The 71460-nt window shown below is 49.9% G+C and overlaps 1 protein-coding gene and 1 pseudogene across 2 annotated transcripts; both read right to left on the bottom strand.

Moving 5' to 3' along the window:
• Positions 1-26830: 26830 nt before the first annotated feature.
• LOC308625727 (keratin, type II cytoskeletal 71-like) lies at positions 26831-41701 on the bottom strand (annotated as a pseudogene). The gene is made up of 9 exons: positions 41209-41701; positions 32407-32621; positions 31595-31655; positions 30968-31067; positions 30477-30629; positions 30171-30296; positions 28546-28749; positions 27845-27879; positions 26831-27042 (listed from the first exon to the last, which is right to left on the bottom strand). The product of its transcript is annotated as a keratin, type II cytoskeletal 71-like (transcript).
• Positions 41702-61072: 19371 nt separating this feature from the next.
• KRT4 (keratin 4) lies at positions 61073-67366 on the bottom strand (the record flags this gene model as incomplete). Its single annotated transcript, XM_081248615.1, has 9 exons — positions 66719-67366; positions 64859-65073; positions 63832-63892; positions 63415-63510; positions 62697-62861; positions 62305-62430; positions 61651-61871; positions 61363-61397; positions 61073-61254 (listed from the first exon to the last, which is right to left on the bottom strand). Exons 1-9 carry the CDS (start codon positions 67178-67180, stop codon positions 61073-61075), a joined length of 1563 nt encoding a protein of 520 aa, XP_081104741.1. The 5' UTR covers positions 67181-67366.
• Between the last annotated feature and the right edge of the window lie 4094 nt (positions 67367-71460).

The following is a 71460-nucleotide window of genomic DNA, read 5'->3' as shown; positions in this document are numbered from 1 at the left end:
TGGTGGGGCGAGAACCACAGAGCAGAGCTCTCAGCCTCCCTCCAACAGGTCCCTGCAAGTCTGGGGAATGTTCTTTCCTCATTGGAAAGGTATTTTGCCAAAGGCATAGCAAAGTCTTTGAAAGTCTCCCTCAGTTGATTGAAACTATGGACTGGATATCAACAAATACTTTAATTAGTCAGAGGGACTAAAAAAAGGGACATACAGCAAAAACCTCTGTGCTTTGCTTTCTCATGGAGGGTGGTTTTATTTTTCTTTTAATAAACACTCATATAGGACTTACCATATACCAGACCCTGTCCTACAAACTCCGCATCTGTGAATCTAAAATTACAAAGAAGGGCTTTTACCATTTTCTTGGCCTTTGCTTTTTTCCTTACACGTGGGTGTGGGCATGCCTGGTACTCCAGGAATTCGCAGACTTTCTCTACAATGGAGAGGCAGGGACATGATTCATTTACACCAGGCTTCTATCTTTATAGGGTCAGAGGCATGCTGGGAAACATTTTTACATCCCTAACCTCCCCAATGGTTTTTTTTTTTTTCCCTTCCTGTTCCCTTCTCTACCCCCAGCATACTAGTGACTTCTCATCCAGGGATGAGGAGGTGAAGGTAGAGACGGGAGCTGCCCTCCTGGAGTATGTGTCTGGTGTACCACTTCCTCATCCTGAGGAGGTAGGGCAAGGTGCGGGGACTGAGGCTTGTTTCCATCTCCCAGGTGACGAGGTCCAATCACTGGGGCATGATTCAGTGTAGAGAGTGATGATACGATAGGGAAGAAAAGAAAGAGACGACAGTGCAGAGGCTGGAGATGTTATCCCTCCCAGGGCTGGTTTCTGAAACACATCTGGAGTTTGGACAGTCCCAGAGGCAAATGGTCGCCTTCCCAGCCTAGCCGTACCCTCTGCACGTGCTCTCAGCTCCTGCACATCCCCCAGGTACACAGATCGCTGGCCTCATCCACTGTCCACGGGGACCACCAGGCACTGTCCAGGGCTCGTGGAACCAGGTTAGCTTTTCCAAGAGAGACACAGCATCAAAGGCATCTGAGAAAAGAAAGAACACAGGAACACGTGTACCAATCATCTGATCACTTCTTCATCCAGAACGTGTGTTTTGAGCAGTTGTGGGGTGCCACGCACTGGGCCGCAGTCAGGGTACAGCCATGAACAAGACAGGCCCGGGGGGAGATGCAGGGTCTGAGGACAGGCCTGGGTCCTGCCAGGCGCAGGATGGTTTACCCACACCACTCTCCTGGTGACAGGCGGTGGCCATGCCAAGGCGCGCTTAGGGAATCCTGCCTGACTTGCTTTCAGGAAAACTCAGCTCCCACAAGCCATTCCCGGCAAGCCTTGGCCATACTTGCTTATGTGAATCTTCTGACACTGATTCCTACCTTCACTCTCCCCCTGCCCGTCCATGCCCAGGTGTCCACCAGGAACCCATTCCCAGAGGAGGAAGCTGAGTTCAGAGAGGGAAGACCTAACCCCAAATCCCCCAGCGAGCTGCTGTCAGAACCAGGACCAAGCCAGGGCCCGTCCCACGTGCTGCCATTGCCCTGCGCTGCCTGGCCTGCACCCTAGCAAAAGCCCACGCATGTCTCACTCGAGGATGCGTGTCTCGGCCCCCTTCGGAGAACCACTTCCCCAGGCCAGTGTGGAAGGAGGCCTGCGTGTATGAGGCCACTTATGGGTGATGCAAATTTACTGCTTCCCACCTCACCTCCATCCAGAGCCCTGACAGCTTCTGACGCTGAGCCGGTCTTTCCCGGGCGAGACCAGCCTCAGCCAAAGTCAGCACCAGGGCCCTTCTCCAGGGCCCTTGCCTGTGCCAGGCCTCTAGGTCCCAGAGGCTGTGGCGCTGACCAAAGATGGGAAGAGGAGTGGTTGATGGAAACCACTTTCTGCCCTGCCCCTCTCCCCACCTCCTACTCCCACTGAGTGAGAATTCACACCTCACTCCGTTTGCCAGGGTTCAGAGCCCCGCAGTGCTCTCTGCTGGCTCTAGTCAAATCGTATCCTCTGAAACAGTTCCAAGGGCTCCCCATTCCACTCAACCGTCTTTGGGTTCCCATGGCTGTTCAGCTCCCCAGCCAGAGGGATCCATCCACACCCACACCCCAGGGCCTACCTGCTCCCCTGCTTTCATGCTAAGAGGAACAGCCAGCTGAGTGCTGGCTCCATCTCTGTCTCTCTGTCTCTGTGTCTCTCTATCTCTCTCTCTGTCCTGATGTCCCACAAACATGAAGCAAAGACCCAGATGTTTTCCCAGACAGTCTCTTCCAAATGGGGGAGACATGTCTGATGATTGCTATATGGGGTGCCTCTCTGAAACTCTGAACTTTCCATGATCCCAAAACAGCTCAATATATGGGTTGGGTCAGTGCCCAGGATGTGTTCTGTGGCATCATAAAAGGCAATAACAACAGCCACACTTATAGAGCACTGACTGTGTGCCAGGCATGGCTCTGGATGTATCAATTCATTTAATCTTTACAACCCCAGGAGATGGGCCTATTATTCATTATCCCTATTTTACAGATGAGAAAACTGAGGCTCAGAGAGGTTAAGTAGATGGTCAGTGACAGAGCCTAGATAGGAATCCAGGTAAGTGTGGCTCCAAGAGCCCTTGTCTTCACCATTGTGGATACTCAAGTTGTTGGCCGGTGACCCTGACTTGACCCTGAAGAGGAGGCCTTTAGCTGTAGCTCTGGTCTCCAGCCAACCTGTGAGGGCAGCAAACACAGAGGGCCTTAGATGCCACTCGGCAGTCAGTGTTCTCAGTGTCTTCCAGAAACCCTCAGGGAGAAGAAGCTCTAGCCTTGAGTGGAGATAGGGGAATGGGTCCCTGGGGAGACCCTTCCCCTCTCTGAACTGTCAGAACCTGTGGTGAAGCAGCTGGGACCCTGGGACAAGGTTCCAGTGAATTGGGGTCACTCTATACAATGTTCCTGGGAGTGAAGCTTGGCCTACTGCTGTTCCTCTGCCCACTTCCCTAGCACCACACACAAAGCAAAGGTTCAGGTGCCTTTGGGGTAGTCTCTTCCAAAGGTCCAGACATGTCTAATAACCTCATGTGTGGACTGGTGCCTTGGTTCAACCTTCAGTTTTTCTTCTACGTCTCGTCTCTCCCATCCTCCAAGGTCCCTATGGCCAAGACTCCTAGACGGGGCCCCACAGAACTTTGCTCTGAATGAGCAGAGGCCACGAACAGGAGAGGATGAAATGGGATGACCCAGCCTGATGTTCATTTGCCATTTGTAATCTTTGGGATGGGCTGAGCTAGCCAGTGGCCTCACAGGTATTACACCAACTCCTTGCGTGAGGCTGCCCCACTCAGAAAAGAAATGAACCCCATTTCATTCAGACAGGTGGTCTTATCTCTTTGGGTGACACTAGGCCTGATTTCTTCTAGCCCCTCTTTGAAATGAATGACCATTGGAGGCTTGCTCTGTGCCTGACATTGAGCTAAGACTTAACATACATTGTCATATTTGCTACTCATGTTACCGATAGGCAATAAAGCATCATTATCCCCATTTTCTGAACCTCAGAAAGGAAATGTGTCTTATCTAAGGTCACACAGCTAATAAGTGTCACACCTGAGAGTTGAGCCCAGGTCTGGCTGGTCCTAGAGCCCATGTTCTTAACCAGCACACGAGTGGTGGTGCCCAGCGGACCTTGAGGAGCCCAGAGCACCCCTGATCTCCATCAGCAGCCCATACACCAAAGCCTCTTTAAATAAACATACCACCTAAATGAAAACAGTGTGCTCCCAGGCAAACTAGCTCTGAGACCAAGGCTGCCATACAATTGCCTCTCTCTAACTAGATCACAGCTCCTAAACTCTAAGCCCGACCCATAAGAAAATTCTGGAGGCACCATTAGGACCATCAACACCACAATGCCCCAGCAAGACGGAACTTCCCAACTGTCTGGATCTACAGGCCTGAGTGTTCTCCACTGATCCATCGCTTCCCAGGCAGGGTATGAGCCAAGGAGTGAACAAAAGCTCCTTTCACTTTGACCCTCCCCCTGCCCCCACATGCCCCGCTTCCCTCCTCAGCATCCCAGGAGTCCCAACCGGTTCCAGAGTTTGCCCCAAAGACTTGTCTCACCCATTGGTCTCCTCACCCTCCAGGCCACCCAGGAAGGGGCAGTCTCACCATTCAGAGCTGGGGAGACACTCAGCAGCTCTCTATGCCTCACAGCCAGAATGTCATGACCTATCCAGCCTCTTGGACAGCCTCCAGCTGACCTGGGCATCCCCAAGGGCTGGGCCCCCTCACTCTGGCACCAGCTATGGCCCCCTGCAGGTTGGCACACTGCCCTCAGCAGAGAACAGTAACATGTTATGGTCTGCAAGCCCTCAGAGAGAACATGGCTCCATTGTTCTGAGACTGGAAAATGATCTCATGATAACCATGTGAATGTAGGTTAGCCCCAGTCTCTCTGTGAAGCGCGGTCCTCTTTTGCTTAAGAACATAAAATAGCTTCTTACTGGCCTTAAACTCACCTCCACATTCCTCTGGGTCCCCCTACTCACCATCCCTCCTACCATCTATGGTAGGCAGAACAATGGCACTCAGATGTCCGTGCCCTAATCCCCAGAACCTGGGAGTATGGTGTTTTACATGGAAAAGGGAAATTAAGGTGCAGAAGGAATTAAGGCTGTTAGTCAGCTGACCTAAAAATTGGGACACTAACCTAGATTATCTAGGTGGGTCCAATGTAATCCCAAAGGCCCTTAAATGTGGAGGAAGGAGGCAGGAGGGGGAGGAGGTCAGAGTGATGTCAAGTGAGAACTTGACTACCATTGCCAGCTCTGAAGAAGGGAGGAGAGGGGCTGTGAGCCAAGGAATGTGGGTAGCCTCTGGAAGGTGGAAAAGGCAAGGAAACAGATTCTCCTCTAGAACCTCCAGAAGACACGTAGCCCTGCCGACATTTAGCTCAGTGACACTCATTTCAGACTCTGATCTCTAGAACTATGAGAGAATACATTTGTGGTTTTGGTAATTGGTTACAGTAGCAACAGAAAATAAATACACCATGCTATCCAGATTCTGCTTTGACCAAGGAAATCTACCCTGCATCCTCCACATGCAGGTTACCCTCCCCCCACTTCAAGATGTCTTCCTTGCCTTCTCCACCCAGCCCTACCTGCCCCTCCCTCCCCCTGTATTCTGTTCCTCACAGTTCCCCTCCAAAATCTGCCCACTGCCCAGGCTCACCTGTCACCTCATTTACTCATCCATCCCACAAGTTGTACCACTGGGAGCTGGACTAGGCCTACGGGACAACAGCGAATAGGCTACACTCACCATCTGCTGGGGGTCCTCTGCTTGGATGCTTGTTTTTCTGCCCCTGGATCTGTATGCATTTCATCCACTGCTCTCAGCTTGGAGTTCAGTATGGATTGGGTCCCTAATCCCACCTTCCTCAGTACTGACCTTCCCTCCAACCTGTCCACATCCCCTTGCCCAGAGCTCAGCAGGGGCAGTGCCCGGTGCGGACTGACTGGCACAGTAGCTCACCCGCTGGCTGAGGGCAGGGAGAACTCGGGCTGGAACAGGCCCAGTCTTTGCTTCCTATTTGATGAGAGCAAGACATCAAGCCATACCTGCTCCACCCGGGGACCTGGCCTCTTGGAGTGAGCACATGCTGCTTGGTGAAGATCACCCCACCTTGCCAGGGTCTGTCCTGTCTTTTTAAGAGGATTGGTCTCTCAGCAGCTCAGTGGCTCACTTCCTGGCCAGTTAACTTTGCCCATTGCTGCCTTTGTCCACCTTGGGTTCTCCCCCCATCACCTGCCAGCTCCTGGTCTTCATACTGGTGAGGCCAAGAAAGGGAAGATGGCAGTTCGTAGGGAAAGAGTTTCTGCCAGCTGGTAAAAAAATGTGTCTGCCCTAGAAGATGACACCATGATCACCGTCTTCCTGAGGATGTTGGCCCGATGGACAGATGATGACATTTCCCAGTGTTCCAGCTCCTTGAGAGGGAGGCTGTGGACACTAGCCCCACCCTTTCCCCAGACAGTACCCAGAGGGCTTTCTTCAAATGTCATGGACTCTGTCCATCTGCCCAAAGCCTCACAGCCTTCCTGGTTGGCAAGGACAGAGAGCACTTTTGTGATAGAATTAGGACAGAGGTCTAGTCCTGGAGGAGAACCAGGGTGTACCCGATTGGTCTATCTCATAACGACCTCATCTGGGAGCACAAGCTAAAGTAGCTCTGGGCTACTCGGGAATTGTGCCCTCCCCTTGACCTACACCCTCGTGAGGATACCCACGGTCTGTGTCCCCTACCATGTCCCTACAGATAACTGAGCAGCTGGGCTATGGCTCCTCCATGGCTGGGGACAGCCCCAATAGCAGTGGAAGGAGGAAAGTAGGTGTTGTCTTGGGTTTGCTCCCTGAAGAAAGTGATGCAGCATGCATATCCCAACACCCAAACGTTGGGTTCATGGTACCAAATTGGGCCCCATCTGCTGAGTCAGCTGGGCAGGCACCTTCAAAGACCTCCAGCTTACCTACCTTGCTCTGGTACCCAATTCCAGCTGGGCCTCAGGCTGTGTGGCACATTGGCCACATTCTTCAAGCTGACACTCTCAGATCCAGGCTGTGGTTGTTTTCCATGGACAGGAATCCTGACATGACTGATGCAGGGTCTGCATCCAAAAATCTCCTGAGGGCTGAGGGAGGGAGCCCATTCTATCAGGTTTCAGAGTGTCTCTCTCCCTGTTCTCCTTCATCTGCTCCCAGCAATCAGAACTGGCCTTTAACTGGCCTATCAAGCATCTCCCCTCAGGCACCAGGGAATATGGCCAAGGAGCCACCCGGCCCTCCCTGTCCTCAGCCTGCCTCTGAGAACCATAGTTATGTCCCTCCCACCTTCCCTCGTTGGAGGGTCACACTGAACTTGCCGGGAGGGACCAGAGAGGGCGCCCTTTCCCAGGTGCTCTGGAGGTCGGTGAGGGGGCTGTCTTCTCCGCCATCCACCAGCCCATTTCAGATATGTCTCATTAGAAGACAGTTCTTCCTCACTGTGAGTTGAAATCAGCCTCCTTCCAGCATCCTGTTCTGCTCTATGGAACTACGCAGGAGATCAATTCCTCTTTCCCTTTGGTGAAATTTTTTTGTATTGGGGGACATTTCTCAGTCACGATCTCTCTCTGACTTGGAGGACACTGACTCCCAGGGAGAATAATCCGGTTATCTCCCAAGCTGTCTACACTGCGGCAGCCTGCCTGACCCTGCTCTTCTCACTGCCTCAGGTTCTGGCTGCAGCCCCCTTAGCCAACCCAGCCCCAGGCTGGGATTTCTGGCCTCTCCAGCCTGTGCCTGTTTGCTCCTCTCTAATATGGATACTACTCCTTAAGTGTTTCCCAAACTATAGTCATTCAAGTGCCACCATCAGGATTTTGCCCACGTCTCCAAACTTGTTATACTGTTATTTTCTTTAATACTTTTTCTTTAAACTGGCTTGCCTAATATATTTATTTTATAAGGCAACTTTGTTAACTACTGAGTGACATCTCTTCTAATACACATCAAAATAACGCCAGAACTACAAAACAGCCTGAAATGATTTTGTGTGCCAGCAGTGCTAACTGCTAACCATCTCTGCTTTGGAACAGAAATAGACCCTCCCCTCCGTTTCCTGGCTACTTTTGTCCATTCTCCAGCCATATAGCCAGGTCTTGCTGTCTGCTCCTGGGCCTCAACTCTCGCCAAGCAAGGAGCCCCCTCGGGGGCACTTAGGAGAGATGGGGGCCGGGGCAATAACCTGGGCTGCTTTATATTCTCAGAACATCCAGCTGTGAACCTGGGCCAACAGGTACACCTGACCCAGAGTCAGGGAGGTGGAGAGTCCATTTCTGTAATTATACCACTGAGTGTCTGGAAACCACAAATGAGCACTTAGAAAGGCAAATTACAGTCTTTAGAGGACAAGAGGGTGAGTGTAGCAAGCAGCAGATTCTGACCAGGCAGTCAAAACAACCGGGGCTGTGGGCAGTTTGGCCCAGGTGTGTTTCAGGGAAGAGGGAGGTGGCTGAGGCTCCTGAGTCCATCCCCACCTGAAACAGGTAGAGAGATGCTGAGAAGCACTCCCCCGGCCTCAGGGAGAAATTCCTAAAAAGCTGCTCACCTCGAGGCATCTGCCACCTCCCCAGGGCACCGGGTTCATGACAATGACCACACTGGCTACCCCCTAAGGGTGGCCTGATCACGTGGGCATTAGGAGCCTTGCATGGACTTGACCATGTCTGGCGGTCCTGCCCAGTCCACAGTGCTTGCTGCAGACTTACCCTTTACCCTCCCAGACCCGTATCACTGGTCCCACACGGAGTCCCCAACTGCTCTGGAACAACTCTCCCAATACTCCGTCCTGGAGATGGAGCCAGGCCCTGGAGCAGACACAAGATGAGGACAGTGAATTTCCTGTCACCCCTCTCCAGCACACTGTACCCCATCAGGGTAGGAGAGAGTGCAGGGGCCACTTCTGGCTGGTGACCCTAACCACATTTCATAGTCTCTCCAGCCCTAAGTTTCTTTATTTATATAAAATAGGGATACTAATGGAGTTGTTGATGAGGATTGAATAAGGAAATATCCTTAAAGAACCTAGCTCATCATCTGGCACACGGGAAACCCTCAAGAGACCATAGCAATTATCATTATTCTTACCTTCTGATGTTCTCTCTGTACTTATTTCTCATCTCCTTGATGGGCTCAGCACCACCCCTACTTCATCCTCTTGGCCTCCGACACCCAGAGCTTGACCTTGGTGCTTAGTTCTGCTTCTGTCAGTGTCCCAAGTGTAAGTCCTACGTCCAGGAGCACCTTATACTTGGGCACGAAGGGCTCCTGCCCTGGACCCCACTTTAGCGGGCCCTGCTGTGGCCCCTCTCAGCCACCCTCTCCCCACAAAGCAAGGAGTGTGCAGGGCCACAGGGACAAGATCTTCTGAAGCCACGCTCCCCTTCTAGACCAGCTTAAGTAACTAAGACCACAGAATTCCCTGCCCCGTACCCCCAGCCCACATCCAGGCCTGTGCAGGCCTCCTCCCAGGGCCTTCCTCAGTGCACAGACTGCCTTGCTGGTGGGCACTCCTCCAGGCTGCTTGTGGGTTGTAGCTGGAGTTTGGAGATGTAGGCTGGGGTTTACATGGGGTCCTTGCAGTGAGGACAGAGCCAGGGCTAGGAAGGGAAAGGGGCAGGGTGAAGGCAGGAGCTGGGAGTGCTCTCTGCTGCCACAATTCTGACCTGGAACTCTGAGCAGTCCAAGAATACTCCATTTGAGGCTGGCTGGCCAGCCTGTTGGGGACCCAAAGCCTGGACATCTCAGTAGGGTTGAGACCATCTCTGCCAGGTCCTGGGCCACCAGGCTGGAGACATTTTGGAAATCAAGTCTTTGACTCAGTGTGTGGAGGGGATGGGGTTACCTGGGTGCCTGGGGGGTGCCTAGGGCTCTCAAGAGATCTCCAGATGGCAGATGTTGCTGACTGTATTCAGCTTGATCCTTCAAGGTCCCTGGGCTAAGGATTGGGACACAGAGGGAAGCTGCTGGGATCTCCCCCAACGACAGCAGATGCAAAGCCGAGGTGTCCAAATACCTGGGCCCTCTCTCAGAGGCTAATATAAGCTAATTATTTTATCAGATGTTTTCACTGTTTTTGCTTAGGCATTTTCCCCATTTTCCATGCCCTTTTCTGAAGATGCCTTTTTGAGAATCCTGGACCCAAGCATTTTATACAGAGTGAAAGAATTTAGGTTTGTTTTCATCAATGATTATCCTACGCTCAAACATGTGGAAATAAGTAGCTAAGCAGGATAATTAGATAAATATGTGAGTTTTGACATGCATGTGTTAATTATGTATATCCTTATGTATATCGAGTCACTTGGATCTGATTTTCCCACCTGCTAGCTGTGTGACCTTGAGCAAGTTAGTTAAACTCTCTAAGCCTCGGTTTCCTCATCTAGTAGCTCTCTGGATAAACTCTAAGAATGCTTCCACCCCTAAAACTCTGGTACTTACCCTCTTTGCTCTTCCTTCCTTATTCTGCAGTTACACGGGGTCACTCATCTCCTTCCCAAAGTGTCCTTTCTGTTCCTGCCCCTCTACTTTTGCCTTCACTGTTTCTGATGCCTAGGAGTCCCTTATTCTACATCTCCATGCATTGAGAACAGCATTTGTCAAGGCTAGCTCAAGTGCCACTTCATCCAGGGGGCCACGACCCCCAACTCATCCTGCGAGAAGACCCACCTTGAAAGCTGGAAGGGAACCTGGCCATTCACTCAGCCCAACCCTCTAATTTAACAGACAAGGAAACTGAGAGCAAACTGAGGCAGTGACCTAGAGACAGAGTCAAATGTCCTTTTACCTCTTCACCTCTGGGTCCACAACCCTCAGGGCCACCCTTATAACTTGTACTTATTATTGCTTCTATAGGTCTCTGTGCCTCCCTTAGATCACAAGACCTCTGAGGGCCAGAATCATACTGTATTCATTCTATTCCCCACCTCCACTCCTGCCCTGCACCAGCTCGCTCGCTCTCTCTCTCTCTCTCTCTCTCTCTCTCTCTCTATATATATATATATATATATATATATGGCATTAGCTCACATAAATAGGGAGGCTGAGAAGTCCCAAGACCTACAGTTGCCGAGCTGGAGACCCAGGTGAGCCAGTGGTGTAGTTCCAGTCTGTGTTTCACGGTCTAAGAGCTAGGAAAACTAACAATGTAAATTCCAGCCCTAGGGAGAAGACCAATGTCCCAGCTCGCATATTCAAGTTGGCAAACTTGCTCCTTACTCAGCACTTTGCTTCTGTCTGGGTCTTCAGCTGATTGGATGAGGCCCACCCACAGTGGGAAGAGCAAACTGCTTCACTCAACCTACAAAAGGTTCAAATGTAAATCTCATCTAGAAGCATCCCCACAGACACACCTGGAATAATGGTTAACCAGATGTATGGGCGCTTTATGGCCCAGACAAGCTGACACATAAAAATAACCAATAAATGTCTATTTAGTTTAACAGAGAAAAGTCCCATTTTGATCCCTGCCCAAAACCCATATGTCTCATTTGAAAGCTCCTTTTGTTCTGATCTCTGACTAGTGTTGTGCTGGACCCAGTTCTGCTGACTTACAATAGCCAATTGATAAATTTTCAAGAATCTTGTGAGCTGGTTTTTAAACATAGCCATAATTCAAATTAAATTATATCAACTTACAATTAATTAAATCAAAAGCAAAGGTAAGAAATGCTTAAAACTGATAACTTCCTAACTATTTTACTGTTCTCTAAGCTCTTGACGTTATTTACATCTATGGAATCTGTAGGGTGGAAATACTACACAATGATGGGCCCTTGCACATTTCTGCAACTCTGAGATCAGTGACATCGTGTTGGTAGCTTGAAACCACCACTGTGGGAGCATCTATACCAAAGGAATCACCAAACACTGCAAATCAGAGCTTAATTTACTGTTTTTCTTTTTTTTCTCTTTTTGTATTTTTTTAATTGAGATATAAGTGACATATAACATTATATTAGTTTTAGGTGTACAATAAAATGATTATATATGTGTATACATGTGTGTGCACATACATGTGTATACACATACATGTATATATGTATATATTTTATTGTTTTGTTGGTTGTCTAGAGCTACACTGTCTATCACGGTTGCCACTAGCCCCATGTGGCTATTAAGCACTTGAAATGTGGGAGGTCCAAATTTAGACATGTTATAATTATAAAATACACATCGGAATTTGAAGACTTAGTATGAAAAAAGCATGTAAAATATATCATTAATCATTCTTATATTTGGTTACATGTTGAAATGATAATATTTTGTATATATTGGGTTAAGTATAGTACATTATTAGAATGAATTTCAGCTGGGTTTTTTTTAGTGTGGCTACTGGAAAATTTTAAATTATATGTCTGGCTTACATTACACTTCTGTTGGACAGCTCTGGTCTAGATTTAATGAAGTGATGGTGAAAATGTTATGCAGATTAAACTTAAAAGTGTGTCCTGGGCCTCCCTGGTGGCGCAGTGGTTGAGAGTCCGCCTGCCGATGCAGGGGATACGGGTTCGTGCCCCGGTCTGGGAGGATCCCATGTGCCGCGGAGCGGCTGGGCCCGTGAGCCATGGCCGCTGAGCCTGCGCGTCCGGAGCCTGTGCCCCGCAACGGGAGAGGCCACAACAGTGAGAGGCCCGCGTACCGCAAAAAAAAAAAAAAAAAAAAAAAAAAGTGTGTCCTGTCTGTAGCCATTACATTGTGGACAGCAAAAAAAAAAAAAAAAAAAAAAGTGACCAAATAATCTTCCAGGATTCATAAACTGTTACCTGATTCAGCCATGAAGTCACTCACATCACTGAGGAACAAGGGAAGCTCTAACAACCATCTTCATTGTTTCACTTTCATCTTAAGCATTAGCATGAAAATATGAACTAACGTTCCTGTCAGAGTTATACTTGTTTGTCAGTTGTAACCACAGGCTGGTTATGGATGTAAGAACTTAACAAAAATCAATTGAAAGCATTTCGTGAGAATCAGTAGGTTATTACAAAGTTTATAATAAAGAGTATTGAATATTTTATTATTATTTATAACTTCTGTGTTACACACCTTATATATCAGTAAAATGTAAAATTATGTATGTACATATATGTGTGTGTGTATGTGTATTTACATATACATACTTTTTTCAAAGAGCTGATTAAGCTTTAACCAGCACACCACTGTCTCTGACTCTCTTGCACCCAGGCTCTGCCCTCTGTGGTACTGACTGTCCCTCCTTAACCTTCACTTTCCAAATCTGCAGGCTTCAGCGATGTGACTGACAGCCCCTCTACCTCCCTTCCCCAGGCCCTCCTCCCCGTCCCCCGCCCAGCTTTGTTCCACTCAGTACATCTTTTTTTCAGCCTATTCTCCTCTTACCCATCCTGGCTCATACCCCAGTTTCCAGACACCAGCCCTGAATAGTCAATCACGGTGCCATGGAGATTCCATTCCCAAGCTTAGTGCTTAGCCCGAGCCCTGCCTGCCCACTCTTGCCCTGAGACTCTGTCAGCTGGAAGTCAGCTTTGGCAGTTAATCCTTGCACACCTGGCCCTCGGGGATGAAAAGTGGCCGTTTCCAGCCCCGTCAGACAGGCAGGTCCACAGCGAGGCAGAGGGGTGAATGAGCGGCAGAGAGGGACGACTGAGCGGCAGAGAGGGGCATGGTGCATGGGCGTGGCGTTCAGAGCTCTTGAGACACGACTCTGCAAGTGTCTTCTTCCCACCATCATCAAAAACAGCGAGTTCTGTCCTGAATACCACACAAGAAGACATTGCACCTCCCAGGCTCTGCCCACCAGGGACCCTGGAGGAAAAGACAGCTCCACCACCAAGACTACTAATAAATAGGCAGGGGGTCCTTGGGGGCAAAGTAGCAATCCTGTTTAAAGTAAACAACAAGCTGAGCAACATATGTTTGTCAGGAGCCAGGCAGAGTTTTAGGAGGAGATTCCAGGGGTTTGGTTTCGGGAAAAGTCCAGGGGCAAAAGCTCCATTCTGGTAGGGAGAGACTGAGAAGGAAGCCGTGGGCTCTGAAGAACTGGGCTAGTTCCCTGGCAGAGGCAGTTTCAGAAACATGGGCTCAAATACATCAGTCTGTGGGACAAGCCAAAGATGAAGGAGATAAGCACTCTTGCTGCTGGGAAAACAAATCAGGATCAGAGTCCCAGTTAAACTCTAAAAATTACCTGTGTTTCCTAGCTATCATTATCCCTAATAATAGTAATAATAATAATAACAGTAATAATAAAACTAACCTTTATTGTGGGCCTGGTATTTTATGTCTCAACCACAACAATGCCAGGAGGTGGTTATTATTATTCCCATTTTTGCAGAAGAGGAAGAAGACACAGGGAATAAGGCACTTGCTGTGAGGCGCAGCCCTGCAGGGTGGAGTCTGGGACCAGTGCCCGTGCCCCTCCCTGCCCAAAGGCATCCCTCTGCAGGATCATCACTGTTATCACTCCTTTCATTCCGTAGCTCATTTTTCTACAGGCTTCCCCTTTATTGTTCCTTTTGATGATTTTCTCAATGGCGTGTAGTTGACAGAGTGCTTTTATTCTCACTGTTTGGATGAGGGCCTAAGATAGGAAAAGGTCGCACAATAAATGCTGAGACAGGGCCCACACTCGAAGCAGTTTTTACTGGTCTGGAGCTAAGGGAGTGCCAGGCAGTAAGTTTCTCAGGTGACTAACAATTTTAACCTTGAAGATTGAACTTATTCTGAGAGCGTGTCCTTCCTACTGTTAAATGGTCCTTTTCTTTTATGAAAGGATAAAGGCAGTAGATGGTACAATCTGATTTGAAATCCAGCTGGATTGTGGACTCTGGGCATGGTGCTCTCTCACCACACACGTCTTCCAGGCAGGGGAAATTAATCCAGTGCACTTAGGCTGCTGAGAAAATACGAAGGATCCCCAACCTCCATCATCTCTGACTGTGGAGAAAAGGGTGTCAGAGGAAACGCTGGGCCTAGGCTGACCTGCCAGCTGAGGAGGTGCAGAGGGAACACCCCGGTCTTTCTGGCTTCAGAGGGTGCGGTGTCCCCACCAACCCTCCTTTTCAAACCTGCCTCATCCTGCATGGGGCCCCTTGCCCTGACGCTCCATTTGCTGACTTGAAGCTGGCAGGGGTGGGGGCAGGGGAAGTCTAACAGGAATCTTCCCACCATGCATCCATCCCTCAGGCAGTCAAAGCCATGATTCATCCACATTTTATTTGCTTTGAGGATTTTCTATAGCAACCTAGAGGTCCCACTATCCTGATTTGGCTGGATGCCAGGACTATCTATGAGCTATTCAAACAAAGAAAAGAATCAGGACCAAGTAAGGGGAGCTAGTTCCTAGAGGATAAATATATTTTCTATATCTTGTAATGGAAATAATCCTTGGATCATCTATGCTTCTGAATTACCTGCTCTGTGGCCTAGTCTTCATTTTTGGATGGCTTTTTCTCCCTCTTCCACCAGCACTGGCAGTGGCCAGTGATTGTATTCAGTCTAGAATGGGGGAACAGAAAGAGCTAAGGCAGAGAAAGGGTTGACACTTAGACTTGAAAATATCTTGTCTCCTCGAGCTGGTGTTGATAAGCCCACAGTTGATGAGATTTGGGCCAGTGGGGTTAGGCTACGGAACCCGAGAATCTCCAGCCCTGAGAGGCAGCAGGTGAGTGAGCCAGACGAGAAACAGTCTTCATTGCCGGGCAAGGTAATGCACGCAGTGTAGGGAACCAGGTCCTGTGTGGCAGGAGGGGTGGCGGTCAGACAGGAAGCAGAACTTTTCTAAGGTCAGGTTGTCAGACGTGAAGACTCCAGAGTCTCCTCAGAAGGCGCTCAAGAAAAATGGGGATGCCTCTGTTGCGGGTGGTGACAGAGGTGACGGCCATCTCCAGCTGGCTGCGCTGGCTACCACACTGATGCCTAGACAAAGGACAGTGCCCTGAAGAGCTGACTTGCATGGCCGGGGCTGTCTCCTTCATGTATCTCCAGATTCTTCTTGCTGATCTAGGGTTTCATTTTGTTGCTTCTGCTCCCAGAGCCCAGCCAGCCTCTCGGGATAAAGGGCCCGCCCCCGTCTGCTTCAGCCCCATTCCCTCCCAAAGCCCCCTCTACCCCCCTCCCCTGGGCCCACCTCCACCACCTGCTCACAGCCTCCCTCCTCATCTGCTCCTGCTCCAGGGCAACACCGCCCCACTGCCCTGGCTGCCTCTTGCATGGGAGATCAGGACTTCAAGAGGAGCTTGATCAAGGTGCTGCCTTGACGACGCCCACCATTGAGGGGATGAGCTTCTGTGACGGACCAGTGACAGTGTGGCCACAGTCTCTGCAGGAAGCTTGCAGTATGTAAAACTGAGATGGCTTACACGGCAGTCAGGAGATGGAAAGGGAACCCAGCCCGGTGCCTAGGACTCAGAGACGTCAGGCTTCGAATGATGGAATATGATGAAAGTTCCAACAAAGAGCGGGCAGGGAGCCCGTGGGATGTCAGTGTAGGGTGGGAACGAACACACAGCAGCTGGGTGGGCAGAGCCAGACAGTTTCCACACCAGGAGGCACGGTGGCAATGTGCAAAGAGAGTGGGCTTTGGAGGGACAGAGCTCATGGAATCCTGTCTTCAGGTACCGGTTCTGTGGCCCTGCATTTAGTGTGTCTGTCTTAGGAACAACACCTGCCTTGGAGAGGTGTCCAGCCAGGGGAGATTCTGATCCAGTAGTAGGGGCTCTGTAAACATTAGTTTCCAATCCCTCCCCTCAGACTCCCACCTGGTACTCTGGGCCTAAAGTATAGGAGAGGGTCTGAGGGATGAGGCTTCACAGATGGAGAAAAGAAGCTGGGCAGGGGTCAGTGTCGGGAGGCTTCAGCCCCTCGGCAGAACCCCTGGGTGCAGCGTGGAACCCCTTTTCCTCTCCTTGTGCTCCAGAGTTGTCCAGAGGGTGCCAACATCCACATCTACAGCCTGACTCCGAGCGGCCCCCGATAGTCCCCCAGCTGGGCCACTGCTATTCCTGGCCTTCCTGCTGCAGGGGCCTCCAGTGGGGTGTCCCAAAGGCCGGCTCCCGTCAGGAGCCATGATGGCAGCCCGGAGTCAGGGCCTGCAGAGAGGTGGGGGGTACGTAGTCCACCAGCTTGTGCTGAGTGCAAATGGTGTGCCAGGCACAGGAGTAAAAAGGAGTACGATTCCGTCCCTGTCACTGGTTTGGGGGGAGGTGATGAGTAAGGTGGGTAGGGGAGCAGAGACGACATTTCAGAAAGCAAGGGCCACTTGCCAAGTATCAAAGGCCTTCACTATCGGCATTTGAGGAAAGGAACACATGATGACTCTTCTCTTTCCTCTTCTCCCATAGTCATGGCCAACCACAGCCTCTATACCCCTGGGCTGCCATCCTAGCCCTGCCCTTGTCCCTCAGCCCCACTCCAGGCTCCCTCTTGCACAAACTATCCTGTCCAGTGGAGCTGTCCAGCTGTTTCTAGGGCTGTCTTAGTCCAGTCTCCAGCCTAAGAGCTGCCCTAGAAACTCCGTCACACCTGGTGATTGACCTGACATTCCAGTTCCTCTCTGCAGCCTCAGGTATTGTGTGAGAGGTGTCAGGTGGGCCCTGTCACCCACTTCCCACTGTGGGAGCCCATTTAAAGTGTCCTGGGCCCTGGACATGGCCCTTTAGTCAGGGAGGGACACAGCTCTGTGCCCCGTAGTGTTCTGTGTCTCCCACTCTAGAGTCAGTCTCTACAACCGCATCTCATACTTTAGTCATTTGCACCAGTTTTTCCTCCACCTGCATTCTTCCTGAGTGGTTCTTCCTGCCTGTAGGACCAGAAGCTTCCTGGTGCAGGGACTATACCTTTGCTTTCTCTTTCTCCTGCATCCATTGCACAGAGCATCCCTTCAATGTGAGGAAGACAGCAAAGTGGGACAGATCTGGGGGCAGGACTTGAGGCCCATCACAATGCTCTTACAGCCCTGGGATCAGCTCCCTTCCTGCCCCTCGCCCTCTGCTTGTGCCCACACCCTGCAACACACCGTCACTCGGCACAGGGCCATGCCTTTTACTTGACCCAAAAGGCTAGGCTATTAGATATGAGCTTTTTCAGCTTCCCATCCCCATGTCCCCTTCAGAGCTCATCCTGCCATCTCTAGTCCCTTGATACCATCTCTACTCCCTTATTCCAAGACCTTGCTACATTGGCTGGAATTTGGTTTTGTTTTGTTTGTTTGTTGACATCTCAAAATCTACTTTATTTTTCTTGTTGATGTACTACGTTCTGTTAGTTTCTGCTGTACAAAATCAGCTGGAATTTGAACCACTCTCTCCACCGATCACATTCCCAGAGACTATAAATATGCACCATGTGCTCCTCACCCTCTACCTCATACTGCCCCATCTGTCTCTCTCCCTTCATGGTCAAGTTGACTCCGATCCACCTCACTCCCACTTCAATAGGCCTTCTGCCCAACACTTGTCTGAGCCCACTTAAGCAAGGTCTCCTCCCATCCCCATCACTAGACCCAAAGCTGTCCTTTGGTTCTTTCCCTTTCCTGGCCTTTCTGCAATATTTGCCCCTCTTGATCCTTTTCTTCTTCAAGAATTTTTCCTTTCTTGATTCCTGAATGCCCTCTCCTGTTCTCTGCCTATCTCTCCAATCACTCCTCCTCAGTCTCCTTTGCTGGATCTTCCCCCTTTGCCCCTAGGGCTCTGTTCTAGACCCCCTAATTATTTCTCTGAGTGTCCTCTTTGTCCCCAAATTCTGATGCTTCCAAATCTGAATCCCAGGTCTGACACTTTTTAATTCAGTCACTTACTGGACATCTCCATTTGACTGTACTACAGGTACAACTCAGCTTCTCCAAGCCTGAACTCCACATCTTCCTTTCAGAACCTAATCTTCTTCCTATATTCCCTTTCCCTGTAAATAGTGTTACTGCCCAGTCACCTAAGCTAGAAACCTCAATATCTCCCTAGACTCTTATCCATCCCCTACCCACAGTCACTATGGTGGGCAGATTCCAAGGTGGTCCCTGTTGATTCTTCCCCTCTCTCCTCTCCCTGAGAAGGGTCCCAGCCCCTCGGGAAAATGCCCAACTGCCCAGATGGGCTTGGCCCACTGTACAGAAACTTAACAAAGTTCCAATGATGAAACCAAAGGGAAAACAAAACCCAAATCGGAAAACACTGCTCTAGATACAAAAGCCCTTCATCCCTTTACTCTGGGCTTGGCTCTCTCCATGAAATCTCCTGCTGGGACTTAGTAGCCAAGTTGGGGCAGAAACAGTTCAGTTATTAGGGAATTTAAAGCTCTCAGGTTGGAAGTGATGTCCAAGGATCAGCAGCATGAGCTACACCTGCAAGCTCGGTAGAAATGCAGACTCTTAGGACCCAGCTGGGCCTACTGAAGCATAAGGTGCATTTCAGCAAGATCCCCAGAAGACTGATATGCAAAAGAAAGTCTGACAAGCATTTGTCTAGTCAAACTGTCCATCCAATTCTTAAGTCCCTATAAAACCAATCAAAAGTTGTTGAGTCTGTTCTTGAACATATCTAATAACGGTGAACACCCTATGTCTTAAAGCAGCCCATTCCATCTTGAGTATGGTTCATAACAGTCCTCACTGCATGATTCCCCCACTTCGTTCTTGTCCTTGGCTTCCCCACTTCCCATCCCTTAGTGTCACTTTATTGTGGATCCAGGGACTCAATACCTATAGCAAACACCCCAGGAATTCACCCCAAGCCCAAATCTATAGGAACCCACTCCAAAGGTCAAAGGAGATCCTATTTCTGTGAATCTCCCTGCCCAATTTTTATTAACCTTCCTGCCTGATGTCATTTAAGCCTGGATTTCAGCACTACAGACCTTTTCCCTGGAGCTCTCAGAAGGCAGAGGGAGCCCAGCCAGAGAGCAATGCAGGGCCCCCTGGTCTTCCAGGGCCCAGGCCTCCCTCCTGCGCCCCCCAACCCCGACCATATTCTCCTACTGGGATGATGCAGCCCGGTCCAGGAGCTGCTTGTTGCCTGTGGACAGGAACATGGATGTGTCTGAGGCCCAGGCCTGTTGGTCCCCTCTGCAAGGTGGTGGGAAGCTCAGCTCCAGGCCAGCAGGCCAGCTCTCATGACACAGTAGCATGAGGAATTCCCTGACTTAGGGCACACTTCATACTCCGAATGCACGTGACCAAGTCTTTACCCTGTTGGTCCCCACACCAGAAGGATTTGGGGATCCAGCAGGAATTGTTATGACAGGTAGGAACCCTTCAGGAGCAATGAATTTGGAGTCAGTGACCTGGGTCAGGCTCCATCACTTACCCCTTCTGAGGTTCAGTTTTGGGGTGTGTAAGTGGGAAATGGACATGAAATGTGATCCTGGGGGTGGGGGAAATGGAAACAGCTCAATAGCTGAGGAAAACCAGGCCATGTTAACTCCAAGGGCACATTTAGCCCCATGTCAACCGGCTCAGTTGCACCTCTGACCCCCAGGGCCAGCCCCAATGGGACCCCCTGGGAAGCAGGTCTCCTCACAGCCCTTCCATCTGAGCCTCCAGCTCCACTGAAGGCCCCTCCACATGGGGCTCATCTCTATTACAGTGAACCCACACCTCTTTTCCTTGCCTTGAATGTCTCCAGAGACCCTGTTCCTTCCCTCTGCTCCTCCTGGGCTTCAGGGAGCACTGACTTGAGTGAGGAGGAGCCGACTGGCTACATGCGATGCACTTCCTGCTTCCCCGGACAGCCTCTGCCCCGCCTCTCCCTTGGATGCCCACTCCCGAGCCTCCCTGAGTTGCCGCAGACCCACCTGCACTCCTTCGCCCACGGACGCCACTGAAGGCTGTAAAGTGCTCACCCCTCTATGACTGTCCAGCATCCCCTCTGCTCCCGAGGCTACCCAGGTCCCTAACCCACCAACCTGAAGGGCACGCCCCCCTCACCCATGTTGGAGATCAATGCCATCCTGCCATGGATGTGTTGGAAAGAGCACCGGGCTTTGGGGTCTGAGCCTGGCTCTGCCCCTGACAACCTAGGTCACCATAGATGAGGCCCCTGGCGCTCCTTGTGTCTCAGTTCACTGGTGAAATAAATAAAGGTTCCTGCTATGTAGCACAGAAGGGCCACCACGTTAGGACCATGGGAGGAGTCAGGGCAGAACCGAGCCCTCTTCCACAGTGACCCTGAGGTTGATCTCCTCCTGGAACCTGCCAGGAAGTGGGGAGCAGGCATGTGGCAGCCCTGCCAAGGACAAACTCCTAACCAGACTCATGCACTGGAGCCGAAGCCCTGCCCCCACTCTCCCCTCAGCCCTCTAAAATTAGGCAGGCAAGAAACAGGGTACCTTAGGGGTCTTCTCCAGCCCAGGGTGGTTGTTGATAGACAGGGGATCTGAGCCTCATTTTTTTTTCTGTAAAATGACAACAGAAGCATTCCCTCACTCTCAGTGCTGTTCAGACAGTGGGTGTGAAAGTACTTGGTAAACTGTGAAGCCACAGGTGGGCACCAATGAGAGAGGGCATCGTGTGCTGTGACACACTCCACCTGCGGCCATGGCAGGCATTACTAATCAATCACGCCCTTCTTCCCTTCTGGATGGTTAAGGCCACACCCTAGGCCTATAGTTCTCAGCTATGGCCACTCCCTTGAACCACATCACTAACTTTCAAAAGATACCAGTGAAACTTGGGCCTCATCCCAGTAGCCTGACTTAATTGGTTTAGAATAGAGGCTCAGACATCAGCATTTTTTTAAAGTTCCCAGGTTATTTTTCAGCCCATATTGCTCTTGGCAACCACAGTCCAATGAACACATAGACTCATGTAACATAGTGGCTACACTGCTTGCTAGTCATTGTCCTTAGTCCCTTCCCCAGAGCTATCTCTTGTTTCCCAAACTGTCCACCAAGTCCTGTCTGGTCTGTAATGCACATACAGCCCAGCCCTCTCACCTTCAGACCTACCAAGCTAATTCAGGCCCCAACCATGGGCCTCACTGTGGGGCTCTTGACTCTCTCCTGTAGGAAGCTCCACTCAGTCTCCAGCACCTTGACCTGCTGTTCTAAAACACAGACCCAGAACCCAGAATCACCTTCCCACCCAGGAGACCCCTGGGAGCCCTGAGGCAGAAAGGGATGTGGGAGAGTTCTTCACTCCACCACAACCACCACCCCCAATCTGGGTGATAAAACGGTAGCATCTAGAGAAGCAGCCACCATCCCCATATTTGTGAATCCAGCATTTCCTCTAAGCCTCATAACTGGGAAGTTCTTCCTGCTATCCCACCTCAGTCCTTACTGCTGCAAAGGGAACGGGGTGGCAGGGGCAGCAGGTGTGTGTGGATCACTTGCTGAGGAAATGGCAGGGTCTCAAGCCAGTTCTGGAAACACACACACACACACACAAACAAACCTGCTAACTGTACATAAACGGGAACAGTTTACAGCACACATTAGGATACAACAACGGGTTTAGTGTTAGAGTACGGTTTAGGATTAGGGTACGGGTTAGGGTAAGGGTTAGGGTACAACAACGGGTTAGGGTTAGGGCACGTGTTAGGGTATGGGTTAGTGTTAGTATGGGTTAGGATTAGGGTATGGGTTAGGGTAAGGGTTCGGGTTCGGGTTCGGGTTAGGGTTAGGGAATGCATATGGTTTAGGTAACCTAAACCTAACCCGTTTTAGTATCCTAACCTGTACCCTAAGCCTTACCTGTTCTCTAACCCTAACACTAACCCTAAACCTTACCCTAAACCATACCCTAATCCTATCCCATACACTAACACTAAGGGGTACTCTAACACATACCCTAACCCTAACACGTTTTCGTACTCTAACCTGTACCCTAAACCTTATCCGTTTTCTAACCCCAACCCTAACCCTAACAATAACCCTTACCCTAACCCGTACCCTAATCCTAACCCATACACTAACACTAACCTGTACCCTAACACGTACCTTAATCCTATCATGTTTTCGTTCCCTCACCTGTACCCTAAACCTTACCATTTTGCTAACCCTAACCCTCAACCTTACCCTAACAGTACCCTAATCCTAACCTGTACACTAACGCATACCCTAACACTTACCCTATACCTAACCCATTGTTGTACCCTAACCTGTACCCTATACAGTAACCGTTCCCTCACCCTAACCCCATCCCGAACCCTAAACCTTATGCTAACCCCTACCCTAATCCTAACCCATTCACTATCACTAACCAGGACCCTAACATGTACCATAACACTAACCCGTTGTCATACACTAAGCTGTAACCTAAAGGTTAGGGTAAGTGTACGTGTTAGGGTAAGGGTTAGGGAACGTGTACGGTTTATGGTACACGTTAAGGGAAGATGAAGCGTTATGGTTAGGATACGTGTTAGGGAATGGGTTAGTGTTAGTGTATGGGTTAGGATTAGAGTATGATTTAGGGTAAGAGTTAGGGTTAGGGTTAGGGTTAAGGAATGGGTCGGCTTTAGGGTACAGGTTAGGGTACGACAATGGGTTAGGGTTAGGGTATGTGTTAGGGTACAGGTTAGTTTTAGTGTTCGGTTAGGATTAGGGTACGGATTCGGGTAAGGGTTAATTTTTGGGTCAGGTTTAGGGTTAGGAATGGGTACGGTTTAGAATACAGGTTAGGGTACAATAACGAGTTAGGTTTAGGGTATGTGTTAGGGTAAGGGTGAGTGTTAGTGTAGGGGATAGGATTAGGGTATGGGTTAGGGTAAGGGTTAGGGTTAGAGTTAGCGTAGGGTAAGGTTTAGGGTACAGGTGAGGGTACGAAAACGTGTTAGGGTTAGGGTACGTGTTAGGGTATGGGTTAGTGTTAGTGTACGTGTTAGGATTAGGGTACGGGATAGGGTAAGGTATACGGTTAGGGTTAGGTTAAGGGTTAGGGTTAGAGTTAGCGTAGGGTAAGGTTTAGGGTACAGGTGAGGGTATGAAAACGTGTTAGGGTTAGGGTACATGTTAGGGTATGGCTTAGTGTTAGTGTACGGTTTAGGATTAGGGTACGGGTTATGGTAAGGTTTAGGTTTAGGGTTAGGGTTAGGGTTAGCGAACGGGTAAGGTTTAGGGTACAGGTGAGGGTACAAAAACGTGTTAGGGTTAGGGTACTTGTTAGGGTACAGGTTAGTGTTAGTGTACGGGTTAGAATTAGGGTACGGGTTAGGGTAAGGGTTACGGTTAGGGTTAGGTTTAGGGTTAGGGTTAGGGTTAGCGAATGGGTAAGGTTTAGGGTACAGGTGAGGGTACTAAAACGTGTTAAGGTTAGGGTATGTGTTAGGGTACATGTTAGTGTTAGTGTACGGTTTAGGTTTAGGGTACGGCTTAGGGTAAGGGTTAGGGTTAGGGTTAAGTTTAGGATTAGGTTTAGGCTTAGGTTTAGGGTTAATGAACAGGTAAGGTTTAGGGTACAGGTGAGGGTACAAAGACGTGTTAGGGTTAGTTTACGTGTTAGGGTTAGGGTTAGGATTAGGGTTAGTGAATAGTAAGGTTTATTGTAGAGGTGAGAGTACGAAAACCTGTTAGGTTTAGGTTACGTGTTAGGGTACAGGTTAGTGTTAGTGTATGGGTTAGGATTATGGTACGGGCTAGGGTAAGGGTTATGGTTATGGTTAGGTTTAGGGTTAAGGTTAGGTTTAGGGTTAGCTAACGGGTAAGCTTTAGGGTACAGTTGAGGGTATGATAACGTGTTAGGGTTAGGGTATGTGTTAGGGTACGGGTTAGTGTTAGTGTACGGGTTAGGATTAGGGTACATGTTAGGGTAAGCATTAGGGTTAGTGTTAGGTTTAGGGTTAGGTTTAGCAAATGGGTAAGGTTTAGGGTACAGGTGATGGTACAAAAACGTGTTAGGGTTAGGGTACGTGTTAGGGTACGGGTTAGTGTTAGTGTACGGTTAGGATTAGGGTACTGTTTAGGGTAAGTTTTAGGGTTAAGGTTAGGGAACGTGTACAGTGTAGTTTTCAGTTTAGGGTATGACAACGGGTTCGAGTTAGGGTACGGGTTAGGGTATGGTTTAGTGTTAGTGTACAGGTTAGGATTAGGGTACGTGTTAAGGTAAGTTTTAGGGTTAGGGTTAGCGTTAGGGTTAGGAACAGTTATGGTTTAGGATACAGGTTAGGGTACGACAATGGGTTAGGTTTAGGGTACATGTTAGGGTACAGTTTAGTGTTAGCGTACGGGTTAAGATTAGCGTATGGGTTACGGTAAGATTTAGGATTAGGTTTAGGGTTAGGAATGGATACTGTTTAGGGTACAGGTTAGGGTACAACAACAGGTTATGGTTAGGGTACGGCTTAGTGTTAGTGTACTGGTTAGGATTAGGGTACATGTTAGGTTAAGGTTTAGGGTTAGGGTTAGGGTTAATAACGGGTATGGTTTAGGATACAGGTTAGGGTGCCACAACGGGTTAATGTTAGGGTACGTTTTAGGGTACAGGTTAGTGTTAGTGTACAGTTTAGGATTAGCGTATGGGTTAGTGTAAGGTTTAGGTTTAGGGTTAGGCTTAGTGAATGGGTACGGTTTAGGGTAAAGTTTAGGGTACAACAACAGATTAGGTTTATGGTACGTGTTAGGGTATGGATTAGTGTTAGGTTATAGGTTAGGACAGACACTGGACTCACCTTGTCAACCAGGGAAGCAGTACTTGCTTCTGAGTCTTGATCTGCTTGCCCTCCTCTACCCACACCTGCTGAATTGTGGTGTGACCTGCTGGTTGAGGGCAGCTGATGGTGGCCTCCTTGAGGTGGGGTGCTCAAGCCTAGCCCTGCCGCCTTGCCTTAAACCCCAACCACTACTCTCAGGTTCAGTCCGTCAACCCAGCCCATCCATCCCATCCTCCAATCCCTCCACCTCCATCTCTGGAAGCCCTTTGGACTCCCAAAGACTTCCTCGCTGAGTTTTGCTGGCTCTTGCTGGTCACTGGGGAATCTGTCCATCTGTCCTCCTTCCAGCCCTCCTCCCCACAGGGCAGGACTGGCCACCCCAACAGTAGTTCCAGGGTGGACAGGTGTCTGGAGAAGTACCAACTGCATAGTCACTAAATTTCACAATCTTCCCCACCCCCATCTCACTCCCCCTCAGTCCAGGCTCAGGTTCGCAATACTCTGGTTCCCTATCTTATATTTTCTAACAGTGGGGCCAGCATGTGTGGTTCCCACCAGCTCCACCCTTCCTTGTAGACATGCCGCCCCCAGAAGGCCAGGTCAGTGAGAGTGAGGAACAGGCTGAACAAAGGCAGGTACTTGTCCACCAAGCCCCTACCTTCCCTCTAGGAAAGATCCAGTTCTCAGGAAGAGGCCAGGACCCCTGTCAGGAGCAGGACCATTTCTGCCAGTGGACACAGATAACACTTTTGTTGAAAACCACAAACCAGGCTGCACACACACCCCTCTATCCTTTCCTTTCTTCTCCCCACGCCATCTTCTGCCCTCTTCCCAAAGTCCTCTCCGCGCTTCACCTCCCTCCAGCCCCAGAAGTTCTTCCGGCCCCTCTGCCGTGTGTGATCTGAGAATGTCTTCTTTTTCTGCTCTACAGAGAAGATTAACCTGGAAATACAGGCTGCACAGGCGATATGCAGTGGTGTAGTGTGTCCTTGTGGGTGTGTGGTGTCTGCTCACGTGAGCATCTGGACTGAGGTCCATGTGCACACCTTAACTACTCAAGAGGCCAAGGCATCAGATCATGCTGTTTATTGAGGATGCAGCAGGAGGGCCTTTAAGAAGAAAGTAGAAACGAACAGGCCTCCTCTTCCCTGCTTGTGGGTGCAGGAGAATGAAGAAGGAGACCCTGAGTTGTACTTGGTCCACTCAGAATGAGTCATGAGCCAGCCAGGGAGGGGCAGGGATGGCCTCACTTGGTCGTTTGTCTTTCACCCCTCTTTTTCCTGAATGCAGAGCCGCTCCTACCACAGGCAGTTAGTAGGAGCTGGTACAAAGGCCCCAGTGTGAGAGCGAGGCCTCAGTCTGAGACCCACGGGGCCAGAGAGAGTAATTAGTGACTGAGCCAGAGGCTGTGCAGAGGATCGAAGACTGGGAGCTGGTGGCATGGCTCAGGGACCACAGCCAAGGAGGCGAACTCCGAGCGTGTCGGGGATAAATTTCACCAGGGTTAGTCGTCCACACCTGTCCAGGTTCAGGATGACACAGGTGGGTGGCCAAGGCCAGCACTGGAGGCACAAAAGCAGAGCCATCAGGGTAGGAGTGGGGATGAGAGCAGGCTAGGGAGAGCGCACATGGGAGCCAGAGCTGGGACGAAGAGGTGGCGGGAGAGCAGCCCTCTCTACGGACTGGCTTTCTTGGAGGGGGCACTCGGGCTGGAGCCCTTCCCCAGGGCATCCTTGTAGTCAATGGTGCTGCTCTGGTTCTGGCCCTCCCTGCCACGGATGCTGCACACTCCAGAGATGCAGCTGCTGCCGTTGCCCACATAGCCTCCGCTGACCAAGTTGGGCCAGAAGCCATAGCCACTGCTGCCGCTGGTGCTGCTAATGATGGCTGCAGGGGGAGAGCAGGGTCAACACCCCACAAGCACAGCTGGGGGCGTGACTGGAGGAGGCCGCCTTTCCCCAGGACAGGTGGGGCTCTTCTTGGAACAATGGGTTGGGTGGGGGACCCAGTCACAGCCAACCCCGTCCCCACTGGGGAAAATATCTCAGAGAGAGCTTCCTCCATGCGTTGCCCTTGGCTTGCCCAGCTTATATCCAATCTAGCTGATTCTTAACTCTCAGAGGTCCACCTCTTTGGTCCAGGTACCAATGGACCCACCTGTCATTCTGAACACCCTGCCTCTTTTATTAGTCTTTTTCTAAACTTCCCAGCTTCCAACCTCTCCCTCCTACTGTCTGTCCTCCAGATGGCATCTTTTGGAAGCTATGATTTAACTCTTAGCCCTGATGAGAAATCCAGAGATCGAACACTTTCAGCTTGACCTCCGAGGTCCCCCATTTACCAATTCCCCAGCCCAGGTCTCATCATAACTTGCAACCTGGCTCCCCAGGCCTCACACACACCCATACTCACCTTCTTGCACTGTGTCCTTTGGTTCCTCATCACCATAGTGATAACCTTCCTAGCTGCCCTCAGAACAGGGAGACAGAATGATAAGAAGGAAGGAGCATTGGGCTGGGAGTCAGGAGGCCTGATTGCTGGACATGCCCTGCCGTCTGGCTGTGTGATCTCAGGCAAAGTTTTCCCCTCTCTGGTCCTTAGATTCCTCATCTCTACACACAGGGTATAACTAAGGCCCTTTCAAGTCCACACATTCTACAATTTTAGGTCCAAGAACACAAGTACTTACAGATGCTGACAGGGGAGGGAAATTCTCCTGACATCCTGTTAGGGGAGAAATAAAATAAGAACAAGCAGTCATTCAACCCACAATCTATTAACCTCAAAGCTAGTGCCCCCACTGGCCTAATGTGGGTTTCTGAACTCAGTAGGCACCTATGGAAATACCAGGGCTCCTTTGGCACAAGCAGAGCTCCAGAAGCTATGGGAGCCACCCTTGAATCTTTGGGGTAACCAGGCAAAAATCTATCAAACAGTAGTTCTCATGAGGTGTGCTTGTGGGGACGGCATGGACTCTTCCCAAGGGTCAGCCTCCCAGGCATTGAGGCTTTCGTTCTCCCAAGAGCACTGGTGATGCTGGAGCGGTTGCCCTGGGACAGCACTCACAAGCTCATCTTGTACCTGGACAATTAAGGAAGAGAGAACAAGAAGGCCTAACACAGTAAAGTTTTTTTTTGGGGGGGTGGGTAGTGTACCCAGGTACAGGCAGGGAAGTGGTGAGGACTGAATGAACCAATCCACGTAGCACAGTGCCTGGTATGAAGTAAGCCCTCGTGTCTGGGTAGTATTATTAATTCTATTATTATTCCTAGCATCACCACCCCTTCATTCCCCAAGAACTCATCTCTTCTGGATTAAGATGTGTTAGACTTTCTCCTTTGGTCCTTCCCAAACCCCTGTGGCCTTCCTGCCAGAGCATCGCTCCCTCACCGGCACTCCTCGCTCTCCAGCAGCTTGTGGTAGGTGGCGATCTCCATGTCCAGGGCTAGCATCAGGCTCATGAGCCCCTGTTACTCACGCATCATCCTGGCCAGCTCCTCTTTGGAGGAGTTCATCCAGCTTGGCCCTGACATCCTTCAGGGCGTTGTCCCCATGCTGCTCAGCATCGGCGATGGCCGTCTCCAGGTTGGAAGCCTAAATGGGGAATTACAGAGGTTGGAAACTGGAAGGGCTCACTGGAATCGTCCACCTCCAAGTCCCACTCATTCTTTCAGATTCTGGAGCAGAGATTCCTACCTCCACCCTTCAGACTCCCGGTTCCTCTTCTAGTTGGAGCCCCTTCTGGGGTCAGCAAGTCCTTTCTTAGCTTTATCTCCACTCTGTTTAGACATTGGTGGTGATGAAAAGTAGTGCATCCTGCCCCCCTGAGTTGATGGCTAATTCAGTGCCACTCAGTACCTTGCAAAGTCTTTATTTGGCCACCCTGCTCTGAGTATACAAAATGAGTAAGAGTAAGCTCAGCCTTCTACTCTTGAGTTGTTTAAAGTCTAGGAGGACAGATCACTGGAATATGGTATTGCAGGTACAACAACAGTGGCTTCTCAGGTGCATGGGGTCACAGATGAAGGCATGGGGAAGGAGATACCCCAGGACAAACAATTATTTCCCAAGTGCTTACCATACGCCCGGCACTGTGCTCAGCCCTACACATGGCTTTTATATAACTTGACTCATCCAGTCCTCACAACACCCTTTGCAGTGCAGACAAGTAACTTGCCCAATGTCCCAGAGCTTCTAAGTGTTAAAACCCATGGGAGAGTGGAAAGAGCACTGGACCAGGAGTCAGGAGACCTTGGTTCGGATCACAACTCCACCACTTACTGCAGTGCAACACTCTTAACCTCTCTGAACCCCAGTTTCCTCATCTGTAACAACAGGTAAGGCTTGCCTCACAGGGTCTTTGGGAGGATTCAGTGTGATAAAATGACAGGAGATGCTGCTATTGTTAATGTATATGAGAATCTTGTCTCCCCACCTACTAGAACTGAGACTGTTGCCTATGTTCCCAGGAGCAGTACTCCGAGTAAGGCCTTAATAGATATCCACGGAAGAACCTTGAAGGGGTGCTCTCTGAGCCCCCTTCTCCTCAATCACTGAATCAACAAATGTTTATTAAGCAGCTACTCTGTGCCCGGCACTGTACTAGACGCTGGGAAAACAACGGGAGCAAAGTAGCCAGCTCTCTGCCTCCCTCTGGTCCAGTGGAAGAAGGGACATGCAGGTGTCTGGCAATTACAGAAGCCTGACAAGTACAGGGGAGACACAAGTGCCAGGAGAGCACATTGATCAGGGCAGGAGGGGCAGAGGGATGTGGTCCTAGCCCACCCTGTCGGGTGAGAGGAATCTTCCTAGGGGAGGGGGCTTCAAAGCAGGGGTCCTTGGGGCAAGTTGCAGATGAGACGCCCCAGGGACACCTGTTCTAAGGGTTTGACACAGTGACCTCTTTGGTCCCTTTCCTCCCCTGGGCAGAGATTTGGGAGGCTGATGCTCTCGGCCCACTCATCCTCCTCCAACTGTGCCTGTCCACCCCACGCAAAGGCAACCAGCCACCTCACCTGCTTCTTCACGTTCTCAATCTCTGAGCGGATCCTCTGGATGAGCCGGGTGAGCTCTGAGATCTCATTCTTGGTGTTTGTGAGGTCATCCCCATGCTGGCCAGCTGCCAGCTGCTGTTCTTGGAACTGGGGACCCAAAGGGCAGAGCCATGGATGGGGGTGATGAGCGTGTCGTGGGAATACATGGTGGCTTGGGGTTGGCGATGTCATGGGGGCAGGCCACACTGGACACTTAACTAGACATTCCGGCCCAGCCCTCATGCCTACTGGGGTCACCTTCCCCGGCCTGGCCTCAGCCAAGCTCACCTTGGTCTGGTATAGCGTCTCAGCCTCGGCCTTGCTCTTCAGGGTGATCTCCTCGGACCTCATCAATGATGCTGTCCAGGTTCAGGTCATGGTTGTTGTCCATGGACAGGATGACAGACATGTCACTGATGTGGGACTGGATCTGAGCGATCCCTGGAAGGGGAAACAGTAATGGTCTCAGGACTTGACTGATGGAGGCCAACAACCTCCCTCCCAAGGTAAGCAAATCCTGGTGATGCCAATTTAGGGGCTCCAAACCAAGGCTGTTGCTCTCTGGGCAAAACGAGTTCCCTCCAGGTCCCAGACAGAGTCCTGCTGCTATGGAGATAAGGCCAGGACCATTTCCTTCCCACCCAGAGAGGACATGAGGAGCCTCTGAGGGCTGAAATGGAGATGAGTGGTTGAGAGCTGGGGCCTGGGTGCCCCTCCCAGCCCCAGAATAGAGTTTTACCTGCTGGCAGCCCTCAGAGGGGTGGAATGAAGAGACGGACTTACAGCTTCATAGAGACACTTGAAGAACTTGATCTCCTGGTCCATGGAGTCCACCTTGGCCTGCAGCTCCACCTTATTAGCATAAGCTGCAACCACGTCCTGAAAGATAGCCCAGCCATCCCCAAGTCACTGCCAGTGCAGCCCAGAAGGCAGCACACACCCCAGCCTGGGTCCCCTGCGCAGGGAAATAGCCACCTCTTCTCTTTGGGAGGTTCCTGGGAAAGGGGAGGAAGGAGCAAAAGGCCCAGCCCTGCCCCATCCTGAGAATGGGCTCCCATGGCGGTAGGGGTGGGGTGCCCCTCTAAGGAAGGGAACCCATCGAGGCTGCTGTCAGTCATCACTGTGACATCTGAGCCAGGCCCACAACTGCAGGGAGAGCCCCTGTGTGTCACCCTCCATTGTTCTTCACTGTGGACAAACCCTGACCCCATTAGACACTCAAGAATGCCATCATCCTCTCTGCCGTTTTATTCCCTTCTCTGGATACTCTTGCATCGTGGTTTTCCCCTGCCTTCCCCTCGCTATTTCTGAATCAGTTCACTTTCTTTGAAAGCAGAGCACACTGGCAGGCTCAGCTCCTCCAGGTCCCAGGCCAGCCCCAGATCCAAGACCTGCCTACCCCTCACTTTTCTGAGCAGCACAAACCCATTCTCTGCCACTGTCTGCCTGTTGATTTCTTCCTCATACCTGCAGGAATGCCAGTGCTCTGTCGGTTAATATGTCTCGCATTTGCCCAGGGAAGACCCTGAGAGAGGGCACAGATGCTGAGGGACTGCAGAGTCCAGGGCCAGTACAGCCAGCCAGGCAAGGAAGGCTTCCAGGAGGAGGAGATGTGGTCACCAATTTTGGAAGAAGGAGATTATTGAAGATCCAGCTTCAAAAATGAGGAAGGAGGGCTTCCCTGGTGGCACAGTGGTTAGGAATCTGCCTGCCAGTGCAGGGAACACGGGTTCGTGCCCCAGTCCAGGAAGATCTCACATGCCGCAGAGCAGCTAGGCCCGTGAGCCACAACTACTGAGCCTGCGCGTCTGGAGCCTGTGCTCCACAATGGGAGAGGCCGCAGCAGTGAGAGGCCAGCGCACCGCGATGAAGAGTGGCTCCCGCTCGCCGCAGCTGGAGAAAGCCCTCGCACAGAAACGAAGACCCAACACAGCCAAAAATAAACATAAAATAAATTAATTAATTTTTTAAAAAATGAGGAAGGAGCGTGTGGCATGAATCTCCTGTAGGAAATCTCACATCTGTCCTAAGTGCCAGGCTGGAGGAGCAGGGAGCAAGTTTCCATTTTCTTGGGGGTGATTCTGCTTAGTATGACAAGGAACACTGCCTCCCTCCACCTCCAAAAATGTTAAGCTGGGGCAGCTGCCCACTCCTGCTTGACGAACTCAAAAGGGACAGGGACAGTCGTGTAGCTACAGGGGGTCCCCTCCCAGCTCATCTCTTCTTGTAGTCCTCCACCACATCCCGCACGTTCCTCAGGTCCGAGTCCAGCCTCATCCGGCCCCCGGACAGCATCTCCAGCTGCTTGCGCAGGTTGCTGGTGCAGCTCTCGAGGATAGGCTCCAGGTTGTTCTTACAGTTGTTCAGGTCCAGCTGCTGCAGCAGCTCCCACTTGGTCCCCAGCACCTAGTTCTGCTGCTCCAGGATCCGCACCTGGAGCCCAACGCCCAGAGGTGTTGAGCCACGACAAAAACAGTCACACCCGTCATTCCCAGGGAGCTTTGCAAAGCGCTCCCCTGAATTTTCTCCTTTACCCCTCACAACATCTGCGTGAGGTGGGTGCATCATTAGCCCTATTTTGTGTAAAGGAAACTGAGGCATAGAGAAGTTGGTCTTCTTTCCAAGGTTCAACAGTTTAATAAGTGGTGGAGCCCAGAACTGAACCCAGATATGTGTCCCCATAACCCATGCATCGGATCACTCTGAACCCACTGTGGCCAAACCAGCCCAGGGCAGGGGTGAGCTTGAAAGTACTGGAACAGAGTCAGGCAGGGTTCATCTTTGAAAAGGTTGACCATTCTAAAGAAGGGAGTCTGCTCTTCATTTTCTAACATCTCAAGCTCAGCGAGGCTCAATGGACCAAGGACTTCTGGGTGTTCTAAATTCCTGCATCAGCCTCCAACTGCATCTCTGCTCATGCCTCCTCCTCCTCCCCTAGTCCTGCTCCTCAGAACCATCTTCCCTAGAGCAAGCATGGCTTACAGAGCCAGATGGACAGATGGAGCTCCCCATGCCACTGTGTCCTCACTGGGCCGGGAAACTGACCAGAGCTGGTGGGTGTGCATACACCTCTCTTGTTTGGTTTGGGAATTTTCTTTAACGTGACTTCCCTTAATTGTACATGAGCGCAGCTACTGTTTAAACAAGGTTGTGTCCCTTAAAGTCAGAAACACAGGACATTAGAAAACCGTCTGGTATTCAGTGTTGAGACGGAATTGGTCACCAAACAGCTTGCGTCCAGCAGATCTGGTTTGGTTTAACCAGTCTTGACTTTTTCATGTCTGTTCATAGGACTAAGCATTGACCAAAGAGAAAACCCTACACCCAGGACACCACATCTGGACTCCACATCTGGATGATCGATAGGATGCACCCATCTTCTCTGGTTGCCTGGGGTTATGGGATTATACTCCTCTAGAGACTAAAATTATTTAGAAACCCTCCAGGCTTTTGAGCCTGTTTCCCTCTCACCCCAGGCAGACCACCTTTTTCACAGAGGTGACTGTCTTCATGTTTGTCTTTCTTTCCACGTCTCCAGACTTTACTCCTTAATGAGGTTTGACCAGCCCAGCCAAAAGTCAGTCCATTCCCATCCCCCCAGACCTCAAACTTCAGAACACTTTGATCTCCTAGAGGTGAAAAGGCTTAGAGGTAAGAAGCCACAGAGCAGGTGGCAGCCCCTGAAGAGAGCAGAGGCAGCAGGGAATCCTCCGAGCCAGGGTCCAGAGCTGTGGGGAGGTGAGGCTTTGATGGCCACTGGCCATCACAACATAGGATTTGTCCTGGGCTGACTTGTCCTTGGTGCCTCACTGTCATGTGGCCAGCATAGCCCTCCAGTCCCCAGTACTAGGTCTGGAGGCAGGAGGCTGAGCATCCAACCTTACCTTCCCTACCCTGGAGATGAGCTTGGGCACGGCATTACCTCCATGCTTTTGCCGACCCACAAAATGGGAGCAATCATTTCTTATCCATGGAAAGTCAGGGCCTATCTGGACTGGATGATCCCTTGAGGCCTCTTCCAGACCTTTGGTGGTTCTCCTTCTCAACACCCCTACCCTAGCTCTCGGAGATAAAAATGACAATAACAATAACCACCATTTGGGGAGCACTTAGTATGTGTCAGGCATCGTGCCAACATCTTCACATGCATTTTCTTTCGTGAATCCGACAGTGACCCCAAGAGGTAGGTTAGTATCTCCATTGTAGAGATGAAGAAACAGAGGCATAGACAGGATGAATGACTCTCCACATGTCCACAAAGCTGACTATGTGGCTGGCTTAGCCACACAAAGTCACACAGCTGGTAAGTGGTGGGGCCAAGGTGGAAGCCAGGTCTGACTTCAGAACACTGTGGAGACCTCTTCCCCACCACACTATTCTGTTCCTCAAGAGAGTCCTTACACCACCAAAACTAATGCCCATGGCCAAGCCCCCTGTGAATGACCACACACTGATGCTCCCAACCCACCTGTCAAATGACTAGCAGAGAAATCAGCTTACAATTGATGGGAGGAGGACAGCTTCCCTGACTAATCAGGGGCAGACTCCCTCTCACTGGCTTTCTCTATGCACAGCCTGCATGTGCCCAGGCTTACCAATAGCACCAAGCTGGCCCTCAGGAGTAAGAAGCAAGGGTCTGTCTTCTCTTTGGAGCTCCTGCCAGTAACCCTGACAAGCCTCTGCCAGTAGCGATTGACCTACCTTCTCTCGGGAAAGACTACACAGCCCCAAGCTAGCTGGATGGAGCACAGTCCGTGGGGGACTTGGCCACAATCAGAGCCACGCATCTGGGGGCAGGACAGCTGTTCAGCAGGTTTGCAGCTGGCAAAGCTGAAGGTGAGCTCACCCCAGAGGAGCTGGGGTATAAAGGCCGAGGAGGACTGTCCTGCCAGACACTCAGCTCTGCTCCCATCCTGCTGCTTGGCTGCCAGAGAGGTGCCTTCCTGGGCAGCCCCATCCCCCTCGCTTCCTCCTTGCTCAGCTCCATGGCCGGGACCATCTCCTTTGAGTTTTGCTGGCCATCTCCTTCCTCCAGCCCCACCCCAAGCCTCTGGCGAAGTGTGTGGACTCAGGACTCTGAGGACCCAGGTCTTGTCCCTGCCACGTGACCATGGACAGGTCTCCCAACTTCCTAAGCCTATGTTTCCACATCTCTAAAAAGGAGGGTGCTAATACCTGCTCCACCTACTCCCAGAGGTGGATGGGAGGCACCTTGTAAATAATAATAATGATGGTAATGATAATAGCTAACACAGTGTGAGCTCTGCTGGGCACTGCTCTAAGCACTACACATATATTAACTCATTTAATGCTCACAGTGGCCCTGTGAGGCAGGTCTGTTGTTATCCCCATTTTACAGATGAAGATACTGAGGCACAAGGAAGTTAAGTAACTTACTGATGGTTGCACAGCTAGTGAGTAGCTGAGCCAGGATTTGATCCAGGGTTCAGCCCAGGCAGCCTGGCTACCATCTGTGCTCGTAGCCTCTACACTCTCCTGGCTTTCTCATGTGCAAATGTCCAGTGCAGGGGCCTGCACGGTGTGAAAAACTGAGCTCACCAGCACTCACTTTTCCCACACTCTTCTTCCTGTCCCGGACTCTCTAGGCAGCGGAACTGACCCCCACCCCGCTCCCCTTCTCAGCCTGCTTTACTCTTTTGAAGACAATTGTAATTTCAGGACTTGGGTAGGTGTGCTTATGAGACGATTGCATGTTTCTCACATGCATCATGCTTTTCTCTGATGACATGCTCTGGGCTGTTCTTCCAGCCTCCTGCCCACCAGGGCAGGCTTGTCCTACCCTTTAAGACAAACCAAGACACCCGTCCTCTAAGAAACCTCCCCCAAGCCCTCCCTGGGTCAGCTGCACCTTTCTGCACACAACCCTATTGCCTAAGTGCTGTGTGCATCCCTCCAGCCTAACAGTTCCCTCCGAGGCCAGGTGATGCTCTCTGCTCCTTGGACCCAGGCTCAGGATCATGATATGAATTGTGAGCACTGCTCACCAGCTGAAAGATGTTCTCCCATATGTGTCAGAGGGCACGTGGGGGTCCACATCTACATGCGGGTGGTCATTAACACGAACTTAAGCAGAATGGTGCCCAGGGACTGGCATGACTGTCTCGGTTGTCTGTGGCTGACAACTACTTTGATGAGTTGGTGCCTGATTGTACCAGTTGTTAAGTATTTTGAACATCTTCCATAGACTTGAATCTGTGAGCCAATGAGCGTGTGTCTATGCATGTGTACCCCGGTTTCTGTTGACAGTCCACCCGACAATGGGCCCCATAGTAGACTAGCTATCGCTTTCAGATCTCCATGTCTCCATTCCTCGCTGTTAGTGGCACACAGGTGAGATCAGATTGTCCTGTTTTTATTATATCCTTTTTTAATAATGGGGAATGTGGTGACTCCCAGCTGGAAACCAACTGAGAGAATCAAATTCTTTCATTCATTCAACATCCCTGAGACCATGAAAGCAAGAAAGAATATCCCTTCCCACGGGTAGGAGGGTAGACCAACTGACTTCTCAAGGTCAGAGCATCCGTTTTAATGGGACTTTCTCTACCAATTAACGTGGATGAATTAGTTAAAGCCTCACACTACACCAGGCTTGGAAGCAAGCTTGGGACGTTTGCAAAGATCAGGAAATGGGAAATGAAAGGCAGAAGGAAAGGCAGAGGGAGGAGAGGCAAGAAAGAGTGGAGGAGGTTCCAGGAGACAGGGCACAGCCATTGTGACTGCCATCCTCTTTTGCATCAGTGACTTATTCTGCAATTACTGAGCAAGCATTCAGGGCCAGGCATTTGCCACATACCAGAGACAGGTGAAGACAGAGGTCCCCCAACCCCCAGGCTTGCCCTCTGCCAATCAAGTGGAGGGTAAGTTATCTCTATCTCTCTACTGGGTGCCACTGCTCGCCCTATCTGTATTCCAGGTTGCTATCTGACATATGGTGAGAAAGGCTGGAAGCCAACTCCAGGGACACCATTTCTCTGGCCTCTTCTCTGCTACCCCCCCACAATTTTATTTTTTATTTGAGTTAGATTCACATACCATAAAAATAACCATTTTAAAGGGAAAATTCAGTGGCATTTAGTACATTCACGAAGCTGTGCAACCACCACCTCTATCTAGTTCCAAATATTTTTATCACACCAAAAAGAAACCCAGTACCCACTAGTGGGCACTACTCATCCCCCTTACCCCAATCCCTGCAATCACCAAACCTCTATGATTTACCTATTCTAGACCTTTCGTATGAATGGAATCATACAATATGTGACCTTAGGGGTCTGGCTTCTTTCACTTAGCAGAATGTTTTCAAGGTTTTTCCACACTTTAGCATATACTTCCTTCCTTTTTATGGTTGAATAATATTCCGTTGTAAAGTGTATACCACAATTTTTTCATCCATTCATACATTGATGGACATTAGGGCTGTGTCTTAGTCCTTTCAGGCTACTATTAACAAATACCATTCTGGCAGCTTATAAACAATAGCAATTTCTCCCTCAGGGTTCTGGAGGCTGAGAAGTCCAATGTGAAGGCACCAGCATGGTCGAATTCTGGAGAGGACCATCTTCCTGATTCATAACCAATGCTTTCTTGCTCTGTCCTCACATGGTGGAAAGGGCCAGGGAGCTCTGTGGGGTCTCGTTTATTAAAACACTAATCCCATTTATGAGGGTTCACCCTCATAATGTAAGCGCCTCCCAAAAGCCCCACCTCCTAATACCATCATCTTTGGGAGGTAGGATTTTAACACATGAATTTTGGGGAGACACACATGCCGACCATAGCAGACTATTTCCACCTTTGGCTATTGTGAACAGTGCTGCTATGACCATGCACATACATATATTTGTTTATGCACCTGTTTTCAATTCTTTTGGCTGTAGACCTGAGAATGGAATTGCTCGATCATATGACATTTCTATGTTTAACTTTTCGAGGAACTGCCCAAATGTTTTCCACAGTGGCTGAACAATTTTACATCCCCTCCAGCAATGTACAAAGGTTCCAATTTCTCCACACCTCTGCCAACACTTTTTATTTTCCATTATTTTTTATCATAGCCATCCTAGTGGGTGTGATGTGGTACCAATTTGTGGTTTGGATTTGCATTTCCCTGATGACTGATAATGTTGAGCATCTCTTCATGTGCTTGTTGGCCATTTGTATATCTTCTTTGAAGAAAGGTCTATTAAATTCCTTTGATCATTTTTAAATTGGGTTGTCTTTTTGTTATTGAGTTGTAGGAGTTCTTTGTATGTTTTGGGTACTAGACTCTAATCAGATACATGATTTGCAAATATTTCCTCTCATTCTCTAAGCTATCTTCTCATGTTCTTGGTAATGTCCTTTGATGTATAGAAATTTTTAATTTTAATGAAGTCCAATTTCTCTATGTTCTCTTTGGTTGCCTGTGTTTTCGGTGCCATATCTAAGAATATATACCCAAATCCGATCCCCTACATTTAGTTGTAAGAGTTTTATGGTTTTAGCTCTTATATTTAGGTTGTTAATCCATTTTGAGTTAATTTTGTATATGGTGTGAAATAGGGGTCCAACTTCACTCTTTTGCATTGTAGGAATCAAATTGTCCCAGCACTATCTGTTGAAGATATTGTTTTCCTCCACTGGGTGGTCTTGGTACTCTTGTCAAAATGGTCATAGATGTATGGATTTTACCCCCCAAATCTGTCGGTTGGGGCCAAGGAAGAGGCTCACATGGCAGGATGCACCCTGCGTGGGTAGCAGGCCGTGGGAGGCATTTCCTGCAATTCACAGTATCAAGAATCTGTGTTTTAGTAGGACCTCATGGGGTCATTTTTACCTCATGGGATCATTACCATGGTCCCAATGAGATTGTCTCCTGTGTGTATAGCCTCCGGGGACCAGAATCCTACACTTCTGTGGTCTCCCAGTGCAGGGCTTTGCACTTTTCCATTAAAACACCCTACATTCTGTTTATCCTAAATCCCTCCTATTGGCATCTCCCTAGAAGAGCCAGGTGAAGCCCTCAGCCGGAAAGAGGCGGGTGGGGGAGGGGTGGGAGTGTCCTCACCGCATCATACAGACATTTGAGGAACTTGATATCTTTGTCCAGAGAGTCCTCTTTGGCCTGGAGCTCCACCTTGACCGTGTAGGCTGCATCCGCATCCTGCTGAGAGGCACCCAGAGCCGTTGGTCAATACAACCCTCATCCCACCTGCTGTCCTGTCCCTGCCCCAAAAACCATTTGATTTCCTATTTTTTCCCACAAAGGGAAGCATGTTGATGAATAAAACTCCTCAATATTGCTTTTCTCTCCTATTCACTGCATCTTTGGAAATAGGGAAAGAAGAAGGGGCCTGCTCTTCCTCTGTGACACCTGGAGAAAACAAAGCCCAGAGAGGTAGAGTGAGTTTCCTCAAGTCACACAGGAAGGCTGAGCTGGACCAGAGTTTCCCAATTTCCAGACCAGATTTTCTCCTGTCTGCCTCTGTCCATTTCCTGGGTGTGTGTCTTCTCCTTCTTGCTAGAGGCCAGAATATGTCTCCATCTCCATTCAGGCACCCATCTCTCCCCAGGAGGCCAGGGCTGGAGTCCTGAGCAGGGTTGTTTAGGATGGGAACTCAAGAGAAACCAGAGTCCATAGGCTCTTCTCTCCCTTACCTTCTTGAGCACCACAAACTCATTCTCAGCTGCCCTGCGCAGATTAATCTACATCTCATACCTGTGCACAAGGAGAGAAGATAGCAGAAGTCTCAGTCCCCTCGGCCAAGTGACCTACTCTTCCCACTGGCCAGGCAAGTGCTGGGGATGCAGAGTCCCCGCAGGATCTCCTGGAAGTGAGCACTTCAGGGGCTGGTGATGGCAGTACTGTGTCCCTGAGTTGCCTCATTTTCATTCCACTCTCTGGATCCTAGGAAAATATCCAGGTTCCCCAAACCCATCACTGAACAAATCAGTGGATCAATGAGCAAAGGAACTTCTTCCCATCAACCAGGTAGGAAGTTCTCATCAAACAAGGTGGGGGGGTCCTTCCACCACAGTCAGAGGAGAGGTGTGAGCCCCTGACCCTGGTGCTTGTTCCCTCCTCTCCTAAAAAGTGGCACAGAGATTGAGTGAGCCCAGGAACCTTTGAGAACATGACCCATGACCTTGGCTGGGCCCACTGACCTTTTCTTGTGGCCTCCACCAGGTCCTGCATGCCCTTTAGCTCCAAGTCCAGCCTCACCTGGTCCCCAGACAGCATCTCCAGCTGCTTGCACAGGTTGTTGATGTAGTCCTCAAGGATGGGTTCCAGGTTGTTCTTACAGTTGTTCAGGCCCAGCTGCTGTAGAAGCTCCCACTTAGTCCCCAGCACCTGGTTCTGCTGCTCCAGGAACCACACCTGGAATCACACGGATGCTACCGTGTCCCGTGGATAAATCAATTGACAGCCCCCAGTCCCCGGTTACATAGATTTTCCTAAAGTCATTTGGCTCCAGTCCTGACTCTCCACTCATGGAATTCCATGCAAACAAGATCCTTTACAAGTGCTCCTTCCATAGCCTTTTGAATAAAACCAATCACTGAAAACCCACTGAAGAAGGAGATTCCACAGGGTTCTTCTGTTGCCTGACCCAGCCCACAGGAGATGCTCTTCCTCTGTCTCAGCTAAGTGTTTGTTCTGAGCCTTTCCCATGAGCCTTTCCCTCTGATTAGTGCTGATTCTATCAGCCATTCATCTGCCTTAAAGAGCCGGAGATGCATCCAGCTGTTCTCCAGATTCCCATCACTTCTTTCTCAAGGTAGGGCTACCCTTTACCCAATTTCCCACCCTTCTCTGTAAAATCCCCAAAGAAAGCAGCACATTCATTTATTCTTTCATGCCACCTAGCTCACAGGTCTGTTCTTCTCTCTGCTATGATCACACCGCCCTTCCTGAGGTCCAGCAGCAACCTTTCTATCCACAATGCCCCGTGCATTCCCAGGCAGCATGGAATCACTCACATCTCACTGGACTGTCTTATCCTCCTGGGAGACCCACCTTGTCGATCAAGGAAGCAAACTTGTTGTTCAGCGCCTTGATCTTCTCCCACTCCTGGGCACGCACCTTCTGGATCTCGGGGTCCAGCTCCACATTGAGGGGGGCCAGGAGGCTCTTGTTGACAGTGACCTGGTGGATGCCCCCAGGTGGGCACATGGATGGGCACATGGGCCCCAGGGCCACACTGTCAAACATGCTGCCTGCAAAACCACTGGCCCGGGCCCCTCCATACCCAGAGCCAAGACCAAAGCTGCAACCTCCAGTCCGAACACTGTTACCAGCCACATTGAGGGAAATACACCTATTCCCTCTGAGAATGTAGAGGCTTCAGCTGCCAAAGCCAGCCCCAGCTCCTTTGCCAGCTGCACGGTAAGAAGCCACACTGCCCACAGCCTTCCTCAGCCCCACTGCCGAGTGCCCACTGAAGCCACCCTCGTCACCACCAGATTTGATGTTCAGTTGCCGGCTCATGGTGGCAAAGATGGAGTTGGCAGAGCTGGAGAAATGCAGTCACCAACAGAGAGAGAACACTCGATGGGGCACCCAGAGCATGGCTTCCTTCCATCCTGTCCATCCCTGGACACGAGAAAAGGGCGTCTCTCCTCTATCTCCTTTCCTCCTGCTGAAGGGCCTGGGGCTGTAGACGATTTGGGGAACAGACATCTCCAAGCCCTTTGCAGCAACAAAGCAGTTCTGATAGCGAGTGGAATATGCTGCCCTTGCAGACTCGAGTGGTCTAATTGGGCATTTATCTGTGCTCATAATTAGGAACCTGGAGAGTGATCCCCTTCAGAGATCTTTTAGCTTTATTTTTCCAGGGCTGCCTCTTTCTTGCTTATCTATCAATAAAGAGCAGGGGAAATGCCCGGTTTTGTCCAGAGAGGGCTCATCGGAAAACCCCAGGCTTCCTCCCCAACGAACTCATCTCCCTATTACCCGGTCTTGTTGAGGAACTGGGGTGTAGGTCTGGCCCTGCGCTGCGGGCTGGGCAGTTGAGAGTCAATTGATGGTGAGGATGGTGATGGCCATGGTGGTGGTGGTTATAACATAGAAGGAAAAGGAAGAGGCAGAGGGGAATTTCCCCGTAACAGTGTTGTGAGCGTGGCCAAACACAGCTACCCTCCCAGGTGATTTAATTGCAGGGAATTGCCTTTGCTACACGGTAGGACCTCTGACAGTCCCAATCTTCACCATGCTGGCTACTCTCTAATTAGTCATCACACTCCACACCCCAGGCTTTGAGTTCACTGGACTAAAGAGTGTTCCAAGGCTTGAAGAGATTGGTTCATTCAATAAGTAGAAAATTGAGTGCTACTATGTGAATTGCTCCGTGCTAGACATCGAACAAGAAACATCTAAGACCCTCTCCTTCTTTCCAAGAGATTGAAATTGAACAGGAGACAAAATACACACACGTGAAAGTTGTTTTGCTGTTGTTATTGCTATAGTTTAATTCCATATGTTTAAATGAGTGACTCAGACAAGGCATTATTGAAATTCTGCTTTTTAAAAAAAAAATCAGAATAAAATACATTGGGCTTTCTGGGGTGGGGGTTGGGAATGGGAAGGTGGGGCAGACTGGGCAGATGCACAGTGCATCCCAGAGGCAGTGAGTAGCCCAGGAGGGCTGCAGGGGAAGGTATGACTTGGGAAGCAGAGGTTGATGGGATAAAGATGACAGAGCAGGCCAAGACACTTCCCTTCTCCCTGAAGACAGTGTGGAATCATGTAAGGGTCCTCAGGGGAAGACACTTCACAGAGCCTGTGCTTCCAATTGACCAACAAGCTCTGGGTTGCAGAAGGAGACCTGTGTGGGAGACTGGTAGCCCAGGGAGCCTTGAGGGAGCTGAGCCCATGTGCACCATAATCTCCCACCATCTTGGTTAAAGCTATTCCTGGAGGATAAGAGTCCTGCTCTGCAGAGCACACCACATTGGAGGGGAAAAGAAAGCAGTGCCACGAATAATCCCAAATGGACCTTATCGAAGTCATGGCTGCTTGGTTTGAGAATGGATACCAAAGGTCTTTTTTCTTTAGTCCATTGGCCTTTTGACTATTCTTGGACACAGTCAAGGAAGTCAGCATTCTGTAGAAGGTAATTAACAAAAGAAAAAGAAGCTTGAAGCTTGAAGGATTCTTGAAGGAAGCTTGAAGGGTAATAAGACTTGGGGGCAAACCACAGCACCTTAGAATGGAAAGGACACGAAACTGAGTTCTCTGCTTTCCCTTTGAAAATGAGCTCAGTGCAGGAACCGAATTCTCTCAGCTTGTCTGAACCAGTTTGAAAGGAGCCTGTTTATCCATTCTCGTCCGAAGTTAGCTAGCTCAAGCAAGAGAGGTCTTCTGCTTTTCTCCCTCTCTCCCCACACCCCCTCCCAACACCCTTCACCTTCCTGACATGAAATTCCCTGCGTCCTAGGGTATCAAGTCCAACAGCAGATGGGACTGAAAGCTTGGGTCGAGCTCACAGTTGCAATCTGGGCCCTAGACACAGGGCTGGGAACACGGTGGATGGGAGAGGATGTTCAGATACTGAAGCAAAAAATTCTGTGATTGCAAAAAGGGAAAGGGGCAACTCTGGGCACAAAAGACGAGGGCAAGCACCCCAAGCAAGATGACTGAAGCAGCTAAAGACCATTTTGTAGGGTGGCCAACTATCCCAGATTGCCTGGGACTGAGGGGTTTTCCAAGTAAGACATGGGACTTTCCATGCCACAACCTGGACAGTTCTGGAAAATCTGGACAGTTGATCATTTTATCATCACCCACCATATCACAGAGTAGAGAGTACCAAATTCTCTAGTAGTTTATGGGGGTCACTGAAGTTATAACTGTCCAAGTCTGTGAAACTTACATACTCAGGCAGTTCACTGGCCTCTCTCCATCCCTACTGGCCCTTCGTCCCCTGCACCCAGCATACACTTGTTAACATGAACTCCCTAGATTATTAAGAAAACAGGTAGCTGGATGGCATCAATTTAAATTCAATTCCACTCTCATTTATTCAAGTCCTGTTATAAGGCACTGTATTGAGTGAAAACCCAGACAGGAAGTCAGCGTGGTCAAAATTCCCACTTCTTGGTGACCATTAGGGTAGAAGACATTGTGCAGTAAGCTTCTGTTTATTAAAACTTAGCAGAGGATGTTCAGTGACCTGAAACCTGGTGGCAGCTTCCTTATCACAGCTGGTCTCATAGAACTTTCTACCATCTCTCCACAAACCCTATCTCTGAGTCTCAGACCTTCCCTACATCCTCTCCTCAGCACCAGCATCTCCTTCCTCCCCTCTGCTGCGGTCCAGCTCAGGAGACAAATGTCAGAGCAGTTTAGCCAAGTGGCTGCAGGGACCTTAAGGCGCCTTTGTGCCAGTTCTTCTTCTGTGCAGATGCAGCCCTTCACCGGAGTGCACAGCTGGATTTCAGCCCCTGCTCACCCCCTCGCCGGGCCCTAGTGCTGGACACAACCCGCTCGGCCCTCAGGACAGCCCTGGTGCCTGCCCGAATCTCAAGGATAGGCTGGTGTTATACAGGTGAGTGGGAGCCTCTGGCCAGAATCCTCCCTGCTCCCAGGGAGAGGGTCATCAGGGTCTCCTGGTTTCCCCCACCCCCATCCCCGTGCTGTCGCCTACTTCTCCAGGCCTGTGCTCTGACTTCCAGTCCCCTGGGTCTTTTCCTTTCTGAGCTCCTGAAAGAAAGTGATGGACCCCCGCCACCTGCCTCTGCCCACTCTGGGCTCCGTCCACTAGGAACTCTGCCCAGCGTCGCTGCCCTCTGGCTTAGGGATTTGCAGACTAGTTTTCAAAGTATGCAGCCTGAGTATCCTTAGCCTTCAACACCTCGTGGATATGCCTCACTAAACTCCTCATTCTTAATTCTTTCTCTCTCCTCCTACTCTGGCTCCTAAGGCTTTTATGGCTGGATAGACCCCCTGCCCTGCAGTGGAGATCAAGCAGGCTTTAGTTCTCTTTCTCTCCTCTTTTTAGAAAGAAAAGCACTCTGGACTCTTTACAACTCCACCCCACTCCCTGACTAGTCATCATCAAAGCTTTCCTCAGCTCAAATGCACAGAGGTATGTGGAGACAAGAGCCGTCTTGCTCTGGGAAGGACACATTGGTTTTCATTTGCTCTTTTCAAAATACCACCAACCCCCATGCCTCTATTATTCTATCCATCTCCTCACCTCAGACCACCCCCCTAACTCCAGCCACTTCTGGAAGAAGTTTGCATCGTATTTTCTGACCCCCAAACCCCTTTGTTGCATGACTCTTCTTTTGAAAGAGAACAGGGAGGCCAGGGAAAATGTCTTAATCTTTTGATGGTGGCTATGAAGTCGGATGCTTGATCTGTCTCTTCCTTTGCCCATTTCCAAAGCAAACAAGCGGGCTTTGTGAGGCAGGCTGTAATTAAGCCAGTCGTCCTAATGACAAGCCCTCAAACAGGACAGAACAGCCCACGTACCACATCCAGTAGGGAGAACTGGAGGTGTGGGCTGGGGGCACCTGCCTCAGGTGTGAGGGGAATAGCCATCCCCCCTTCCCTGTGTCCGTGTTATAACTGAGCCTGTGTGGTCCTAGGGACAGGAGTTAGGAGAGGGACAGCAGCAGGGCAGTAGCACCAAGGGACCTGGATGACCACAGGCAAAGTAGGAACCGGGAGGAAAAAAATCTAAAAGTAGGATGTCCAGAAAGAAGTATAAGAAATAAGAAGTGGGTGTTTTAGGAAAAGGGAGCTTTTCTAGCTTCCTGGGCAGTGGGGAGGAAGGGGTTGGTCCTAAGAGGAGGAGCCAAAGCATAGAAAGGGAGGAGGATGAGCCCGGAGGCTGGAAACAGGGGCTTGGCCTGCGCCTCCAGTGGATACATGACAGTGTATGACAGGATACATTTCCATCCAGCCCCAGCCTGGGTGGAAGGGATGAATTACCTGCTGGCTACAGGGAACCTCTTCACTGCTGGGCAGAGGGACCTAAGCTCCGCCCTCCAGGATGCAAGCCTACCACGGACTTAGGGGCTCAGGCAGGTGGGGCTGAGGTGACACAACGCTGGCACCTGAGGCTGGGGTCAGCCTGTGAGCTCCTCCATCTGGAGCTGAGACCACAGCTGAGCCCCTTCAGAGAGCTCTATCCACTCCCCTTTATAGAGAAGGAGGCCTCGAGATAAAGCCCCCATCTCCCCAGTGTCATGGGCCACTCCCATTGAAGCAAGTGGGACGTTATGTCTGGGCTACAAGGTGTGACACGCAGTTGTGGGTTCAGGAAGCTGGCTGTGACAAGAGCCTGCAAATCAGAGAGTGAAGGAGAGCGACAGCTGCCAGGTTGCAAGTGGTCTGCAATGTGAGCCAGGGAACACAGAGGGCCGGGGCACACTGGCTCCCAGTTAAGGGAAAGGGAAAAGAGGGGCAGTGTGGAGCAAGGGTGGGGATGCATGTCATAACAGAGAGCCAAGGGAAGGGCTGAGAGGGACCAGGAACCATGGGACAGAACCTGGAAATGGATGTGGGCCAGGAGGGCAGAGGAGAATGAAGAAAAAGCTGCCGGCCTGGGATTGGAATCCAGCTGGAAGTGATCCTGACGGTCATGCCTTGGGTATAGACAAGGAGTGATCATTGGTTGAGGGCCTGCTGAGTACATTTTAATTCATTTCATCCTCATACCAATCCTGCAAAATCAATACTCCTATTATTTTTCCCATTTTACACATGAGGAAAGAGAGGAGCCGGGAGACCGAGTTGACCAAGTCGCAATGATAAGTGGCAAAAGAAACAAACTCTCGACTGGCTGACTGCAAAGTGTGTGTCCTCACAGACATACTCCAGCCTGGAGCCACCGAGCTATGGTTCTTTCAGGTACACTGAGTGGGGAGCAGCTTTAATCTAGAACTTGGTGCTGCATCTGGAGTTCCAGCCAGAAGGATCTGGACTCCCTTAGAGCCCTCCTGGGGATGGATGGATTGGAAGTTAAGAAGGAGGGATTCAGGTGATGAGCCTCGAAAAGGGACCAAATATACAAGGGGGTGTAGTGTGGAAGTGCACCAAGCAGGGAGGGAGGGCCAGAGTGGTGGAAATTGGTCTGCAGGAGAGGAGAGACCCTCAGCGTCTCTCTGGTCTGTGCAGCACTTGCCAAATGTGAGTCTAAGGTCTGAGGGATGGTGCCATAAGCAGAGGGTTAGTCCTACAAGTGGCGGTCGTCCTGAGATGGCAGGAGTGGTGGAGGCCCTGGGAGGGAAATAGAGGCAGCTGGCAAAGGGCAGCTCAGACCTCAGAGCAGCTGCCAGATGAGAGCTAAAACGTCTTAAGGCATTCCCGGTCTCCAACAAGTCATGTCCCCTTCACCTCCTACAGAAAGCCTTCCCAGGCTGTCTGTGTCCAGCTCTGATCCTTCCTTCCTCTGTAGCCCCTTGGCTGTGTCTCACCAGTGCCTCCATGCCCAGATCATCTACTGCACTGGGGCGGAGGCGGGGTGTGGTATTGAGATCTCAGAGGGTCCCCCTTGCAGCCAGGACAGGAGCTTACCTACAGTGTGGGTGAGGCTAGAGGACAGTATTGCTGAGGGACGGGGGCTCTCACTCCCAGGACTTCCTGACCAGCACCAAAATTTTCAGGTGCCTGTCAAGGAAGAGCCGTCTGAAGGTCCTGAAAGAGGTTCGGGCTGCAGCAATGCCAGCACTACCACAGTTCCTAACCCCCAATCCTGTGAGAGGAGAGATGGGAAAGGAGACGGAGGGGAGACAGAAGCCAGGGCCTGGGCAACAAGGAGGCTGGGCCAGCCTGGGCACGCCAGGGAGCAAAACGGCATCTCCTCCAGCTGGCAGCTCCACGGTGGGCACAGAGCCTGTCCAAGATCATCTCACATCCTCTCCGTTTTAGGGAAGAGTCTTTCCTCCAGAGGCACGGGGCTGGAAGGTGCAGTACCCGGGACTGATGGCAGAGGGCAGTGTATGCACAAAATACTGGCACCGGGGCTTCCCTGGTGGCGCAGTGGTTGAGAGTCCGCCTGCCGATGCAGGGAACATGGGTTCGTGCCTCGGTCCGGGAAGATCCCACATGCCGCGGAGCGGCTGGGCCCGTGAGCCATGGCCGCTGAGCCTGCGCGTCCGGAGCCTGTGCTCCACAACAGGAGAGGCCACAGCAGTGAGAGGCCCGCGTACCGCAAAAAAAAAAAAAAAAAAAAAATACTGGCACCGAGGAGTTACTCTTCCCGCTTGCAAATTAGCAGTTGGTGACTGAATGGGACCGTGTGTCAGTGAAGAGACCCAGTGTTCGCCCTGGCCCTGCATTTAACCCACCTGAGCCAGGTCTCTGGGCACAGTCCTGCTGGGGACTGACTGCTCATGAACCAGTGCACAGCTGGCAAACACAAAAGGCCCACAGAACATGCATTAATAGTAAGTATTATAATAACAGCTAACATCTATTGGCTGCAAACTATATTCCAGGCACTGTATTACTTCCATTATCCCTTTTCATGTTCTCAACTCTTCTCTACAGTGAGAACTTTGACAGGTAAGGAGGTATCATGCCTGGAAGCATGGACTCTGGGATTGGACTGAGGGTCAACTCCCAACTCTGCCATTTACTAACTGTGTGACGTTGGGTGGGTTATTTTACCCTTCTGAGTCTCAACATCTTCACAAGTGAGATCTGCATTATTAGAATTGCACCTTATAACAACAATACCTATCAGGTTGTTGGGAGAATTCATCGTTGCCAGACATAAAGTGCTGAGAGAAGTACCTGGCACATAGAAAGCACTCAGTAAAGGCCAGCTGGTATCGACCCTATTTTGTAAAGGCAGGATCTTGCACCCAGTCACAACTAGCCATTAGAAGAGCCAGGATTTGAAGCCAGGCATATGACGCTCAGCCAGGACACTAGACCTACGACAGCATGTGCCTGACAGAGTCCTGGCTTATGCCTGCTGTCTGCAGATCCAGCTTAGCATGTGTCCAGAATAAAGGTGTCTCTGTTTGGTTGATAAATTCTATAAGCTGCATAAGCGTGGATGCATGTAAAGCACAAATTGATTAACACAAATGTGTTTCATCACTTGCATGCCAAATCTTCAGGACACATGTGTGTTCCATGAGCTCTTTCTCCCCAGTGAGGGTCGGTGAGACTGACCCATGCATATCTGTGGCAAATGTTACATTGAGTGCCAACCGTGAGCCGGACTGAGGGCCCCGGAACACAACACGGGGCTGTGAGGGGTGAGGGGAGGGGACAAACATGTGCGCAGCTAACATGACACCAGGAAAATAAAGCAACAACTGTAATACAGGTTCGGGAACAGTGCTGTGGATGTGCAGGGTTCCGGTCCCCAACCTGCTGCTCACCAGCACTGTGAACGTGGGCAGAGCACTTAGACATCCAGGCCTCCATTTGCTGGCCTATGTAGTGGGGGTACCAGGGCAGTTGTTGCCACCAGCTCTAATGTTCCTTCTCATTTAATGCTTGATGACTTGATGGAGTCCACCTGGAGGGACCAGAAAACGCATGTCCATGGGAGGTGGCATTTCAGCCGAGCCACGAAGGATGAGGGGGCTTTCAGGAAATGGGTCATGGGCATCGAGATTGGAAGTCAGATTTGCCATGGTCCTGGAGTGTGAAGAGTCCTGGCCTCTGGGAAGAAAGACTGGAGTGGAGGCTGGGTAATGACAGGGAGGAGAAGGGGTCACGGGCACCCTGAAAGTCACCCTCGAATGACACTCATCCTTGGAAGGTGGCCTCGTCCTGGAGGACTCTGTCCTTCCGCACCTTGCTCAAGGCGACTGTGCTAACTGCTTCTGAGAGAACACTAACAGAAACAAACATGTTCTTCAAAGAGCACCCTTCTTATTCCACTTAATTTTTCTTCACAGCAGTCATCACTGCCTGACAGCGTATCCTGCGTTTGTTAGTTGCTGATTTTTATTCTCCCCACCAGACTGTGAGCTCTCTGAGGACAGGCTCTGTGAACCCGTTTGATGACTCCACAATTCCCAGTGCCTGACAATGCCGGGCTCACCGAAGCTCTGTCTAGTGAGCCACTGTTTTGCAGACACTGTAGATACAGATGCATCCATAAGCAGGTGGGCATGCTGGCCTCAAATGTGGGGGTGGAAAAGAATCGGCTGGAAGAAGAGGAAAGCAGGGCTGGAGTGGGGGAGTAGGACTGGGGGTGGGTTGGCAGGTGTGAGGAGGAAAGAAGGAGTGACTCTCCGGCAACAAGAGGCAGTTGCGGGGGATGCTGTGGGAGCTTCTGAGAAGTGCAGCAGGAAGCCACGCTGAAGCTCGAACGCCTGGCAGTCTGGGGGTGATTTGGTTCCTTGATCACAGAGACCTGAGCCTCTTTATAATGGTGGGGGGGTGGTGACTGTGCCCATCTGGCAGGGCCATTGTGTGCAATAGGTGCCCCAGTGCATGGGAAGCCCCAAGCCTGCCCAGAGGCGCATCAGTAACAAATCTCTGCTGTTTATAAGGAGCACCTCTCTCCCAAAGCCTACCTGGCCAGGACCAGATGGCAAAGATCCATGTCAGGGCAGGGACCCAGAAGGAAGAAAGAGCTGGACCAAGCAAAACTGTTCAGGGCAACTCAGATATCGACATCCCAGGCAACATATTCAACACTCAGAATCAAATGATATCAGTCGTTTATTGTGGGGGAAGCAGAGACCTGGACACAATCCCAATCAGAGGACAATGAGAGCCCCTTGGCTGTGAAGGCCCAGAAAGGCACGGGGGCAGATGGGCTTTCCCCTGGTCGTAGGGAAGCATCCTGGGTATGTGTGTTATCTCTGCATTTGGGGCAGTGACCCAGTGAATTGTGACCAAGGAGAGGGTCACCGAGAGAGCCCATGGCTGGACTTCCTGCATCAGAGCATTGCCCTGCTGAGGACAACAGGGAGGGGGGATGGGACTGGGATTGTGGTTCCGGAGGAAGCATTTCCTGACTTGGGAAGGGAACCTGTGGGAGGAGACGAGGACACAAGGAGGACATGGATGAGGTCTGCAGCTTTCTGCTCACAGAGCCAGCATTCACTTGCCCTTCATCTCGAGGCCTTTTTGGTTGCACATCTGCTGCCTGAGGTTTCTAGCACAGGGATCCTTGAACTCACTGCCACAGCTGCCTTTGGGTTTTGGGGTTTTTTTTGTTTTTTAAAGGATTGAACAAATGTTTAACCAAAGAAAATATATGGGTGACAAATAAGCACATAAAAAGATGTTCATCATCATTAGACATCAACGAAATGGAAACTAAAGCCACAAGATACCATTATACAACCTGTTAGAATGGCTAAAATAAAAATCTTTTTTTTTTTTTTTGCGGTACGTGGGCCTCTCACTGTTGTGGCCTCTCCCGTTGCGGAGCACAGGCTCTGGACGCTCAGGCTCAGTGGCCATGGCTCATGGGCCTAGCCGCTCTGCAGCATGTGGGATCTTCCTGGACTGGGGCACGAACCCATGTCCCCTGCATCGGCAGGCGGACTCTCAACCACTGCGCCACCAGGGAAGCCCATTAAATGGGTTAAATTATGTATAAAAAAAAAAGAAAAAAGAAAAACTAGAGAAAGAAGAACAGAGAAAACCCAAAGTCAGTAGAAGGAAAGAAATCATAAAGATCAGAGCAGAAATAAATGAAATAGAAACAAAGAAAACAATAGCAAAGATTAATAAAACTAAAAGCTGGTTCTTTGAGAAGATAAACAAAATTAATAAACCTTTAGGCAGGCTCATCAAGAAAAAAAGGGAGAGGACGCAAATCAATAAAACTAGAAATGAAAAAGGAGAAATCACAACTGACACTGCAGAAATACAAAGGATTATAAGAGACTATGACAAACAACTATATGCCAATAAAATGGACAACCACGAAGAAATGGACAAATTCTTGGAAAGGTACAATTTTCCGAGACTGAACCAGGAAGAATTAGAAAATATAAACAGACCTATCACAAGTAATGAAATTAAACTCATAATTAAAAATCTTACAAAAAACAAAAGTTCAGTACCAGATGGCTTCACAGGTGAATTCTATCAAACATTTAGAGAAGACATAATACCGATCCTTCTCAAACTCTTCCAAAAAATTGAAGAGGGAGAAACACTCCCAAATTCATTCTACAAAGCCACCATCACCCTGATACCAAAAGCAGCAAAAGATATCACAAAAAAAGAAAATTATAGACCAATATCACTGATGAATATAGATGCAAAAATCCTCAACAAAATACTAGCAAACAGAATCCAACAGCACATTGAAAGAATCATACACCATGAATAAGTGGGGTTTATCCCAGGGATGCAAGGATTCTTCAGTATATGAAAGCAATCAATGTGATACACCATATTAACAAATTAAGGAATAAAAACCATATGATCATCTCAATAGATGTAGAAAAGGCTTTTGACAAAATTCAACACCCATTTATGATAAAAAACTCTCCAGAAAATGGGCATAGAGGGAACCTACCTCAACATAATAAAGGCCATGTATGGCAAACCCACAGCAAGCATCATTCTCAATGGTGAAAAACTGAAAGCATTTCCACCAAGATCAGGAACAAGACAAGGATGTCCACTCTCACCACTCTTATTCAACATAGTTTTAGAAATCCTAGCCACCGCAATCAGAGAAGAAAAGGAAGTAAAAGGAATCCAAATCAGAAAAGAAAAAGTAAAGCTGTCACTGTTTGCAGATGACATGATACTATACATAGAGAATCCCAAAGATGCTACCAGAAAACTACTAGAGCTAATCAATGAATTTGGTAAAGTAGCAGGATACAAAATTAATGCACAGAAATCTCTGGCATTCCTATACACTAATGATGAGAAATCTGAAAGTGAAATCAAGAAAACACTCCCATTTACCATTGCAACAAAAAGAATAAAATATCTAGGAATAAACCTACCTAAGGAGACAAAAGACCTGTATGCAGAAAATTATAAGACACTGATGAAAGAAATTAAAGATGATACAAATAGATGGAGAGATGTACCATGTTCTTGGATTGGAAGAATCAACATTGTGAAAATGAGTCTACTACCCAAAGCAATCTACAGATTCAATGCAATCCCTATCAAACTACCACTGGCATTTTTCACAGAACTAGAACAAAAAATTTCACAATTTGTATGGAAACACAAAAGACCCCGAATAGTCAAAGCAATCTTGAGAATGAAAAATGGAGCTGGAGGAATCAGGCTCCCTGACTTCAGACTATACTACAAAGCTACAGTAATCAAGACAGTATGGTCCTGGCACAAAAACTGAAAGATAGATCAAAGGAACAGGATAGAAAACCCAGAGATAATCTCACGCACATATGGTCACCTTATCTTTGATAAAGGAGGCAGGAATGTATAGTGGAGAAAGGACAGCCTCTTCAATAAGTGGTGCTGGAAAAACTGGACAGGGACATGTAAAAGTATGAGATTAGATCACTCCCTAGCACCATACACAAAAATAAGCTCAAAATGGATTAAAGACCTAAATGTAAAGCCCGAAATTATCAAACCCTTAGAGGAAAACATAGGCAGAACACTGTATGACATAAATCACAGCAAGATCCTTTTTGACCCACCTCCTAGAGAAATGGAAATAAAAACAAAAATAAACAAATGGGACCTAATGAAACTTCAAAGCTTTTGCACAGCAAAGGAAACCATAAACAAGACCAAAAGACAACCCTCAGAATGGGAGAAAATATTTGCAAATGAAGCAACTGACAAAGGATTAATCTCCAAAATTTATAAGCAGCTCATGCAGCTCAATAACAAAAAAACAAACAACCCAATCCAAAAATGGGCAGAAGACCTAAATAGACATTTCTCCACAGAAGATATACAGACTGCCAACAAACACATGAAAGGATGCTCAACATCTTTACTCATTAGAGAAATGCAAATCAAAACTACAATGAGATATCATCTCACACCAGTCAGAATGGCCATCATCAACAAATCTAGAAACAATAAATGCTGGAGAGGGTGTGGAAAAAAGGGAACACTCTTGCACTGCTGGTGGGAATGTGAAGTGGTACAGCCACTATGGAGAACGGTATGGAGGTTCCTTAAAAAACTACAAATAGAACTACCATATGACCCAGCAATCCCACTACTGGGCATATACCCTGAGAAAACCATAATTCAAAAAGAGACATGTACCAAAATGTTTATAGCAGCCCTATTTACAATAGCCCGGAGATGGAAACAACCTAAGTGTCCATCATCGGATGAATGGGTAAAGAAGATGTGGCACATATATACAATGGAATATTACTCAGCCATAAAAAGAAATGAAATTGAGCTATTTGTAATGAGGTGGATGGACCTAGAGTCTGTCATACAGAGTGAAGCAAGTCAGAAAGAGAAAGACAAATACTGTATGCTGACACATATATATGGAATTTAAGAAAAAAAATGTCATGAAGAACATAGGGGTAAGACAGGAATAAAGACACAGACCTACTAGAGAATGGACTTGAGGATATGGGGAGGGGGAAGGGTAAGCTGTGACAAAGTGAAAGAGCGGCATGGACATATATACACTACCAAACGTAAGGTAGATAGCTAGCGGGAAGCAGCTGCATAGCACAGGGAGATCAGCTCGGTGCTTTGTGACCGCCTGGAGGGGTGGGATTGGGAGGGTGGGAGGGAGATGCAAAAGGGAGGGGATATGGGAACATATGTATATGTATAACTGATTAAATTTGTTATAAAGCAAAAAAAAGTGTAATAAAAAAATAAAAAATAAATTTAAAAAAATAAAAATAAATAAAAAGAATGGCCATCATCAAAAAATCTAGAAAAAATAAATGCTGGAGAGGGTGTGGAGAAAAGGGAACACTCTTGCACTGCTGGTGGGAATGTGAATTGGTACAGCCACTATGGAGAACAGTATGGAGGTTCCTTAAAAAACTACAAATAGAACTACCATATGACCCAGCAATCCCACTACTGGGCATATACCCTGAGAAAACCATAATTCAAAAAGAGTCATGTACCAAAATGTTCATTGCAACTCTATTTACAATAGCCCGGAGATGGAAACAACCTAAGTGTCCATCATCGGATGAATGGATAAAGAAGATGTGGCACATATATACAATGAAATATTACTCAGCCATAAAAAGAAACAAAATTGAGCTATTTGTAATGAGGTGGACAGACCTAGAGTCTGTCATACAGAGTGAAGTAAGTCAGAAAGAGAAAGACAAATACCGTATGCTAACACATATATATGGAATTTAAGAAAAAAAAACATGTCATGAAGAACCTAGGGGTGAGACAGAAATAAAGACACAGACCTACTAGAAAATGGACTTGAGGATATGGGGAGGGGGAAGGGTAAGCTGTGACAAAGCTAGAGAGAGGAATGGACATATATACACTACCAAACGTAAAATAGATAGCTAGTGGGAAGCAGCCTCAGAGCACAGGGAGATCAGCTCGGTGCTTTGTGACCAGCTAGAGGGGTGGGATAGGGAGGGTGGGAGGGTGAGAGACGCAAGAAGGAAGAGATATGGGAACATATGTATATGTATAACTGATTCACTGTGTTATAAAGCAGAAACTAACACACCATTGTAAAGCAATTATATTCCAATAAAGATGTAAAAAAAAAAAATCCACGTGCACTCCCCAGAACACGTGTCCCAGGACAGGGCTGACCCGAAGTCCTCTCCAACCTCCCAGCCCCAACTAGCTTAAATGTGTCCCTCTTACACAAACACTCCACATCAACAGTGGACTTGAGTTTAGTGATATATGCTCAGTTCCTGGGCAGCTCAAGCACTGGGAGAATCAGCCCAGATGCCGCAGGACCCCCAAACCCAGAGCCTCCTCATTCTTTGAACAAACAGGAGTAGCAGGGGCTTCCCCCAAAGAACAGATGATGCCCAAGTATTGCATAAGCCAACAAGTCTTGCATTTAACACAAGAAGACATTCTTAATTTTTTTCAAAGAAGTTCCTGATGGCTCGTTCCGGGGGAGTTTTTGCCAGCTCACGCAGTGTTTCTGTGCGCAGGTCTCAGTCTGATTGAGGAGGTGCCCCTCTTCCTGCTCACGGCTTCCGTCATGAAGGAAAGCCGGGATGGGAGTGGCACAAGAGGGTAGGGCTGAGAGTCTTATCCTAGCATGGGTGAGGTTTCTGGGGAGGGGGTCAGTGTGAAATGTCAGAATGTGATGGGAAGCTGACTCCACAGAGGACGAGGCCGAAGGTCTCAGCAAAGGAGGCGATTAGGACAATGATGCTCTACCAGGCAGAGTTCAGGCTCTTCCAGAGGGTCCTGGTGGTAGGGGACTGCTTACTTTGTGTTCATTAATGGGCTAAAAATACTCTTTCAGGGCGTGAAATACTCACGTATGCTCACAGAATTGGTATATTCTCCAGACATCCTGCACAGGGAGAAAAGCACAGGTAAATCTCCTTCACATGGAATCCAAGTTACGCTCGCCCCAGCCTGGAATCATCAGCCAGGCTACTGCGGCCTCCACAAGCCCACTAGCTGGCCAGGTGGCATGAAGTGCACCTGTGTGACTCTAAGCACCTCTCTTTCCCTCCTCACTCTGCTCTTTCCCCTTCAGAGATGTGCGAATTTCAACCCTGGAGCCCCCGCTACGTGGCAACACCACCTACCAGGGGCCCTCCTGCCGTGCTTCTCTTCAGCCCATTTCTTCATCCCGGGGGGGCTACTGCCTGAATAAATACACATGTAGAAACGCTAGCATCCGGAGTTGCCGCTAAGAAACCAACTGTATGATTTTAGGACCAATAACTTTTCCTCTCTGGGTCTCATTTATAAAATGGTGCTAGGTTAGAACAGGGTTTCTCAAATGTCAGTGCTTCATGTACCACCCTTCCAATTGTTGCTACGACCATGTATAACTCATACTCTTATATATTTAGTATTTTCCAGTGATCCTGCCTTTTATAATAAAAAACGCATTTCTCTTAAAAGGAAGTCATATCACCAGGGTAAACAGAAAACCAGTATTGCTGGACCTAAAAAGACAAAAACTGTAGCAGTAAAAATAATATAATGCATGAAACAGTTTTTTAAAAATTTTGGCTAGATATTGTTGTCTGCCCAGAGGCTGTGGAGCTGAGATCTACCATCTCTTTACTAACAGGGACATTTGCAGGTGTCAGGGCAGCAGTGTTAAAGATACAACAGCGCTACGCTGAAACTTTCTCCCCATCATAGTCTGAAGACTGGAAAGAGAACCCTAAAGGAAATCATCATCTTATTACCTGACCAGATTCTGTATAATGTTACGTTTGTGGGTGACCTAAAAAAGCATCTCCAGCCCCTCCATCAGCCTGCCCCCGACATCTGGGAAATTGAGTCAGAGGATTCCAAAAGTCCTTCCAGCCCTAATATTCTAAGACCCCTTCCATCACCCACTGGCACTCTTCACCCTCCAGCAGCTTGCGGTAGGTGGCGATCTCGATGTCCAGGGCCAGCTTGGTGCTCATAAGTTCCTGGTACTCATGCATCATCCAGGCCAGCTCCTCCTTGGCCTGGAGCAGGGTGGCCTCCAGCTCATCCAACTTGGCTCAAGCATCCTTCAGGGTGCAGTTGTCCCGCTGCTCGGCATCAGCAATGGCCATCTCCAGGTTGGAGCACTGAGGGCCAGGAGGTGGCATTGCCCCCTCAGTTCTAAGGCACCCTGAGCCTCCCTTCCCGCCCCCCGCCCCAAGTGCTTACTGTGGTTGGACCAAGCCCTGTCCTGCCCCACTTCCTAGAGCAAAACCCCATGCATGGCGATAGAGTCCTGTCAACCTGGGACTGGGGGGATGTTATTCCCAGCCCCTTGGCTTTCTGAAAAGGCCCTTCCAACTGTTCCAGAATTCAGGTGGGAGCTAAGTGCGGGCAATGAGAGCAGGGGCTCCATTTGAGGAAGGGGTTTCTGAGATGGAGGACCCAGAGAAGGAGAAGGGGCATGGGGGAGTGTATATGATTGACAGTTCACCCCTCCCTTGGGATTGAGCCAGGAAACCTCAAAGCCCCTTTACTGGCTTCTTCACACTCTCGATCTCCGAGTGCAGCCTTTGGATGAGCCGGGTCAGCTCTGAGATCTCGTTCTTGCTGTGTTTGAGGTCATCCCCATGCCAGCCAGCTGCCAGCTGCAGCTCCTGGAACTACGGGGAGAGGGGTCAAAGCAGGGAGCCGAGCTCAGCCTGGCAGACTGTGCCTTTGTCTGGGGAGTGTGGCAGAGGTAGATATCTGTCCAGCTTCGCCAGGCCTATCACCTGCCTCCCACTCAACCACCTGTTCATTGGCTTGATTTATTTGCCTTAAAACACAGTTGATCTCACTGATGGTTGGATTCGGCCTTAAAGTCAGTTGAAATTCCCATACTCTCCACACTGCAGCTTTACAACACACAACTTAGATTATGATACTCCCCTGCCTATAGCCCTTCAAAGTCAAGGTCAAATTCAAACTCCTAGCCTGGCATCAAGGTGCTTTGAGATCTGAGATCCACCAAGATCTTCAGGCTCAGTTCTCACTGCCCCTGCCCATCACCTACTTGGCTCTTCACCTGTGCCAAACAGTTCCAGGTTCCATAAAGGGCCCATGTGCTCTCAAGTCTCTGAGTCTTTGCGTGAGCCTCTCCCTCCAGCTGGAAAATATGCCCCCCAACCTGTCCTCCCTTTTTCCCTAACCAGCTCCAACTCAGGGAAGACTCACTTCCTCCAGGAGGTCTTCTCTGATTCCCTGCTTGGGTACACTTCTGTGCCCAGAGCCCCTGGCACACCAGTCTGTAGGTCTTACCACGCTGTACTATGATCACACATTTTTCTGTCTTTCCCATCAGGCTCAGAATGACAGGATGGCAGGGACCTTTAATTTTATTTCTACCATCTAACTTTGAGTGTAAGTCATTAAATTCAACTGAGGAGGCCCTGAAAGACCCAACAGTGATACTCAGGCTGGCTACTCCCCGCTCCCACACTCCACGCACTCAGAGGGCACCAAAAAAGGCAGTAACCTGCCCGGCTTCTGGGCTTCGGCTTCTCCCGTGGCGACCTACAACTTCCTGGTGGGTGAACTTGAGAAGCCCCTCCCCTGCTTCCAACCCTTGACTCCTCCTCCCCACCCCAGAAACTCGGAAAAGAGCCGATTCAGCATTCTCCCAGGGGAGGGGTTCAGTGATGGAAGGAAGTCAAAGGCTTCCTGCTCTGCCACACGGGGTGAGCCCCAGGTCTGTGGGGAGATTGGCTTTTGCAGGACCAGCTGGCCAGCCCAGGGAGCAGGGAGCAGCTGCTTCTGGCAGGAGGCCCCTGCCTGGGAATGCAAACCCCTGAGGTTAACATTTTGCTACTCTGCCCTGCTGCCCTGAGCCTGCCTGCATGTGGCGAAGGCCCCGTGGGCAGAGACCAGCCTTGGGCGAACGGCGTGCCCTTCAGTCTGCACATAGTAAGGGCCCGTGGGAGGCACCACGTGGAGGGGTTGGAGTCTGTATGCACTCCCTGGCAGTCGAGGGTGGGAGGCACCAATTGATGGCCAGGGGAGTGAGTGCAGTCTGCATCCGTAGTAGGAGGAATTTAGGTCAGACTGCACAAGGGGAGCTGTGCGGACTTCCTCTGAAGAAGGGAAGATTGTGATGCTCCAGGTATCTTGAATCGGTCCAGTATAAAAACAGGATGTCCACAAAGGCTATACCCAGACCCCCACCTCTGAATATCCAACCGGAATCTCCAGGGCTGGCCCCAAACAGGAAGCTACACCGTCCAATGCCCCCAAAGGCCTGCCTTACGCCCCCCTCTCTCCCACCACTCAGGGACAGCCACTCAGACGTAACTTCTGACAGAATCACCTGAGGACAAGGGCAAGTGACCTCAGCACGAGAGCTCTGTGAGAGCGACATGTTTTCACTTCTCCATCCAACAGTCGTGACCCTGTTGATTCTGCGAACAAGTTCCCAAAAGCCTTGCTGGCCTGGTGGGAAAGCCCATGCATGGAGTTTCGTGAAGACAGGGCCTTGCTAGACGCTGAGCATAAACTCTCCATAAGCTCCCTAACCTCTTGTTCTATATTCAGTGGAGACCTCTGACTGCCTGTCCCCATTCCTGCCCTATACCCCACACCTCCAGACTTGCACCCCTTCCCGCCAGATACTCCTGGGTCTCAGCGCTGAGACGGCCCCACCCTGACTGCCTGCAATGCGCGATCTTTGGACAACTGTTGGTTGCTTTGAGACTGCTCCTGTTCTGTAGGCAGCCTTCAGGCTCCACACGTGACCCTTCTCTCCCAATAATCTAGGCAACTTAGAAGTAGAGATCTGAGAAATTAGCTGATAACCTTGATTTGGACAGACAGTTCCCTCAGGCCCCACCCTCCTTCACTTTCACCTGAATTCTGGAGTCTTCTCTCCAAGGAACAAACACGATTGCTCATAGTGAATGACAAAAGCTTTTTATTGAAGATTCACCCAAAGATGGACAGAGAGAAGGAGAAGAGGTGGATAGGGTACTGAGTGGCTCTTGTCCTGACCTTGCAGGGTCAGTTGCTGCCAAGTGATGGAGAAGGAGTTTTGTCCTGATGTAGAGGGAGATCCGGGATCTGGTAGGAGGCGGCATTGGGCTGGGAGGGGACATATGTGACCCTAATAATTCTGGAGATGAAGCGCCTGGCTGGATTCACCTCCGTCCACGGGAGGTGAAGAGTCAGCTGACACCTCTCCCATTCCAGCTGGGTCAGCAAGCCCAAATTAGGAAGAAGCTACCAAACTCCAAGAGGGCAGAGTCCATGCCCTGGCACTGAGACGACATTGGTAAGATGAGCCCCAGGAAGGGAGGGTGGAGGTGGGGGTGAAGGAAGCAGAGACACCAGGAATGGGCCAGGCTGGCCTCAGACGGCTGCAGGGACCTCACCTCCTCTATCGGTGGGATCTCTTGGCCAGGGTGGTGGTAGAGATGATCTTGCTGCTGGAACTGCCGCCGACACCAACACCACCACCAAACCCAAAACCACTTCCGGAGCCAGAACCCAGGCCAAATCCGGAGCAGCTTCCTAACCCTCCACCAACGCCTCCTGTGCTGGCAGCACCCCCTACTACAGCTGCGGGAGAAAGACAAGAACAAGGTCGTTCCAACAGTGCTGGAAACCAGGAATCTCACCCCAAACCGGGGTGAACAAGTGGCCACAGCGGGGGCAGACGGTACTTACAGATGCTCACGGCACTCTGGCATTCTCCAGACATTCTGTGGGTGACAAAAAGAGCAGTGAACCTCAGCAAACCTGGAGCCACACTTCGTTCAACAAGCAGGTGTCAAGCACCCTCCCATCCTTCAGCAGCCAGATTTGAGGCCTGAATGTGAACCTGTTATATAACACCATCCTGATTCATAACACACCAGCACAGAAGCAAGTGGTCCAGCAGAGGTGTCCCGGACTGGCCATGGCTCTGGACCCCCTCCCTTCCTCCTGTTCCCACCCTGCCTTAGCCCCCCTCACCGGCACTCCTCGCCCTCCAGCAGCTTGCGGTAGGTGGCGATCTCAAGGTCTAAGGCCAGCTTCACACTCATGACCTCTTGGTACTCTTGCAGCATCCGGGCCAGCTCCTCCTTGGCCTTCTGCAGGGCGACCTCCAGCTCTGTGCGCTTGCTGTAGGCATCTTTCAGGGCCCCCTCCCCACGCTGCTCTGCATCAGCCACGGATGCCTGCAGAGTCTGGCACTGCAGACAAAGGCACGGGACAGGCAATCACCAGGGGCCTACTGTCAAGACCTCTAAATCTGTCCCCTCTCTTGTAGCAGCTTTGCTTGGGTTAGGATGTCAGGATTCTGTCTGTCCTTCTCCCCACCTTCCCTGACTCTTATGCATTTTATTCACTCCAGCTAGGGTCCACCAATGCCCCCACCAGACTGATTAGATAAAATGAGCAAAACCAATGAAAAAAAGCCAAGAAAACTTATTTGCTGAGGTTATCATGTCATGTTAACTAGGATATTGCTGAAAAGATCTGGGTATGACTTATGCAAAGAGCTACAAATCCCCCGCAGACTAGCTCAAGATCTTCTGGTCTGATGCCTTATCTGCTTGTCTACTATGGAGACATCTGCCTCAGGCCCCTGGCCCTGTACCGAGGCCGGGTAGAGGTGACACATACTTGCTTCTTGACATTCTCAATCTCAGCCTGCAGCCTCTGGATCAACCTGTTAAGCTCTGAAATCTCATTCTTGGTGCTCTTCAGGCTGTCACCATGTTGTTCGACAGAAACCTGGAGCTGCTGGACCTAAGACCCAGGAGACACAGGGAAGCAGGGGTCAGGGGTGTTTGGGTAGAGTCTATTCTCAAGTGGACTCAGCAAGAATAGCCACAGGTGGAAGGGACAATACAAAATGTCATGCTATTTCTAGGCAGACCAGGATCAGTGCCACCCAGAAGAATCAGTTTACCCCTGACTTCTCTTGGGCTCGAGCTGATGATCGTCTGCTCACAGACATCAAAAGCAGAGCCCCAGAAGCCACTCTCGGCTCCTGAGAGACCCCCGACACCCACCTTGGTCTGGTACAAGGCCTCGGCCTCGGCCTTGCTCCTCTGGGCAATGTCCTCGTACTGGGCACGGACCTCAGTGATGATGCTGTCCAGGTCCAGGTTGCGGTTATTGTCCATGGACAGGACCACAGACGTGTCACTGACGTGGGTCTGCATCTGGGACAGCTCCTGCAGGGAAAATGTCTCACATCAGGCCTCCTGGAGAGTCTTCCCTAATCTCTGACACCAGAGACCTGCCATCACCGTGGAAATGGCCATGCCACAGGCTCAGATGGAAGCCAACTTGGCATTCCCAAAGTGTCCAGAGAAGGAGGAGGGGTAAGTTTCTATGTAGAAATCAAGTGGTTGGTGATATCTCAAGTCAGAAAAGCAATGCTTATAGTCTTTACTGCTCCCTAAGCTCCTCCAGTTCAGGGGGCCCTGAGCATGTTGCGTGGAAGGGAAGGGAATGGATCTATTTCACTAGAGAAATGCTAGACGGCAATAAATTCTATCCCGTGCAATCTTTAGACCTAATCTTCTAAGACAACCTCTGGTTTTGAGACCTCTCAGTTGAATCTCTCACTTCAACCCTTTCTATCCATGACCTTGCTGAGAGCCCACGGCCCTGAAGTAAGGGAGCTGAAGTCCTTTCAACGAACTGTCAATTCTGACCAGCAGCCTCACAGATGGAAGAGTCCCTTCCCTGAATTGGGGGGGGGGGCGGGAATGGAGTCCTCACCGCAGCATAGAGGACCCTCAGGAAGTTGATCTCATCATTACGGGCCTCCACTTTGACCTCCAACTCCGCCTTGTGCATGTAGGTGGCGTCCACGTCCTGCAGAGGAAGGGGGAGGATAAGAGACAAGGTACAGGCATTCCAATAAGGGGGCAGGGCGTGTTATGTGGCACACAAGGTAGCACCAGGTGAGGTGGCGGGGGACTAATCATTTGGCCTATTCTGCCCCTAAAGCCACCTGCAGACATGGAAGTTAATTATCCAAATGGGCTTTTTGCACAGCCTTAATTCCTAGCTCAGTGAGATCGGGATAGTACCAAGTGGGGTGGAGGTGAGAGAGATGGACTGAACCCATGATTCAAGCCAAAGGCCACTCCCAAGGGAAGTGGGAGCACATCCCTACCCTCCTTCAACCCTTACCTTCTTTAAGACCACAAAGTCATTTTCAGCAGCTGTACGTTTGTTGATCTCATCTTCATACCTGGGGATGGGAAGATGCAAAAAAAAAAAAAGACAAAAGCCCCACAGTGAGCTAGTGTTTCTCACTCTCTCCTGCTGGTTTTCAAACATCTAACTATCTGGAAAAATCCATCTAATTGGCTACATTTTCCCACGTTCATACAGATATTCATTCCACCTACATTTATTGAGTAATTACAGTGTATGAGGTACCAGTCTAGACAATAGTTTACTCAGAGAAATGAAAACCAAATTTTAAAAAGACTGTTTGCAAGACATAAGATGTGAGGAGGAGAACCAGCAATGATCTGGTCGATTTTATTTCCATAGAAGGGCTGTCCTTTGGCCACTGGGTGGATTAAATTCTCAGGAAGATTGCCAATACTCCAGTTCTTTTTCTTTGGTTTGAGAGTGAATTGAGAGAGGGAGCTGGTATTTTTCTCAGCTCCATCCCATAATGAGCCTAATAAGAGTTACTCTGCATTCAATGTTCATTTTATGTCCGGCACTATGCTACTAGCTTTCTCTATCTCATTTAATTTCATTTAATTCTCACAACCTATAAAGTAGAACTATTATCCCCATTTTAAAGATGATGAAAACTAAGGTTCAGAGAGGTTAAGCAAGTCACCCAAGATCACACAGCTAGTAAGTGAAGGAATCAGTATGCCAAGCAGGTCCACCTATCTCTACAGCCTGTATTCTTCTAACCCTGCTGTATTGCTTTCCATCTGTTTGATTTTTTTATCTTATTTGTATATGGCAAGCCCAACTCTCTGAATACCTCACTCATTTTCTGTTTGGGGCAACTTAGGGTTACTAGACCTCACCCCATTAAAAAAGTGACCATGTAGAAGCATGGGAACAGACTGGAGGTCCTCCCTGACCCTTTGGAGTCTCTTCAGAGCCTGAAATTCTAAAGGATGAAGAGGAGCCCGGGGGGCCTGGGGCATGGCTGGGCAGAGTGTCACTTCCCCTCCCCACATACTTGGCCTTGAAGTCCTCCACGCTGTCCTGCATGATCTTCAGCTCAGACTGCAGGCGTCCTTTGTTGTTGGTCAAGGTATCCACCTGCTTCCTCAGGGCACTGAGGTAGGCCTCAAAGAAGGGATCAAGGTTTTTGCTGGATGTGGTTGTCGTCTGCTGCTGAAGGAGGCTCCACTTGGTCTCTAGAACCTTGTTCTGCTGCTCTAAGAACCGCACCTGTATTTAACACGGGCACCAACCGACTGATGAGGGCCTGAATCTCTGGCAGGAGGGCTGGCCAACACCATCCCAGTCAATCCAAGCTAAGCAGGGAGCCCAAGAGCCATCCGAGTAGGGCCACCACATTGCAACTCCAGGCACTATCTGCTGGGGTCAACATGGCGGCCCCGCTCCATAGCAGCAAGTGGGCCACGTGTGTTGGGAAGAACAGAGCAGAGTCCAAGCATCGGTGCCTGACTGTGCAGCAAGAACAACTTCCCGACCACAGAGATCCAGAGTTACTGAGAAGGGATGAGCTGCTGAGAATACTGAACTTCTATGAAATAATAAAATAAAACAAATTTAGGAGATACAACCACAGCCTAAGGGCTATTGCATTCAAAGTGACCCGGACCCAAGGCAAAGGAATGATAAATTCACTGAAGATGTTTTAAACAAGCTTTCTTATAAATGGACCTGGTGTGCCCCTATGAACCTGTGCACAGCTGAGTATAAATATTTAAGATCAAGCCCTAGACATATTCTGAGTATCATAGACTCACTGCTGCAAGGGGACTTCCCTGAACTTTCCCTCTAGGAAGAGATCTAGCCAGATAAACCAAGGTTTGGCATGATATTTCCACTTTAGGTGCTTCAGAATTGAAAGAAAAGTAGGTAAGGGTGACTGATTACAGTTTGAACTTAAAATGCTGATGGGAGATTAGACAAAGAAGCACCCAACCCTTGCTCTTACTTTCACATCTACAGGTCCTAGAGTCACAATAAAGCCCTTTTAAGCTGCCATGGGTTAATTCAAACTAGCAAGAAGAGCAAATATTCCCACTCAATCTACTCCAAGATTGTTCATTCTTGCCCCATTCATCTAAGAGAACTAAGACTTCGATGCACAGAGAACCAGGGCACCCTGGGCCAAATGTGCTGCAGCCATCTATTCAGTCATTCATCTTTGGATTAATGACTCTCTGGAACTAATCTCTTTGCTATCATCCATCATACAGAAGTACAGCATACAGCAGAAAAGACTTGAACGTCCAGACCTTGCATGGAGAAGGGAAGTGGACTACAAAAAAGAAAATCAGAGAGCCATCCCCTATCCTCTTCAAACAGACCCAGAAATGAGCAATTTTGCCCAGAGTCAGGAGGATGAACACAATGACCTTCCAAGGTCCTACCAGGAGCTCTAATCTGCCATTAGAGTCAGTCCCTTTCTCGTTTGGGAAACCAGCCTGGTTTTCTTCTGCTCTGACAACAGAAGTGCCAGTCGTTAAGCTATTATATTAACTATAATTAATTAACTATTAAATTATAAGCCATATTATTTATGAAACCAAAATCTGAGAAGAAGCAGGGAAACAAGGAACCCACTTTATAGCTGGGGTGACTGGACCCAGAAAAGTTGAATGATTTGCCCAGTAACACATAGCATGTCAGGAAATCCAAGTATTGAACTGCTTTGAACAGCCTGTTTTCCCACCAGCCATAGGACATAAGAGAAAGAGGAATGAATCTTCTTAACCGGGTGGGAAACAGAGGCCCAGAGATGTTCGCAGTTCTCCCAAGTCTGCAGCAGGCTCAGGTCTGAGATGCCAGGACTCAGAAACCCTGGCTTCTACCACCTTATCTGACCAAGGGGCCGGCTCACCTTGTCAATGAAGGAGGCAAACCTGTCGTTGAGGGTCTTGATCTGCTCCCGCTCCTCGGTCCGGACCTTCTGGATCTCAGGGTCAATCTCAATGTGGAGGGGCGTCAGCAGGCTCTGATTGACGGTGACCTCCTGAATCCCTCCAGCAGGGCACACAGGGAAGCCAGCACCACCCTGTCCACCAAAGGAGCCCCCGAATCCAAGGCCAAAGCAGCCAGCCCCCAAACCTCCAGCAGCCCCAAACCCAGCGCCTTGCCAGCGCCCAGCCGTGCCGATGGAGATGCTCTTGTTTCCCCCGAGGCTGCAGAGACTTCTGCTACTGAAGCCCCCAGAGGAGTAGCAGCCTGTGCCCCCAGACATGGAGATCGAGTTGAAAGCAGGCTTCTTGCCTCCACCTACGATGGCTGAGCCGCAGCTAAAGCCCTGGGGCCCGCCTCGGACACACTGCTGTCTGACGAGCATGGCTGGAGAGAGAGGAACACGCTCAGAGTTGTCAGGGAGAAGCGAGAAGGGCCAGGCCGCTGACTGCCACAGCCGTAGCCCGGGTCTCTTATATGTGCAGGAGAGCAGGGCTTGGTTGCAGGGGCATAAAGGGAAAAAGCTGGGCTTGGCCTTTGGCACTGGCCCATCCTTCTTACACCTGCTGAACATGTCACAAACACACCTACAGAAGTCATTCGGAGGCCATGCTCTCTACCAGGAGAAGCTGAACCGGTGATGCAGGGCCTCCTGGGTCACAGGCCCCGCACCCACTGTACTCCCATCTCACCAGCCTCCAGGGGCCTCCCTGCTCCAGACAAGACAACCCATCGCTCTGTCTCTCACGCCACAGAATTTGGAACCTGCGGACCTGACTTCAAATGCACGCTCTGCAAACCTGCAGCGAGTCATTCTCTGGGGCTCAGTTGCTTCACCCATAAATTGGAAATACTACAAATATTTGCCTTCACCTTCTGTCAAGATCCTGAGATTAAGAGGAAAGAGTGCTTTGTAAACCGTCAGAGGCTGCACGGTTATTTGTCACTATCATTACTCTTCTTCCATGTGCACTTGGCCCCATGTAGTCATACAAAAGGGGAGATCCATATTCCAGCCTTCTAGCCTTCCAAACCTAGATCAAGACTCACCTCGACTTGACACACAGTTATTGAGAACCTACTATGTGCCAGGCATGGAGCTAGGGACAGAAGAAAGTTGACTCTGCCTTGGGCCCTCAAGACTTGCATTCCTTTTCGGGGCTTCCAGTCTGGCTTGGCAGGATTCTAGGTCAGCGTTCTCCAGGCTGGGTCCTTATTGTGTGCACCATGCTGCTCAGTTTGCTGCCCAGTTGTTTGCTTGGCTCCACCGGAACAGGCCATGTTCTGTTTTCCCATAATGGTCCTGGCATTCAGGGCAGGAGCTTGGAACTTTTTGTTCCAAGGTGCTGGGGACCCCTTTGGCAGAATGCTGAAACCTATGAGCCTCTGCCCAGAGCAATGTTTTCAAATACAAAGCCCTAGTTTTAAGCTCGAACTTCAATTCTTCCCCACTGAGTGCAACAGATCTGTGTTCAAATCCCACCTGTTGCTACTAACTGGCTGTGCAGTCTTGGGCAGGTCACCTAACCTCTCATAACCCATTCAACCCATCCTCTCATCTATCCTATGGGACGCCTGCCTCATAGATCATGAGATGATGTATCTGTAGTGCCTGGTACGTAGTAGGTCAGTAGGCATTCATTCTTATCCTGCCTGGGCTTTGCCATTGCCACTTCTGAGGAGAAATTAGATGAAACCTCAGCCCTCTTCTCAATCCCTAATGAGACTGCTATTCTGAATCTGGGGAACAGCAGTGATGAGGGCCTACATAATTCCCACAGGCCTGAGCTGTCCCTGACTGAATGAAAGCTGGCCACCCCAAAAATGATCAACCCATCCCGTGCAAAGAGAGAGAGCAGGGCGGGCCCATGGGGTGAGAAGAGGGTGGTCAGTGGATGCAGGTCATGGGGACTGGGCTGCAGGGGAGGCTGGACTGGCTGGGAGCTCTCTCCTCTGGCCAGCTCCTCTCTCCCCACCTCTACCCTCATTGCCTCTCCCTGCCCTCTTCTTCCCTCTACCTCTGAGCTGCACCCCACCCTCTGTCCCCATCTACTTCAGCCTTTGCTGGGCTCTCCCTGCCCCTGCCTAGGTGGCCTCTAAGTAAATGGAGAGTGGGTGGAAGTGCTGTGGCAGGGAGGACAGGACACCCCCTGGGCCCCATCAAAGGTCCATGGGAGAGAGCCCAAGGGATGGCCCGTCCACCTGTAGTAAGTGAGCATTCCAGAGCCAGGACTATCTCTTACAAGGGACAAGGTTGAACATCCTCTCATCCTTTCAATGAGTATTTATTGAATGCCAACTTCATGCCAGGCACTGTACTGAATGCTCTATATACATGTGATCATGTAATCTTCCTAAAAGTTCTCTGCAGTCAGTATCACAACGATGCTTACAAATGATGACTTGGAAGCCCTGGGGAGGTGAAGTAGCCCCCCAGGGTCACACAGTAGCATGTGGTGGAGCCAGGACCCCAACCCACATCAGTCTTCTCCCAAAGGCTCTGCCCTCGCTGGGGGTTGATGAGCACTTTCATGGGCTAGGAGGAGGGTTTGCATCTGCAGGGTGCAGCCTCAAGGCGTCTCGTGATGTGTCCATTGTGTCTTGTAGTCTGTAGCTGTGACACCCTAATACTAGGAGAAAATGCTGTGTCCTTAAGTTGTGTCCAGTGCCTAAAACAAAAAGCCAGCGGGGGTGGAAGGGACTTTAAGGGAAATAATCTATAATATACAATCAATCTTATTTTGTGCCTGTGGGGCACCCAAACCAAGGATCCCCAATTGAGGTACTTCTCATCAAGTTAACTCTAAGTTGAGGCAGACGCCATCCCTGAGACAAAAATTTAGATGAGGGAAAGCCCACCTTGCTTTCCATGTAGCAGGAACTCTCATATAGAGCTGCCATCACGTGCTGGACACTGGGTGCTTTTCGGGTAGGGGTTCCCTTCCTCACAACAACCCTGCAAAAAAGAGGAGTTGCTATGCTCAGTTTAGAGCTACAGCCGCTGAGGCCCAGAGAGGTTATGTAACTTGCCTGAGGTCACATAGCTAGGAAGTGGTGGAGGTAGGAGGACAGTCCTGTCTGTCTAACATCAAAGCTTGTGACCTTAACCTCTGCACCACAATACTGTATATCAGAATCTGCAGGAAAAACAGTTATACAACAACTTAGACAGACTTTTGTCTTATGGTCCGTCAGAGTAGCCACGGGGTCTCGGCCGGCACGCTGCATGTTCTGTCCTTGCTTTTGCCACAGGACTGGTTGTTTGGATCATGTGCCCCTGTCCTTACAAGTATCCAATAATATAGGACACTGTCCTGAGGGGCCAATTCTATGTCCTCCAACTAAGTCCAAATTAACTAAATGAAAAATCCTATAATAAACCCAAACCAAACAGGAAGAAAGCTCTGGACTAGAGCCATATTCTGTGGCTCTACTATGAAGTCAGAATTGCCAGAAGTTCACAAAATCCTCAAACGGCAGCCTGAGAAACTGAAGGCAGGCATGCCTTCAGTGTGCAAGAGAGGGTTGACCCTCGAGGGAGAGAGGCAAAGAAGAGTTTCCATCCCTGAGAAAGGGAAGGTTTCCTCCTGCAGCTCCCGGGCCAGCTCCTGGGTGACTCCCCCTGGCAGTGATGGCTAAAAGCAGGTTCCCACCCGACTTCCACAGTTCCACTCTTAACCTCTGTGACCCTTCCTCAACTGGCAGCCGTTCACCATCTTGTCAAAGAAGGATGAGCAGCTGACAGGGGTGTGGAGCGGAGCGGAGGGTGTGTTCGCCTAGGGTTTTCTGGGTGAGGGAGGCAAGCCCTTGCATTCAGTCCTGGGATTACAGGGATCCTAAGTCTTTTATCCCCAAACCTGGTGTGTGGTATGGGAAAGCACCTCCGCCCGTCCTGACCGGGTTTGTGCCCTCACCCCATTCAGTCACCCAGCCTCAGCAGCCCCAGAGTCACTCTGTGGGGAGCCAGAGCCAACTTGGGGATCAGAGACTCTGCAGAAAAGGACCAGTCAGCACTTCGGCAAGGGGACAGTGAGGGCAGAGAGAGGGTGGGGAGCCCTTAGAATTGGGAAGAGGGGGTCTGTACACAAGGTCCCCCCTTTCCCAGGGGTAGAGAGCATTCTTGGTCTCCCCCCGCTCCCCAGGCATGTGTCAGCAGGGGTTATCCAACATGTTTTGACAGCAAAACCATTCTTGTCATCAAAAACATATGCCACGGGCTTCCCTGGTGGCACAGTGGTTGAGAGTCCGCCTGCCGATGCAGGGGACACGGGTTCATGCCCCGGTCCGGGAGGATCCCACATGCTGCGGAGCGGCTGGGCCCGTGAGCCATGGCCACTGAGCCTGCGCGTGCGGAGCCTGTGCTCCGCAACGGGAGAGGCCACAACAGTGAGAGGCCCACTTACCGCAAAAAAAAAAAAAAAAAAAATATGCACAGCCCCACTTGAAAGCCAAGTAAAAGGAGAGATGCTCTGATTGGTGCAGAGGAGGGAACTGTGAACCTTCTTACATGCTGGCCTCTCCCTGGACCCCCTGAGAGCAGCCCCTGGGGTCCTGAGGCTCCAGGAATTCAGCATGGAAACCCTGTGTCCAGACCATTCCCACCTTTACACAAGTATTTCTAAGTAACATACACATCATTAGTGGATCTTCCTGGTCCATAGTATA

Source organism: Mesoplodon bidens, assembly GCF_964165515.1.
Source record: "Mesoplodon bidens genome assembly, chromosome: 11".
NCBI classification, from domain to species: domain Eukaryota; kingdom Metazoa; phylum Chordata; class Mammalia; order Artiodactyla; family Ziphiidae; genus Mesoplodon; species Mesoplodon bidens.
This window is presented reverse-complemented; position numbering and strand designations above follow the sequence as displayed.